This window comes from Vigna unguiculata, chromosome 2, assembly GCF_004118075.2.
Source record: "Vigna unguiculata cultivar IT97K-499-35 chromosome 2, ASM411807v1, whole genome shotgun sequence".
Lineage (NCBI taxonomy): Eukaryota > Viridiplantae > Streptophyta > Magnoliopsida > Fabales > Fabaceae > Vigna > Vigna unguiculata.
Genome location: NC_040280.1, coordinates 19,296,715 through 19,368,803, shown reverse-complemented (window position 1 = coordinate 19,368,803; position 72,089 = coordinate 19,296,715). Strand labels below are relative to the sequence as shown.

General features: G+C 32.3%; 3 protein-coding genes and 1 pseudogene across 3 annotated transcripts; 1 reads left to right on the top strand and 3 right to left on the bottom strand.

Annotated features, from left to right (window-relative positions):
• Positions 1 to 6,643: 6,643 nt before the first annotated feature.
• Positions 6,644 to 13,071, bottom strand: LOC114174549 (protein phosphatase methylesterase 1-like). The gene is made up of 10 exons (XM_028059385.1): positions 13,043 to 13,071; positions 12,729 to 12,813; positions 12,561 to 12,631; positions 10,324 to 10,438; positions 10,168 to 10,247; positions 9,069 to 9,153; positions 8,899 to 8,979; positions 7,658 to 7,752; positions 7,450 to 7,500; positions 6,644 to 7,045 (listed from the first exon to the last, which is right to left on the bottom strand). The coding sequence occupies exons 1-10, from the start codon at positions 13,069 to 13,071 to the stop codon at positions 6,976 to 6,978; spliced, it is 762 nt and encodes a 253-aa protein (XP_027915186.1). The 3' UTR covers positions 6,644 to 6,975.
• Positions 13,072 to 17,711: 4,640 nt separating this feature from the next.
• LOC114173666 (protein phosphatase methylesterase 1-like) lies at positions 17,712 to 34,379 on the bottom strand. The gene is made up of 12 exons (XM_028058174.1): positions 34,153 to 34,379; positions 33,933 to 34,072; positions 24,110 to 24,158; positions 23,897 to 23,981; positions 23,729 to 23,799; positions 21,492 to 21,606; positions 21,336 to 21,415; positions 20,237 to 20,321; positions 20,067 to 20,147; positions 18,827 to 18,921; positions 18,619 to 18,669; positions 17,712 to 18,214 (listed from the first exon to the last, which is right to left on the bottom strand). The coding sequence occupies exons 2-12, from the start codon at positions 34,006 to 34,008 to the stop codon at positions 18,145 to 18,147; spliced, it is 858 nt and encodes a 285-aa protein (XP_027913975.1). The 5' UTR covers positions 34,009 to 34,072; positions 34,153 to 34,379; the 3' UTR covers positions 17,712 to 18,144.
• Positions 29,320 to 30,171, bottom strand: LOC114173665. Its single transcript, XM_028058172.1, has 2 exons — positions 30,011 to 30,171; positions 29,320 to 29,921 (listed from the first exon to the last, which is right to left on the bottom strand). Exons 1-2 carry the CDS (start codon positions 30,092 to 30,094, stop codon positions 29,430 to 29,432), a joined length of 576 nt encoding a protein of 191 aa, XP_027913973.1. The 5' UTR covers positions 30,095 to 30,171; the 3' UTR covers positions 29,320 to 29,429.
• A 7,784-nt stretch (positions 34,380 to 42,163) lies between the features above and the next one.
• On the top strand, positions 42,164 to 47,471 carry LOC114169378 (annotated as a pseudogene).
• The last annotated feature ends 24,618 nt before the right edge of the window (positions 47,472 to 72,089 follow it).

The window sequence follows — 72,089 nt, the reverse complement described above, 5'->3', positions numbered from 1 at the left end:
AAATATTTGTAATAAGTTTCAATTAATTATTGCAACCAGCTTTTCCTTTTCCAGCAAACTCATCAACATCTTTTTATATCCAAACTTGTCCATAAACTAAACAAGAAAATGTGAAAATATCTTACATGAAATTGATTATGGTATAGCATTGGTGTTATCCATTAAGGATTGTCTGAACACACGTAACTAAAATTCACATACGTTAATGTAAAGCATTGTTGTGAGAAAGAAGCGCGTTAGATTTTGTGGCTCCTTGTCCATACAAAGTGGAGGGAGCATGCACACACTCTCTTCCACGCATTTACATATGTATCAATTTTATTTGAAAAAGAAAAAAAACACAACACCTAACCTCAAAATAACCTAAGAAAGTACTTTCAATAATTAATAATGTGTGCTTCAAATGATGAACACAACTAAAATAGCCTATGTTGTTGGTTTCTAATAGTGTCAACTTTTAAGATTGTGGATACTATGATAGAAGTGAAACCAAAGTGAATAAATCCACTCAATTTAGTGGACTACAACAAATTACCATGTTCCGTTATGCCAGTGCATGCGCTTAACTCATCGTATAATTTATAAATATCAAAATTTCAGTCCAAATGTATATTTCATATACAATTATGTTATTGATAAAAAAAAAATGTTTGCTTAATTTATCATGAATAATATTCATGTCAGAATTTAATAAATAATAATAGAGACTCCTTTTCCTAATTACGTCTTATCACATAATGCTTATAGATTTTACGGATAATCTGATCTAACCCGACTTGACCCACCACGGATTGGTCACTTAGTGAGTCAATCTAACTCGACTTACTTATTAGCGAGTCAAAACAATTCAAACCCGACCCGACCCACCACGATTTGGTGGGTTAAACGGGTTGGCTCACTGACTCACTTAATTAAAAAAAATACAATTTTTTCTTCAATCTCAAAAAACTAGATTATAATTCTGATTAAAATCTAAATAAACTTCAATCAAATCCAAATGTAATCCAAAAAGATGTTAAATTCCAACTACAAACTAAAATCACAAGTATACCAATGTGTTGGCTAAAAACAGAACATAATCCGACCCAAATACTTATGTGACCTTTTATTTCTGGTTTGTGAGTCAATCTGGGTCACCATGGATTCAACTCGGACGAGTCAGGTTCTAAGTGAATCAAGTCAAAAATTAACCTATATTAAAATTTGTAAGAAAATTTTAACCCAATCCAATCATAACCCATGGTCGGCCAGATTGACTTACGGATTCCAATCTATTTTAACGGCTATACATTTTTTTTGTTTTTATATTGATTAAAGACTTCTTGTAGTTAGTGACAAAAAATATTTGGCATGGAAGTAATAAGTGTATAAATTACTGTAACTATTAATTATATATTTCACAATTAACTGTAATTTTTGTTAGTTGTTACGATAATAGAGATGCTAACAATTGAATTACTCGCTCGGCACGTTTTTTAAACGCTTCATAAGGTTCTTTATGGAAACCAAAAGAATTTCTTATGACTAATAAATATTTTGATTTTTTTTTTAGAAAACGTAGCAGATAAAAAAGACAGAGAAAATAAATATTAACGGTGGACATAAATGGTTTACTTTGAAAGACTAAACTGCAAAAAATAATAATAGTAAAGAGACAAAAAAGGAAGAAAACCAACAAATTTGATAAGTAAATCATTAATTATACCAAAATTTTATTTTTATGTAAATGAATCTTCCAAAAATCATCTCACCATATAAGTTATTGTAAAATAAATTCAAAAGTTTGTTTGTAGTAAGTATCAAATACAAAAAAAAAAGTATACGAACTTAAATTAATTTGTAAGGATACAAACAGCATACACCTCACTTACATTTCGAAAAATTTGAAATACGAAACCATTATTGCTCGTCCACTTTGTGAGAACAAATAAACTATCACTAGTGGTGACGCTTCTTAGCCCATTGCAAATAATTTTTGTGTGTGTCTATTTTCGTGTTTTTTTGTTAATATTGGAATGCTCTTCTTTTAACATAAAAACAAATTAGTACTAATGAGTGTTTAAATAATGATTGTAAATAATTGGTTATCAAAATTAATTTTCATTTTTGTCCACTTCTTTAAATGATTTTATATAAATATGTAAAATGTGTTGGTAAATTATTATATACCATGAGCAATGATTATATATACTCAATCCAAAATGCACATACTTAGTCCAAATAAATCCAAATGTACTGGATGTAAATTGTGAAAATATTCAGAATTAACTATATTTCAAATGATATTACTTGATCAAAGTTCTATAGGACAATTTCATATTATATAAATAAAGTGCAAATCTCACCTTATAAGTCGATTTTGTGAGATTAAATTAGGTTTAAACTTCACTTCTAACATGGTATCAGAGCCTGGTTAAAAAGTATATCCTAGTGAGTTTTCTTGGACATTCTGTTCTACCCGCTATCGGGCCGCCCTGCCCATTAATTTATAGTCCCACGCACAAAATATATAAACACTGGCATGAGAGGGTGTGTTGGAAGACCCACATTGACTAGAGATAAGATAATTTCATAGGATATAAATGAGGTGCAAATGTCACTTTACAAGTTGATTTTATAGGATTGAGTTAGACTTAAAGTCCTATGTTTAAAATATTTACATCTACTGATCCAAAAAGCTATAAACAAATCCATACACTATTATTATACTATACAATATTCTATACGGCTTGAATGTTAAGAATTTTATTTTACGAGTGAATCTCCTTTTTGTTTCTCTTTAAAATTCATTTTTTCCATGAGAGATATCGTTTTGATTCTTAAAAACTTTATACTGCCCCTCGAAAATACTTTGTCCAAATTCAATAAAAACAGCGAGAATTAATAAATAGAAATATTATACATTACAATTCATAATCAAAGTAAGTCAAACTAACATAAATTAATCAGTCTTAATTGACATTTCATAAAAATGTTCAGAAGCAGTTAATATTTAGCGACTTAAATATTTTTTTCGTCGTCATTTTTGTAGTGTTTGTTGCGGATGGTTCTCATTTTGACATAATGTTTAAAATGGTCCTCATTTTCACTGAATGTTTAAAATGGTTCTCATTTTCGCAATTCGTGTTTTATTTGGTCATCTTTTGTGACGCCGTTTAAATCAGTAACAGAACACTGTATAGGTGACACTTTTTGGTATTATGTTGTATTGGGGTGTGTTACGTGTACTGTACAGTATTCCGTTACTATTTAAACAGCGTCACAGAAGATGACCAAATAAAACACGAATTCCGAAAATGAGAATCATTTTAAACATTCGATAAAAATGAAAATCATTTTAAACATTCTGTCAAAATGAGGACCATCCGCAACAAACACTACGAAAATGAGGACGAAAAAAGTATTTAAGCCAACAAAAATTAAGTGGATATTTATATCTTTAATAAATGTATAATTAGACAAAAGTAGTAGTTTATACATATGATTAGAAGTCCAGATTTTATATTGATTTGTTAGTGTTATCATCTGTTCTGTTGTACCTTCGAAATATATCGGTGTTTTTACTTTAAAGAACTTTTTAATAGATAAAACATAAAAAAAAATGTTCATCGATGTATTTAAAATGTACGACAAAAAAATTAGTACGTATAAATATAACAGAGAATCTAAATTTTATTAGTGGTATGTTTATGCATAAACAACCAAATGAATAGCAAGAAGAAGATGGTGGCTGCAACAACAAGAGTTTGGGAACAGCTGGATCATGCTAAGATTCACCATCTTCTTCAATAAATTAATACACACTTCATTTTCAGCACTATCCACACACATAAAAATCGTATACTATTCTTCTACATATACACTAACATCATATACGATCTCCGCGTTAAATTTCTTACCCTTTTTTTTTTTTCATTCCTAATTCTCTATTTAGTCAACTCAATAATTAATACACTTTGGATCCATATGTTTTAACCGGAAAGGACTTGTTTTTTTTTTTAAGGGATTCGCCAATCTTATGTGTTGGATTCACTTTTTGTTTTTTATGTAAAACTTTTTATTCTTTTAAATCTAATTTAACGTGATATATGTATTCATTTATATACTTAATTTGGTTTTATCTTTAATTTATCATAAATTTATAACTCATTCTCTCACACTTATAATTTATACGGGATCATTCTAAAAGAAGTTTGTCGGAGAAATTCACCACTAATATAAATTATCAGTCAATGTATATGAAAGACTTTTAAAAAGTTATAAGTATAAAAAGTAAATAAATAACATTTTAACCATTATTTATATTCCTAACAATATAGTTAATTAGTACATCATAATATTGTTTTAAAATTTGAAGTGGATAAAGGAAGAATCTTAGGTTCCACCGACAGTGTTTGCTTTACGATTAACAATAGTAAATGATGAATTAACTTTAACCAAAGATTCTTAAACATTCCTTAATATTTTTCAAAATATTTTATAAACCTAAGGGAAAAATCCAGTGCCCCACCAGAAGTAACATCGGTTCTACATGGAATCTGGAATATTCAATTCAAAGCAAATATTTGCCTCACAATAAAGAAATAAAATAAATTCAACAAACCATATTATTATAATAATCTCACCTACATCATCCCAGAGTTTTTTCAAAATATTTTAGGATATAAAGCCATCGATTTCATCATCTATATCTTTGACAAATTTCTAGAGCACCTTCGTTTCTATAAATATAATACTCACAATGTATTGTTAAATGTGAATCGGAGTGAGTGTTTTTACATTGAAAAAACATTTGAGAACCGAAATCCATTTTGATTTTGCAATGAACAGATATGAAATATAAAAAAAAAAAAAAGAATGATAGCGGTTGAAACAAAATGTTTAAGAAATATTATTAAGATAAATTTTTGAAGTCATGTCTCAGATATCATGTTAGGAATGAACTTTAAACCTAATTAAACTTCACAAAATCACTTTGTAAGGTGAAATTTACACTCACTTATATATTATGAAATTGTTTTATCTTTAGTTGATGTGAAACTTCCGATCATGAACTTTTTTAAGAAAGAGAGATTAATACTTAAAAAATCGTTCACATTCCATACAATTTCACTTTAAAAGTTGTCATCAATCTTAACAATTTCATCCCTTTTATTAAAAATTCCATGACTATCCTTATGAAATAGTGGAAGAAATACGAATTTGGATTCTTTGCTGATTTTTTGTGTTATTTCTTTATTGTGCCTTCATAATATACTGATTACCACTAATTTTGACGTTTTAAAATATATTAAAAAGATATTTAAAATATTAATACAATATATTTTTAATGTTCAGCAGAGGACAACAGAAAAAAATCTAATAAAGAATCTAGATTCAAGAAATACATGTAGTCTTGATTTGATTAAAAAAAAATGAAGAAAGAGAGAAGAGAAGAAGATGAATGGAGAGAGGGAAACAGCTGCAATGCAACAGACATAAGTTAAGAAAATGAGGAACATTGACTAAGAATTAATGAGAGTGTGATTTGTTGTAATAAATGGAATGAAAAAAAGAAAAAGTGAGTAAAAGAGATAATATAAGTATTGACGAAATTTGATTGGGCAAAAGAAGGAGTCGACGGTGGTAATTGAGAGGATCTTGTGGGACCCAATGCTGGAAATGGCGGTGTTGGGATCAAACATTGTCTTCTTCTCTCAACTATTTGACTATTTGACCAGACACAGGCAATGCCCAAACTTTAATTTTTCATGAATGGTCAAATCTTCTTCTTTCTCTTTTTCCCGCTTCTTCCTCTTAATCACCACACAAACACCAACCTCGTATCCGTAAAGAATAATGATAGAATGACACCCCAAAGTTACCACTTTCATGACCACCTTACGTGGTAGCAGGAATTAGATTTAAATTATTAATTTTTTAATTAAAAAATTAAATTGGCATCAGGAAGCGTTATTTCCCGCACACACGCGTGTAGTCCAGTTGTCACATTTCCCACACAGCAGTCCGCGCATTTGTGTTTTCGTTTTTGAAAAATCCTCCACCGCTCCACCGCTCCATCGCTCCTCCATTTCTCATTTTTCTTTCTCCAAAGCGCCCGCACACACACAGAACCCTCTCCTTGCCTTCTTCCCGCACACACACCGCCCAAATAACCCTTCCCGAATCCCTCTCCCTCTCCCTCTCCCGCTCTGTCTCCACCAACCGTTCGAACCCCTCCCTGCGAGAAACCTTAACCCTCTCCCTCTCCCTCTCCCTCTCCGTCTCCACCAACAGTTCGAGGCAACTTTTTCTGCTGTCGTTGCTCAATCCCCGAACCCCTCCACACTCCCAATTTCATAACCTAACCTATACTTTTCCCCAATGTCGACGCTCACCACCGCTGCTCCCACCGCTTATCCTCACCTGCCATTTTCTTGTTCACTCACTCACGCACTGATCTTCATTAACACCTCAACCTCCCTTCACTCAAAAATTGGTGGACGTTCTTCAGCAGCAGCAGCTTGCAACCCATACACAAGAAACATGTAACCCAGGACATAGTTTTTGGACAAATTAATTGCAAGGTATTTAAATAAATATACTATCCAACATGAATGGTGGGCCCCACTCTGTTCCCCCTAGGAAGACAAACAATATTTCATTTCTTTCAATAAATTTGCACTTGATACATGACAACAAAAATTGGTGGAAGTTCTTCAGCAGCAGCAGCTTGCAACCCATACACAAGAAACATGTAACCCAGGACATAGTTTTTGGACAAATTAATTGTAAGGTATTTAAATAAATATACTATCCAACATGAATGGTGGGCCCCACTCTGTTCTCCCCTAGGAAGACAAACAATATTTCATTTCTTTCAATAAATTTGCACTTGATACTTGACAACAAAAATTGGTGGAAGTTCTTCAGCAGCAGCAGCTTGCAACCCATACACAAGAAACATGTAACTCACGACATAGTTTTTGGACAAATTCATTGTAAGGTATTTAAATAAACAGTCACGACATAGTTTTTGGACACATTATCAGAGAGTCCTTCATACCTGTAAGAAAAAATATTAACTCCTTAAAGGGATAGTAAGATACCATAAGAGCTTTTGACGAAAACTTAGCCTAGTTTCGTTGTTTTAGAATCAAGTAATCATGCTCTGCATTACAAGGAAGTATATATCATAAAATTCTTCAAGAAAAAAGTGAAGAAAATTTGTGGAAAGAAAGGACCCAACGGTCATTGTTTTTACACGTTCCTCTCTGCGTAAAGACTCAACCAAAATCTACACAAGAACAATATATGAAGCAATTACCCAACAACAATCAAAAGTGAACCCCACACAATCCACCTCTTACTTAGAAGTTAGAAAACATAGAAAGTAATTGGTTTCATTCACATATACACAATTTGCAACTGCTGTGAACATCTGGCATGAAAGTTAAGATAAAAACATACCAGCCTTTCCAATATTGTTCAGTCTTTTCCAGCTCAGTCCGGTAAAGATAACTGCAACAAATCAGCTTCATACTAATCAAGCATAAAACTAAAAACAAAAGGATATGTAACCAGATGTTTAGAATGCATATAGGAACTGGTGAACAACATTATATTTTGAATTATTCTATCAATGTAATGAAAAGTTAAGAGAAGCATTACTACTCACCATTTCTTTGACTCATCATATTTTAATGTGGGAGGGATGGATACACGAGCAGAATCAATATTTCTTACAGACCCCGCCCTGACACTCCATTCAATCTGAACAGAAGCAATTTCAACTGACGTCAAATTCACCAGAATAAATGAAACAACAGTGAGCCTTCACTTAAACCTAGAGCTTCTGCAGGTTTTATAACATAGCCACATGATATGACATGGAAAAAAAATGCCTCCAAAGGAAAATCTCAATTGATGTTTTAGTACTGATGGTGCCATTGGCCGGTGAATGACAGAGGCAGATCAATTAAATTAAAAGTTTAAATACGATTTTGATCCCTCTATTTTGTTCAAGTTTCAATTTAAGTCCTCCCATTTTTAAATAGATATTTAGTCCCCCTCTTTTAAAAAAAAATCCACAATTGTAGACCAATCTTCAATTTTGTCTACACTTATTTTTTGTATTTCTTAATTTTAATTAGTTAAATATTTTTTTGGACCTTAAATGAATATGTTAGGTCTAGGATTCAATCGGACCATAATAAAAGAAATCAAACACAAACAAAATTGTGGACTGAACCAAAATTCTGGATTTCCTATTAAAATAGGACCAAATCTCAATTTTAAAATGGAAAACGGGAGAGGCTGAAAGTGAAGATTAAACAAAATAGGGGGGCCAAAATTATATTTAAGCCCAAAACAAAAATAAACCACTTGGCATGTACAAATATAATAATGTATGTTAGCAAACTTAAGCTATGGCTTATAACAATCGAAAGGTACTCATTCTATGTTTCCATACATTATTTTTTTTTCACGTTCAAGACCTCCCTTGATTAAATACTTTTAGTGTTCTTGGTTCTTGGCTCCACGAACTTTGTGCACTAACAAATAATTTCTCGTGCCATGAAGCTTGTAAATTAGTGGGTCGGTTTAGAGGTTGATAATTTGCACCAGTGCCTCTTATTCAAAAACAATGATTACGTTATAACTTTGTTAGATATTTCAACAAAAAAAAAAATAAATCAGTTTTAAAAACCAATTTCAAGTGCATTTCTAACCAAAACTCAATATTCAAGAGGAATATTATAAACTGGGATTGGGATGACATTCAAAAATAATTTTTAAAGACTGCTTTAATAATGACAACAAAAAGAAAATAAAAAAGATCAAAATCAGAAACAGTAGACACAACAGATAACACAAAACTTGAAACACAAATGAAAGAAGGTATAGAGCAGGGCTCACAGCTTTTTCAATGCTTGAAAAATGTTGCATCCTGTTTGATAGAATTTTCTGCATATGAATGAGTGAAGTCATAGTTGTTCCCTGAAATTGTTGAGACAATCAACATTTTTGTTCCAATGACGAAAAAAGTAATCACAAAAGTAATGCGGCAACTAACTACAAAAGCCAACCTCTACAACATCCACGACAACCAACCCAGCCAAGGTGGACAATGATTTTCTTGCAGCAACATGCACAACAATTGATCCTCCCATGCTTTAATAATGAAACAAATTTAATAACCGATAATAACAATAATATACAATGAAGTTAAATGTAATTTATACAAGTGGAAAATTGGTCATGCTCAGTACACCAAACATATTCATAGGAATAAAATTCAGAAAAGAAAATAAGTGAAAAATAAAGACAAGTGGTGCAGACACAGACAAAAATAGAAAAAGAAACACAAATATCTGCAAGAGTAAATGCAGATGTGAAATTAAAGCGGTAATACATAACAGTTATACAGAATATCCTTGCAGCGACTTATCAATCTCATACAAAGAAATCATAACATTTGTAGTCATGCCACATTACAGTTTTATAGCAGATGCATTATGCTAATGAGTTATGAAGCACAATACACAGTGATTGAAGGATGATAACTCTAGTCAGATGTAGTAAAGCTGTGGTGAAGAGGCAGGTAGCAAATATCAGGGAAAAATGCTTTGATCTTTGAGACTAATGGGTTTCATGTATCAAACGAAGTACATAAAGTTCTTCTTTTAGCAACTTAGTAGCATATGACTTGGTCTATTTAGAGCTTAAAAAGCTACTTCAGATTGAAGTTATAGCTGTTTCATAATCCTATGATTTTTTAAGCATAAAAATTACTTCAAGTTGAAGATTCTTTTATAGAGTGTTCTTGGGTGTTTGGAGTTGAAATGAAGAAACAAAAGGAGAAGTAGAAACTGAAATGCCCTTAAAAGACTCTGAACTTATAAAAGGAAAAAATACTTCAAACTTATGAAAGGTTAACAATCATCATCTAACGAAGGCAGTGATAGAAGGATAATCACAGTTGACTTATATAGATATATTTAAATATATTTTCTTGCACATTTAAGCTGGAAAAGAATCCATATTACTTCCAGAGACTAACATGCTTAACCAAGATAAAAGTGTCAAAATCGGAACATTATTAATTGATGTCTTTGACAGTTGACTTCATGTATTAAAGCCTCTATAACAAAAATCCAAGAAAATTAATTTAAGAAACAAAATCACCTGTGACCAATAAGAATCATTGTTGGAGGATAGTTGCCATATAATTCCTTTATAACAGCAAATACATCGTTGCACATAGTCTGCACAAGAAGATGATCACCTCTACAAGTACATGAGTGGTAAGATATCCAATTTAGTTCATTTACTACTTTTTACCTCAACAGATAAGTCAATATCATTTTCTGTTGATGATTTCCCATGGCCTCTCAAGTCCATAGCCACTACCCTAGCTTTCTCCTTAATTTTACTTGCTGAGACAGCAAACGAAAGCCTGTGGAAATATAATGAGAAGACTTTCATCAGGTTGTAAAGTTATGAATAATTTCAAAATAAAATGTTAATAAATGACATGTTTCTGAATTAGCATGTTCTAACATCTAGAGACTTTTCCCCATTAGGTAAGATCAGCTAGAGAAATTGTGCTACACCATAAATTTGTTTCATAAATGGAAAGATAGAACATTATTTCAAAATCCCTCTAATGATTTGACCACAATTTTCTTCAGTCTCCCTCTACCTGCAACAATTTGACTCTATTCTATTTGATTCACCCTTCTTACTTACTCGTGCTCCAATGAAACTTCTCTAAACATGCCTAGACATTCTAAGACAAGACACTACCTTTTCTACTATGGATTCTATCCCTACTTTCTCCAATGATTGTACTAATAGTTCTATTCAGTCTTGTGTGCTCCCTCATTCGTAGGAACATTTTCAATTCTAAAGCATTAAGCTTACCTTATTGTTGCCTCTACCACCCAACACACTATCTCATAGTTTGCATTCAGGCCATCTAACTGTGCAGTAAAATTTTACTGTACGAAGAGAAACACTTATAAATATGATATACTTTATGTGCACACGCTTACATTTCCATATACTCCAATAAGAAAAGGAAAATAAAAAGGTAGGTTCCAACTTCACTAATAAGGTGAGGTTTGCACTCACTTACATGTTATAATTTGATCACATCTCTAGTAAATATAAGATCTCCAACACAACCACTCACGCTGCGAATTGGATATCTCGTGCATAGAACTGGATGTTTGTAGGTAACTTGAGGCAGGTGGCATGATAGGTCCAAGTATACTTATTAGGATAGGTTCTTATACCATTTTAAAAAGTGTTGTTTAAGTCTAGAACAACCTTACACCCACTATAATTTGGCCATACATCTTATCAATGTGAATCTCCAACAGGTACCACGTCATAAACAACCTATACGTTAACGCTCAAACTAAAGCTTTTGAGGTAAATTATGACAAAATGTTATTTACAAAATTTTATTGACTTTAACTCCCCCAAGGTAAATGGTTCAAGAAATAATCCTTTATTGGTTGCTTCATTAGAAAAGGCTTCAAGTTTTGGTAAAGCTATATTACTAAAGACTAAGCTGAAAAACAATCATTAAAAATACCCTTCACAGTAGCCTAAAAGAACAGACTAATTCCATCTAACATGAGAACTTCAATAACACCAAACTATGTACTCTTTCGAAAGTGAAATTAGTTCCACGTGTAATAGACAACAGTCAGTCGTTTAAGTGAATGGATAAAACTAGGGATAAAGAACAATGAAGACAGTACATCACGTATAGACTTTCCCTCTTTAGTGTCAAAGCCTCAAAAACCACTGAAAATAACTGCTCCAAATTTAGAGCACAAACCCAAGAATTACCAAAATTTTCAAATAATGTACTCCAAATTCAGGCTAATAAATTTTAGTAAGTACTGAAAAGCTCCCAATGCAAAAGGTGAATGGGTGATTGATTATGAAATAGAAACATACTTAGTGCACATATTAGGAGAAATTATTAACATCCATTACCACAATTAACCATAAAATTCATTATGTAAGTGGCGGGCTTCCTTCTAAAACCTTATACACACACACAAATACACATACACACACATATATGCATGTGTCCAAGGTCACACATTTCTCCGCAATATTGATTTCTCAAGTTATTCTATCTAATTGTTACGATTCACAATCTTATGCAAACATGTTAAAATTAACTACAGGCATTGGACAAGCACAGATTAAACTCCCTTCATTGCTTAGCAGAAGCAAAGACACCACCAGCACATGGCCACATGCATCATGAAATTACACAACTATATTTCAATTTATGTATCAAAGTACAGAGCATTAGTCCATTGAGCGAGACTTAGACAATGTATTCTTAGAACAATGTGTGAACATTTAATTTTCCTACAATATCAAGAAATTTCAAATATTAACCAAAAAGTTAGCACACTCCACTACCAACGGTCTGAAGAAGAAATTTAGAGGTAGGCGACAGTAAATTCAACAATACTTCGTGGACCATTGATAGTAACTATAAATTAAGAGAAGCATCAATGAATAAGACACATTAGCACCAATCGTACCCGGAATAACCACCCCCGTGTAAACAGAATACAACGGGACCTTCAGTTCCTGCCGTATAAATATGAAACACCTGAACAAATGGGAAAAAAACAACAGAGGAAAATTCATCTTATCGGATTACAGAAAGCGGTCACAGAATAGAGCATGATTTAGATTCGCAGACTAACATCGTTAGATGCGGGAATCGCAACATCGTCTTCTTTGTCAAAATACTGGGACCAATCTAGAGGCGCGTTTTTTTCTGAAGAGCTCCTACAGTAAACAACAGTTAAAAGTTAAAACAGAAAGCGATGGTGAAAACCGTCATTCACATGCAGATGCCAATAACGATTCCGTTGAATCTTCCAAAAATCATCTCACCATATAAGTTATTGTAAAATAAATTCAAAAGTTTGTTTGTAGTAAGTATCAAATACAAAAAAAAAAAGTATACGAACTTAAATTAATTTGTAAGGATACAAACAGCATACACCTCACTTACATTTCGAAAAATTTGAAATACGAAACCATTATTGCTCGTCCACTTTGTGAGAACAAATAAACTATCACTAGTGGTGACGCTTCTTAGCCCATTGCAAATAATTTTTGTGTGTGTCTATTTTCGTGTTTTTTTGTTAATATTGGAATGCTCTTCTTTTAACATAAAAACAAATTAGTACTAATGAGTGTTTAAATAATGATTGTAAATAATTGGTTATCAAAATTAATTTTCATTTTTGTCCACTTCTTTAAATGATTTTATATAAATATGTAAAATGTGTTGGTAAATTATTATATACCATGAGCAATGATTATATATACTCAATCCAAAATGCACATACTTAGTCCAAATAAATCCAAATGTACTGGATGTAAATTGTGAAAATATTCAGAATTAACTATATTTCAAATGATATTACTTGATCAAAGTTCTATAGGACAATTTCATATTATATAAATAAAGTGCAAATCTCACCTTATAAGTCGATTTTGTGAGATTAAATTAGGTTTAAACTTCACTTCTAACATGGTATCAGAGCCTGGTTAAAAAGTATATCCTAGTGAGTTTTCTTGGACATTCTGTTCTACCCGCTATCGGGCCGCCCTGCCCATTAATTTATAGTCCCACGCACAAAATATATAAACACTGGCATGAGAGGGTGTGTTGGAAGACCCACATTGACTAGAGATAAGATAATTTCATAGGATATAAATGAGGTGCAAATGTCACTTTACAAGTTGATTTTATAGGATTGAGTTAGACTTAAAGTCCTATGTTTAAAATATTTACATCTACTGATCCAAAAAGCTATAAACAAATCCATACACTATTATTATACTATACAATATTCTATACGGCTTGAATGTTAAGAATTTTATTTTACGAGTGAATCTCCTTTTTGTTTCTCTTTAAAATTCATTTTTTCCATGAGAGATATCGTTTTGATTCTTAAAAACTTTATACTGCCCCTCGAAAATACTTTGTCCAAATTCAATAAAAACAGCGAGAATTAATAAATAGAAATATTATACATTACAATTCATAATCAAAGTAAGTCAAACTAACATAAATTAATCAGTCTTAATTGACATTTCATAAAAATGTTCAGAAGCAGTTAATATTTAGCGACTTAAATATTTTTTTCGTCGTCATTTTTGTAGTGTTTGTTGCGGATGGTTCTCATTTTGACATAATGTTTAAAATGGTCCTCATTTTCACTGAATGTTTAAAATGGTTCTCATTTTCGCAATTCGTGTTTTATTTGGTCATCTTTTGTGACGCCGTTTAAATCAGTAACAGAACACTGTATAGGTGACACTTTTTGGTATTATGTTGTATTGGGGTGTGTTACGTGTACTGTACAGTATTCCGTTACTATTTAAACAGCGTCACAGAAGATGACCAAATAAAACACGAATTCCGAAAATGAGAATCATTTTAAACATTCGATAAAAATGAAAATCATTTTAAACATTCTGTCAAAATGAGGACCATCCGCAACAAACACTACGAAAATGAGGACGAAAAAAGTATTTAAGCCAACAAAAATTAAGTGGATATTTATATCTTTAATAAATGTATAATTAGACAAAAGTAGTAGTTTATACATATGATTAGAAGTCCAGATTTTATATTGATTTGTTAGTGTTATCATCTGTTCTGTTGTACCTTCGAAATATATCGGTGTTTTTACTTTAAAGAACTTTTTAATAGATAAAACATAAAAAAAAATGTTCATCGATGTATTTAAAATGTACGACAAAAAAATTAGTACGTATAAATATAACAGAGAATCTAAATTTTATTAGTGGTATGTTTATGCATAAACAACCAAATGAATAGCAAGAAGAAGATGGTGGCTGCAACAACAAGAGTTTGGGAACAGCTGGATCATGCTAAGATTCACCATCTTCTTCAATAAATTAATACACACTTCATTTTCAGCACTATCCACACACATAAAAATCGTATACTATTCTTCTACATATACACTAACATCATATACGATCTCCGCGTTAAATTTCTTACCCTTTTTTTTTTTTCATTCCTAATTCTCTATTTAGTCAACTCAATAATTAATACACTTTGGATCCATATGTTTTAACCGGAAAGGACTTGTTTTTTTTTTTAAGGGATTCGCCAATCTTATGTGTTGGATTCACTTTTTGTTTTTTATGTAAAACTTTTTATTCTTTTAAATCTAATTTAACGTGATATATGTATTCATTTATATACTTAATTTGGTTTTATCTTTAATTTATCATAAATTTATAACTCATTCTCTCACACTTATAATTTATACGGGATCATTCTAAAAGAAGTTTGTCGGAGAAATTCACCACTAATATAAATTATCAGTCAATGTATATGAAAGACTTTTAAAAAGTTATAAGTATAAAAAGTAAATAAATAACATTTTAACCATTATTTATATTCCTAACAATATAGTTAATTAGTACATCATAATATTGTTTTAAAATTTGAAGTGGATAAAGGAAGAATCTTAGGTTCCACCGACAGTGTTTGCTTTACGATTAACAATAGTAAATGATGAATTAACTTTAACCAAAGATTCTTAAACATTCCTTAATATTTTTCAAAATATTTTATAAACCTAAGGGAAAAATCCAGTGCCCCACCAGAAGTAACATCGGTTCTACATGGAATCTGGAATATTCAATTCAAAGCAAATATTTGCCTCACAATAAAGAAATAAAATAAATTCAACAAACCATATTATTATAATAATCTCACCTACATCATCCCAGAGTTTTTTCAAAATATTTTAGGATATAAAGCCATCGATTTCATCATCTATATCTTTGACAAATTTCTAGAGCACCTTCGTTTCTATAAATATAATACTCACAATGTATTGTTAAATGTGAATCGGAGTGAGTGTTTTTACATTGAAAAAACATTTGAGAACCGAAATCCATTTTGATTTTGCAATGAACAGATATGAAATATAAAAAAAAAAAAAGAATGATAGCGGTTGAAACAAAATGTTTAAGAAATATTATTAAGATAAATTTTTGAAGTCATGTCTCAGATATCATGTTAGGAATGAACTTTAAACCTAATTAAACTTCACAAAATCACTTTGTAAGGTGAAATTTACACTCACTTATATATTATGAAATTGTTTTATCTTTAGTTGATGTGAAACTTCCGATCATGAACTTTTTTAAGAAAGAGAGATTAATACTTAAAAAATCGTTCACATTCCATACAATTTCACTTTAAAAGTTGTCATCAATCTTAACAATTTCATCCCTTTTATTAAAAATTCCATGACTATCCTTATGAAATAGTGGAAGAAATACGAATTTGGATTCTTTGCTGATTTTTTGTGTTATTTCTTTATTGTGCCTTCATAATATACTGATTACCACTAATTTTGACGTTTTAAAATATATTAAAAAGATATTTAAAATATTAATACAATATATTTTTAATGTTCAGCAGAGGACAACAGAAAAAAATCTAATAAAGAATCTAGATTCAAGAAATACATGTAGTCTTGATTTGATTAAAAAAAATGAAGAAAGAGAGAAGAGAAGAAGATGAATGGAGAGAGGGAAACAGCTGCAATGCAACAGACATAAGTTAAGAAAATGAGGAACATTGACTAAGAATTAATGAGAGTGTGATTTGTTGTAATAAATGGAATGAAAAAAGAAAAAGTGAGTAAAAGAGATAATATAAGTATTGACGAAATTTGATTGGGCAAAAGAAGGAGTCGACGGTGGTAATTGAGAGGATCTTGTGGGACCCAATGCTGGAAATGGCGGTGTTGGGATCAAACATTGTCTTCTTCTCTCAACTATTTGACTATTTGACCAGACACAGGCAATGCCCAAACTTTAATTTTTCATGAATGGTCAAATCTTCTTCTTTCTCTTTTTCCCGCTTCTTCCTCTTAATCACCACACAAACACCAACCTCGTATCCGTAAAGAATAATGATAGAATGACACCCCAAAGTTACCACTTTCATGACCACCTTACGTGGTAGCAGGAATTAGATTTAAATTATTAATTTTTTAATTAAAAAATTAAATTGGCATCAGGAAGCGTTATTTCCCGCACACACGCGTGTAGTCCAGTTGTCACATTTCCCACACAGCAGTCCGCGCATTTGTGTTTTCGTTTTTGAAAAATCCTCCACCGCTCCACCGCTCCATCGCTCCTCCATTTCTCATTTTTCTTTCTCCAAAGCGCCCGCACACACACAGAACCCTCTCCTTGCCTTCTTCCCGCACACACACCGCCCAAATAACCCTTCCCGAATCCCTCTCCCTCTCCCTCTCCCGCTCTGTCTCCACCAACCGTTCGAACCCCTCCCTGCGAGAAACCTTAACCCTCTCCCTCTCCCTCTCCCTCTCCGTCTCCACCAACAGTTCGAGGCAACTTTTTCTGCTGTCGTTGCTCAATCCCCGAACCCCTCCACACTCCCAATTTCATAACCTAACCTATACTTTTCCCCAATGTCGACGCTCACCACCGCTGCTCCCACCGCTTATCCTCACCTGCCATTTTCTTGTTCACTCACTCACGCACTGATCTTCATTAACACCTCAACCTCCCTTCACTCAAAAATTGGTGGACGTTCTTCAGCAGCAGCAGCTTGCAACCCATACACAAGAAACATGTAACCCAGGACATAGTTTTTGGACAAATTAATTGCAAGGTATTTAAATAAATATACTATCCAACATGAATGGTGGGCCCCACTCTGTTCCCCCCTAGGAAGACAAACAATATTTCATTTCTTTCAATAAATTTGCACTTGATACATGACAACAAAAATTGGTGGAAGTTCTTCAGCAGCAGCAGCTTGCAACCCATACACAAGAAACATGTAACCCAGGACATAGTTTTTGGACAAATTAATTGTAAGGTATTTAAATAAATATACTATCCAACATGAATGGTGGGCCCCACTCTGTTCTCCCCTAGGAAGACAAACAATATTTCATTTCTTTCAATAAATTTGCACTTGATACTTGACAACAAAAATTGGTGGAAGTTCTTCAGCAGCAGCAGCTTGCAACCCATACACAAGAAACATGTAACTCACGACATAGTTTTTGGACAAATTCATTGTAAGGTATTTAAATAAACAGTCACGACATAGTTTTTGGACACATTATCAGAGAGTCCTTCATACCTGTAAGAAAAAATATTAACTCCTTAAAGGGATAGTAAGATACCATAAGAGCTTTTGACGAAAACTTAGCCTAGTTTCGTTGTTTTAGAATCAAGTAATCATGCTCTGCATTACAAGGAAGTATATATCATAAAATTCTTCAAGAAAAAAGTGAAGAAAATTTGTGGAAAGAAAGGACCCAACGGTCATTGTTTTTACACGTTCCTCTCTGCGTAAAGACTCAACCAAAATCTACACAAGAACAATATATGAAGCAATTACCCAACAACAATCAAAAGTGAACCCCACACAATCCACCTCTTACTTAGAAGTTAGAAAACATAGAAAGTAATTGGTTTCATTCACATATACACAATTTGCAACTGCTGTGAACATCTGGCATGAAAGTTAAGATAAAAACATACCAGCCTTTCCAATATTGTTCAGTCTTTTCCAGCTCAGTCCGGTAAAGATAACTGCAACAAATCAGCTTCATACTAATCAAGCATAAAACTAAAAACAAAAGGATATGTAACCAGATGTTTAGAATGCATATAGGAACTGGTGAACAACATTATATTTTGAATTATTCTATCAATGTAATGAAAAGTTAAGAGAAGCATTACTACTCACCATTTCTTTGACTCATCATATTTTAATGTGGGAGGGATGGATACACGAGCAGAATCAATATTTCTTACAGACCCCGCCCTGACACTCCATTCAATCTGAACAGAAGCAATTTCAACTGACGTCAAATTCACCAGAATAAATGAAACAACAGTGAGCCTTCACTTAAACCTAGAGCTTCTGCAGGTTTTATAACATAGCCACATGATATGACATGGAAAAAAAATGCCTCCAAAGGAAAATCTCAATTGATGTTTTAGTACTGATGGTGCCATTGGCCGGTGAATGACAGAGGCAGATCAATTAAATTAAAAGTTTAAATACGATTTTGATCCCTCTATTTTGTTCAAGTTTCAATTTAAGTCCTCCCATTTTTAAATAGATATTTAGTCCCCCTCTTTTAAAAAAAATCCACAATTGTAGACCAATCTTCAATTTTGTCTACACTTATTTTTTGTATTTCTTAATTTTAATTAGTTAAATATTTTTTTGGACCTTAAATGAATATGTTAGGTCTAGGATTCAATCGGACCATAATAAAAGAAATCAAACACAAACAAAATTGTGGACTGAACCAAAATTCTGGATTTCCTATTAAAATAGGACCAAATCTCAATTTTAAAATGGAAAACGGGAGAGGCTGAAAGTGAAGATTAAACAAAATAGGGGGGCCAAAATTATATTTAAGCCCAAAACAAAAATAAACCACTTGGCATGTACAAATATAATAATGTATGTTAGCAAACTTAAGCTATGGCTTATAACAATCGAAAGGTACTCATTCTATGTTTCCATACATTATTTTTTTTTTCACGTTCAAGACCTCCCTTGATTAAATACTTTTAGTGTTCTTGGTTCTTGGCTCCACGAACTTTGTGCACTAACAAATAATTTCTCGTGCCATGAAGCTTGTAAATTAGTGGGTCGGTTTAGAGGTTGATAATTTGCACCAGTGCCTCTTATTCAAAAACAATGATTACGTTATAACTTTGTTAGATATTTCAACAAAAAAAAAATAAATCAGTTTTAAAAACCAATTTCAAGTGCATTTCTAACCAAAACTCAATATTCAAGAGGAATATTATAAACTGGGATTGGGATGACATTCAAAAATAATTTTTAAAGACTGCTTTAATAATGACAACAAAAAGAAAATAAAAAAGATCAAAATCAGAAACAGTAGACACAACAGATAACACAAAACTTGAAACACAAATGAAAGAAGGTATAGAGCAGGGCTCACAGCTTTTTCAATGCTTGAAAAATGTTGCATCCTGTTTGATAGAATTTTCTGCATATGAATGAGTGAAGTCATAGTTGTTCCCTGAAATTGTTGAGACAATCAACATTTTTGTTCCAATGACGAAAAAAGTAATCACAAAAGTAATGCGGCAACTAACTACAAAAGCCAACCTCTACAACATCCACGACAACCAACCCAGCCAAGGTGGACAATGATTTTCTTGCAGCAACATGCACAACAATTGATCCTCCCATGCTTTAATAATGAAACAAATTTAATAACCGATAATAACAATAATATACAATGAAGTTAAATGTAATTTATACAAGTGGAAAATTGGTCATGCTCAGTACACCAAACATATTCATAGGAATAAAATTCAGAAAAGAAAATAAGTGAAAAATAAAGACAAGTGGTGCAGACACAGACAAAAATAGAAAAAGAAACACAAATATCTGCAAGAGTAAATGCAGATGTGAAATTAAAGCGGTAATACATAACAGTTATACAGAATATCCTTGCAGCGACTTATCAATCTCATACAAAGAAATCATAACATTTGTAGTCATGCCACATTACAGTTTTATAGCAGATGCATTATGCTAATGAGTTATGAAGCACAATACACAGTGATTGAAGGATGATAACTCTAGTCAGATGTAGTAAAGCTGTGGTGAAGAGGCAGGTAGCAAATATCAGGGAAAAATGCTTTGATCTTTGAGACTAATGGGTTTCATGTATCAAACGAAGTACATAAAGTTCTTCTTTTAGCAACTTAGTAGCATATGACTTGGTCTATTTAGAGCTTAAAAAGCTACTTCAGATTGAAGTTATAGCTGTTTCATAATCCTATGATTTTTTAAGCATAAAAATTACTTCAAGTTGAAGATTCTTTTATAGAGTGTTCTTGGGTGTTTGGAGTTGAAATGAAGAAACAAAAGGAGAAGTAGAAACTGAAATGCCCTTAAAAGACTCTGAACTTATAAAAGGAAAAAATACTTCAAACTTATGAAAGGTTAACAATCATCATCTAACGAAGGCAGTGATAGAAGGATAATCACAGTTGACTTATATAGATATATTTAAATATATTTTCTTGCACATTTAAGCTGGAAAAGAATCCATATTACTTCCAGAGACTAACATGCTTAACCAAGATAAAAGTGTCAAAATCGGAACATTATTAATTGATGTCTTTGACAGTTGACTTCATGTATTAAAGCCTCTATAACAAAAATCCAAGAAAATTAATTTAAGAAACAAAATCACCTGTGACCAATAAGAATCATTGTTGGAGGATAGTTGCCATATAATTCCTTTATAACAGCAAATACATCGTTGCACATAGTCTGCACAAGAAGATGATCACCTCTACAAGTACATGAGTGGTAAGATATCCAATTTAGTTCATTTACTACTTTTTACCTCAACAGATAAGTCAATATCATTTTCTGTTGATGATTTCCCATGGCCTCTCAAGTCCATAGCCACTACCCTAGCTTTCTCCTTAATTTTACTTGCTGAGACAGCAAACGAAAGCCTGTGGAAATATAATGAGAAGACTTTCATCAGGTTGTAAAGTTATGAATAATTTCAAAATAAAATGTTAATAAATGACATGTTTCTGAATTAGCATGTTCTAACATCTAGAGACTTTTCCCCATTAGGTAAGATCAGCTAGAGAAATTGTGCTACACCATAAATTTGTTTCATAAATGGAAAGATAGAACATTATTTCAAAATCCCTCTAATGATTTGACCACAATTTTCTTCAGTCTCCCTCTACCTGCAACAATTTGACTCTATTCTATTTGATTCACCCTTCTTACTTACTCGTGCTCCAATGAAACTTCTCTAAACATGCCTAGACATTCTAAGACAAGACACTACCTTTTCTACTATGGATTCTATCCCTACTTTCTCCAATGATTGTACTAATAGTTCTATTCAGTCTTGTGTGCTCCCTCATTCGTAGGAACATTTTCAATTCTAAAGCATTAAGCTTACCTTATTGTTGCCTCTACCACCCAACACACTATCTCATAGTTTGCATTCAGGCCATCTAACTGTGCAGTAAAATTTTACTGTACGAAGAGAAACACTTATAAATATGATATACTTTATGTGCACACGCTTACATTTCCATATACTCCAATAAGAAAAGGAAAATAAAAAGGTAGGTTCCAACTTCACTAATAAGGTGAGGTTTGCACTCACTTACATGTTATAATTTGATCACATCTCTAGTAAATATAAGATCTCCAACACAACCACTCACGCTGCGAATTGGATATCTCGTGCATAGAACTGGATGTTTGTAGGTAACTTGAGGCAGGTGGCATGATAGGTCCAAGTATACTTATTAGGATAGGTTCTTATACCATTTTAAAAAGTGTTGTTTAAGTCTAGAACAACCTTACACCCACTATAATTTGGCCATACATCTTATCAATGTGAATCTCCAACAGGTACCACGTCATAAACAACCTATACGTTAACGCTCAAACTAAAGCTTTTGAGGTAAATTATGACAAAATGTTATTTACAAAATTTTATTGACTTTAACTCCCCCAAGGTAAATGGTTCAAGAAATAATCCTTTATTGGTTGCTTCATTAGAAAAGGCTTCAAGTTTTGGTAAAGCTATATTACTAAAGACTAAGCTGAAAAACAATCATTAAAAATACCCTTCACAGTAGCCTAAAAGAACAGACTAATTCCATCTAACATGAGAACTTCAATAACACCAAACTATGTACTCTTTCGAAAGTGAAATTAGTTCCACGTGTAATAGACAACAGTCAGTCGTTTAAGTGAATGGATAAAACTAGGGATAAAGAACAATGAAGACAGTACATCACGTATAGACTTTCCCTCTTTAGTGTCAAAGCCTCAAAAACCACTGAAAATAACTGCTCCAAATTTAGAGCACAAACCCAAGAATTACCAAAATTTTCAAATAATGTACTCCAAATTCAGGCTAATAAATTTTAGTAAGTACTGAAAAGCTCCCAATGCAAAAGGTGAATGGGTGATTGATTATGAAATAGAAACATACTTAGTGCACATATTAGGAGAAATTATTAACATCCATTACCACAATTAACCATAAAATTCATTATGTAAGTGGCGGGCTTCCTTCTAAAACCTTATACACACACACAAATACACATACACACACATATATGCATGTGTCCAAGGTCACACATTTCTCCGCAATATTGATTTCTCAAGTTATTCTATCTAATTGTTACGATTCACAATCTTATGCAAACATGTTAAAATTAACTACAGGCATTGGACAAGCACAGATTAAACTCCCTTCATTGCTTAGCAGAAGCAAAGACACCACCAGCACATGGCCACATGCATCATGAAATTACACAACTATATTTCAATTTATGTATCAAAGTACAGAGCATTAGTCCATTGAGCGAGACTTAGACAATGTATTCTTAGAACAATGTGTGAACATTTAATTTTCCTACAATATCAAGAAATTTCAAATATTAACCAAAAAGTTAGCACACTCCACTACCAACGGTCTGAAGAAGAAATTTAGAGGTAGGCGACAGTAAATTCAACAATACTTCGTGGACCATTGATAGTAACTATAAATTAAGAGAAGCATCAATGAATAAGACACATTAGCACCAATCGTACCCGGAATAACCACCCCCGTGTAAACAGAATACAACGGGACCTTCAGTTCCTGCCGTATAAATATGAAACACCTGAACAAATGGGAAAAAAACAACAGAGGAAAATTCATCTTATCGGATTACAGAAAGCGGTCACAGAATAGAGCATGATTTAGATTCGCAGACTAACATCGTTAGATGCGGGAATCGCAACATCGTCTTCTTTGTCAAAATACTGGGACCAATCTAGAGGCGCGTTTTTTTCTGAAGAGCTCCTACAGTAAACAACAGTTAAAAGTTAAAACAGAAAGCGATGGTGAAAACCGTCATTCACATGCAGATGCCAATAACGATTCCGTTGAGAAGTGAAGAAGTGAAAATAAGAAGATCGCCAGAAGCTTACTTAGTCGGTGGGCGTTGAGGAACGGAAGCGAAAGCAGAATCGGGTTGAGTTTGCTGTTTTGAATGCTCCTCCTTCATCTAGAGAGTCGACTTCCAAGAACATTCGAAGTTCTTCCACAGCAGCTTGAGCGTCATTCATGAATGACATCATATCATGGTTAGTCATTTTCATAGATGCCAACTTGTTCGCCGAATCATAGAGGCATTGAATATCATTTGCATAGATATTCTGAGTTCGCTTCCAAAACGAATGGCAAGTTTTGAAGGCCCGTAGGGACATCAAAAGTTGTGGTTCCACCGACTGCCACAATAGAGCACATAGTTGGAAATCCGCTTGTTTCCACTGTTCAGCTTTTTCAGAAGGTACGTGGCTGCCATCTTTCTCAAGGTGTTCGTGGTGTCCTTGACCGAGAAACCACATCTCGACGGCAGCGGACCAAGATAAGTAATTTTGGCCATTTAGTTTCTCGGACGTAATGCAGGGGCTTCCGGAGAATGAAATAGCACTCCCAATTCCTCCAGTGGCCATGAAAACAGAGAGGATATCGGAAAACAGTGAAACAGTGACGATTTTCGAATTCCAAAGTGACGATTTCCACAAGAGGTGCCACTGGACTTCACCGGAACAGAGATTTGAGGGTCAAAACGGGTAGAGGAGGCTCTGGCGACGGCGACGGAGGTGGCGCGACGACGAACTGGTGACGGGAAGGCGGCGCGTGGGCGGCACGCGCCTGACTACAGCGAACAGAGAAGCTGCGCGTGGCGACGACGCTGCCTGCGACACCGGCGGGGTTGGCTGTCGCGCGGAGAGGTGGTTCAGATCCGGTGGTTTCCGGACGGAACTGCGTCGGTGGACGGCAGCGGACGGTGGCGGACGGCGACAGACAGTGGCGGAGGACGCAGACAGTGGCGGACAGAGTTGAAATGTTGTTTGACAGTGTTGGGTAGTTCAGAAACGAGGTTAACTGAACTTGGACAGCCGCAGACAGCGGCGGTGACTAACGGCGATCAACCGTGGACAGCGGTGACGGACCAGATGAGACAGAAACCAGAGCAGGATCGACCCGCTCTGATACCAACTTGAGACTGAGACTTTAAAATATATGAGTAGTGGACAACAGTATCACTCTCCTCCTCTTCTATTTATAATGAAGCAAGTAGATATGAAAAGACTACTCTAAGATACTAGGCATGATTACATGCAACAGTAGATACGGCAGTAGGTAGTTTCCCACACTCAACACCCTACACATAGGGTTAATGATACAATAGGTAATAATTCTAACACTCCCCCTCAAGCTGGAGCATACAAATTGTATGAACCAAGCTTGGAACAAATGAACTCAATCCGAGGTCCCCTTAATGACTTGGTCAACACATCTGCAAGTTGGTCATTTGACCCAACGAACTCAGTACAAATTTCCTTGGTCATCAATTTTTGTCGAACAAAGTGGCAGTCAATTTCTATGTGTTTAGTTCTCTCATGAAACACTAGATTTGATGCAATGTGGAGAGCAGCCTGGTTGTCACAGTACATCTTCATGGTCTGAATTTCACAGAAGTTAAGCTCTCGAAGAAATTGCTTTACCCATACGAGTTCACACGTGAGAGACGCCATTGCCCGATATCCAGCTTCAGTGGTGGATCGAGCCACTACATTTTGCTTCTTACTTTTCCAAGAGATAACATTTCCTCCAAGGAGGACACAATATCCCGTAGTAGAGCGTCTGTCAATAGGAGAGCCTGCCCAATCAGCATCACAGTACCCAGAGATTTGAACATTTCCTTTATCTTCATATAGCAAACCTTGTCCTGGAGCCTTCTTGAGGTACCTTAAAATACGGATGATGGCATTCCAATGTCCAAGACATGGAGTCTGCATAAACTGGCTAACAATTCCAACTGCGAAAGATAGATCAGGCCTCGTAATAGTGAGATAAATTAACTTTCCAACGAGCCTCCTATATCTCTCTGGATCGGAGAATAATTCGCCTTCTTTTGTTGTTAACTTCTGATTTGGGTCCATAGGACTCTCTACTGGTCTGCAGTCAATCATTCCTGTTTCTTGTAATATATCAAGAGCATATTTCCTTTGAGAGATTACAACTCCATCTTTTGACTGAGCTACTTCAATGCCCAAGAAGTATTTGAGGCTTCTGAGATCCTTGGTTTGAAAATGTTTACACAAGTGCTCCTTCAGTTGAGATATTCCAGTAGTATCATTTCCTGTAATAACAATATCATCAACATATACTATTAGGTAGACACATTTCCCAGGAGAGGTATGTTTGTAAAAGACTGAGTGATCTGCCTCACTGCGTCTTAACCCAAATTTCTGAACAATGGAGCTGAATTTTCCAAACCAAGCTCGTGGTGATTGTTTGAGGCCATATAAAGATCGATGCAATTTGCATACCGTACCAGACTCCTCCTGAGCAACAAACCCAGGAGGTTGCTCCATGTAAACTTCCTCCTCAAGATCACCATGAAGGAAGGCATTTTTGATATCCAATTGATGAAGCGGCCAGTGACAAATTGCTGCCATTGCAAAGAAGAGGCGAATAGAGTCATCTTGGCCACGGGAGAGAAGGTGTCACAATAGTCAAGGCCATAAACCTGAGTGTACCCTTTTGCAACCAATCGGGCTTTGAGTCGATCAACTTGACCATCGGGGCCAACTTTAATTGCATACACCCAGTGACAACCAACAGCCTTCTTACCCGAAGGGAGGGGCACGAGCTCCCAAGTATGATTGCTTTCAAGAGCCTGCATCTCTGCAATCATGGCTTGTCACCATCCAGGATGATCAAGTGCTTCATTCACATTTTTGGGAATAACAACAGAAGACATTGAGGATAAAAGTGAACAATAGGAAGGCGATAATCGGTGATAGCTAAGAAAATTATAAATGGGATGTGGATTTCGAGAGGAACGAGTACCTTTTCGGAGAGCAATGGGCCAACCTGAATCACCTTCACCAAGAGTCGTGGGATCAAGAGACGAGGGAGAAGAATCTGAAGCAGGGGATTCACCATGTTCTTGAACAACTGGACTATTCGTCGGCGTCCTGTGTTGGAGAGAATCAATAGGTGGAGATGATGGCTCAGGAGGACTTTGGTCGAGACTTGGAGGGACAGGGACATTGGAAATATTGTACTCAACCACGGGAATAGGAAGGACCTGCTGTATGACATGGACATCTTGAACAGATGGAGAGAAGTAAGGAGTCTGTTCAAAAAAAGTAACATTGGCAGACATGTAATATTTCTTGGTTTCAGGAGAGTAACATCGATACCCTTTTTGAAGTCGTGAATAGCCCAAGAAAACACATTTGAGAGAGCGAGCAGAAAGCTTGTCTAACCCGGGAGACATGTCATGAACAAAACATACACAACCAAAAACTCTAGGAGAAGTGTGAAAGAAAGGATTGTCTGGAAACAGAATGGAGAAAGGGACCTTATGATTGAGAGAGGAAGATGGCATTCGATTAATAAGAAAACCTGCAGCTAAGATGGCATCTCCCCAGTGATGGACAGGAACGTTGGCACTAAGCAAAAGGGTACGAGCAGTTTCAACTAAGTGTCTATTTTTTCTTTCTGCTATACCATTTTGTTGTGGCGTATGAGGACAAGTAGACTGGTGCAGCATACCATGGGAACTCAAAACATTGGAAAGAGCCGACGAAAAATACTCTTTGGCATTGTCACTTCTTAAGATTTTAATTACTTGACCAAATTGATTCTTGATTTCATTCAAAAAGGATGTGAAGAGGGATAATAATTCAGAACGATCTTTCATAAGATAAACCCAAGTACATCTCGAATATTCATCAATGAAAGTAACAAAATACCTAAAGCCAAAAGATGAGACACGACTAGGTCCCCAGATATCGGAATGGATGACAGAAAAACTAGAAATACACTTTGATTGAGATCTTTTAGGAAAGGTAGATCTAACATGTTCTCTTAGTTGACATGACTCACATTCTAAAGTCTGGAGACGACTAAGTTCAGGAAACATTTTCTTTAACTTGGACAGGTGAGGGTGACCAAGCCGATCATGTAACATTTTAGGATTGGGGGCTGCAACACATGACATACGTGGACGAGATCTAAAATGGTATAATCCGCCCGCTTCATATCCTTCTCCAATCTGTCTCCCCGAGCCACGCTCCTGTATAACAAAAGATTTGTTATCGAAGGTTACAAAGCAATTCAATGTTTTGGTTAACTGACTTAAGGAAATTAAATTGAAAGGACAATTAGGGACAAAAAGGACAGATTTTAGATTTAAGGACGGAGATAAGATGGCTTGACCGACTCCCTTTGAGGATGTTTTAGAACCATTTGCGAGGGTTATAAAATGAGATTTTTCTTGGAATGAAATGGTTGAGAACAAGGAGGTATTACCAGAAATGTGATCAGAAGCACCAGAGTCAATTACCCATGAATTGTGACCTTCCATGGATTGAGAGATGCAAACAGTTGATGTACTTGGAGCTTGAGATGATTGTGCCAAGCTGTTGGATTTGAGGCGTAGGTACTCTTGATACTCGTCCTCAGTGAACTTGGAGTCAGTAGTCTCTGCCTGGGAGACATTGGCTGTTTTGGCAGGAAATCCATGTAAAGTGTAGCAGTTTTCTTGGGTATGACCCATCCTTTTACAATACGTACACTGAGGACGCCCACGACCTCCACGTCCACCTCCTCTAGTTCCACGACCCCCTCTTCCTCGGGTGGCAACCATGACAGATGGTTCCATTACAGCAAGAGTTTCTGGAGTTTGAAGAGTTGGAACACGTATCATGCAGGTGATCAAAGTTTCCATGGAAGGAACCTCATGAGAGGTCAAAAGCTGATCTCGGATATGATTAAAGTCTGGGTGTATAGCGCGGAGGATCATTACCATATAGTACTTGTCAATCTTTTTCTTCATTTCATCTAGAGAGTCGACTTCCAAGAACATTCGAAGTTCTTCCACAACAGCTTGAGCGTCATTCATGAATGACATCATATCATGGTTAGTCATTTTCATAGATGCCAACTTGTTCGCCGAATCATAGAGGTGTTGAATATCATTTGCATAGATATTCTGAGTTCGCTTCCAAAACGAATGGCAAGTTTTGAAGGCCCGTAGGGACATCAAAAGTCGTGGTTCCACCGACTGCCACAATAAAGCACATAGTTGGAAATCCGCTTGTTTCCACTGTTCAGCTTTTTCAGAAGGTACGTGGGTGCCATCTTTCTCAAGGTGTTCGTGGTGTCCTTGACCGAGAAACCACATCTCGACGGCAGCGGACCAAGATAAGTAATTTTGGCCATTTAGTTTCTCGGACGTAATGCAGGGGCTTCCGGAGAATGAAATAGCACTCCCAGTTCCTCCAGTGGCCATGATATGATCAAGAGAATAAATGAAAACAGAGAGGATATCGGAAAACAGTGAAATAGTGACGATTTTTGAATTCCAAAGTGACGATTTCCACAAGAGGTGCCACTGCACTTCACCGGAACAGAGATTTGAGGGTCAAAACGGGTAGAGGAGGCTCCGGCGACGGCGACGGAGGTGGAATATGATAAACTGGGATTGGGATGACATTCAAAAATAATTTTTAAAGACTGCTTTAATAATGACAACAAAAAGAAAATAAAAAAGATCAAAATCAGAAACAGTAGACACAACAGATAACACAAAACTTGAAACACAAATGAAAGAAGGTATAGAGCAGGGCTCACAGCTTTTTCAATGCTTGAAAAATGTTGCATCCTGTTTGATAGAATTTTCTGCATATGAATGAGTGAAGCCATAGCTGTTCCCTGAAATTGTTGAGACAATCAACATTTTTGTTCCAATGACGAAAAAAGTTATCACAAAAGTAATGTGGCAACTAACTACAGAAGCCAACCTCTACAACATCCACGACAACCAACCCAGCCAAGGTGGACAATGATTTTCTTGCAGCAACATGCACAGCAATTGATCCTCCCATGCTTTAATAATGAAACAAATTTAATAACCGATAATAACAATAATATACAACGAAGTTAAATGTAATTTATACAAGTGGAAAATTGGTCATGCTCAGTACACCAAACATATTCATAGGAATAAAATTCAGAAAAGAAAATAAGTGAAAAATAAAGACAAGTGGTGCAGACACAGACAAAAATAGAAAAAGAAACACAAATATCTGCAAGAGTAAATGCAGATGTGAAATTAAAGCGGTAATACATAACAGTTATACAGAATATCCTTGCAGCGGCTTATCAATCTCATACAAAGAAATCATAACATTTGTAGTCATGCCACATTACAGTTTTATAGCAGATGCATTATGCTAATGAGTTATGAAGCACAATACACAGTGATTGAAGGATGATAACTCTAGTCAGATGTAGTAAAGCTGTGGTGAAGGGGCAGGTAGCAAATATCAGGGAAAAATGCTTTGATCTTTGAGACTAATGGGTTTCATGTATCAAACGAAGTACATAAAGTTCTTCTTTTAGCAACTTAGTAGCATATGACTTGGTCTATTTAGAGCTTAAAAAGCTACTTCAGATTGAAGTTATAGCTGTTTCATAATCCTATGATTTTTTAAGCATAAAAATTACTTCAAGTTGAAGTTTCTTTTATAGAGTGTTCTTGGGTGTTTGGAGTTGAAATGAAGAAACAAAAGGAGAAGTAGAAACTGAAATGCCCTTAAAAGACTCTGAACTTATAAAAGGAAAAAATACTTCAAACTTATGAAAGGTTAACAATCATCATCTAACGAAGGCAGTGATAGAAGGATAATCACAGTTGACTTATATAGATATATTTAAATATATTTTTTGGCACATTTAAGCTGGAAAAGAATCCATATTACTTCCAGAGACTAACATGCTTAACCAAGATAAAAGTGTCAAAATCGGAACATTATTAATTGATGTCTTTGACAGTTGACTTCATGTATTAAAGCCTCTATAACAAAAATCCAAGAAAATTAATTTAAGAAACAAAATCACCTGTGACCAATAAGAATCATTGTTGGAGGATAGTTGCCATATAATTCCTTTATAACAGCAAATACATCGTTGCACATAGTCTGCACAAGAAGATGATCACCTCTACAAGTACATGAGTGGTAAGATATCCAATTTAGTTCATTTACTACTTTTTACCTCAACAGATAAGTCAATATCATTTTCTGTTGATGATTTCCCATGGCCTCTCAAGTCCATAGCCACTACCCTAGCTTTCTCCTTAATTTTACTTGCTGAGACAGCAAACGAAAGCCTGTGGAAATATAATGAGAAGACTTTCATCAGGTTGTAAAGTTATGAATAATTTCAAAATAAAATGTTAATAAATGACATGTTTCTGAATTAGCATGTTCTAACATCTAGAGACTTTTCCCCATTAGGTAAGATCAGCTAGAGAAATTGTGCTACACCATAAATTTGTTTCATAAATGGAAAGATAGAACATTATTTCAAAATCCCTCTAATGATTTGACCACAATTTTCTTCAGTCTCCCTCTACCTGCAACAATTTGACTCTATTCTATTTGATTCACCCTTCTTACTTACTCGTGCTCCAATGAAACTTCTCTAAACATGCCTAGACATTCTAAGACAAGACACTACCTTTTCTACTATGGATTCTATCCCTACTTTCTCCAATGATTGTACTAATAGTTCTATTCAGTCTTGTGTGCTCCCTCATTCGTAGGAACATTTTCAATTCTAAAGCATTAAGCTTACCTTATTGTTGCCTCTACCACCCAACACACTATCTCATAGTTTGCATTCAGGCCATCTAACTGTGCAGTAAAATTTTACTGTACGAAGAGAAACACTTATAAATATGATATACTTTATGTGCACACGCTTACATTTCCATATACTCCAATAAGAAAAGGAAAATAAAAAGGTAGGTTCCAACTTCACTAATAAGGTGAGGTTTGCACTCACTTACATGTTATAATTTGATCACATCTCTAGTAAATATAAGATCTCCAACACAACCACTCACGCTGCGAATTGGATATCTCGTGCATAGAACTGGATGTTTGTAGGTAACTTGAGGCAGGTGGCATGATAGGTCCAAGTATACTTATTAGGATAGGTTCTTATACCATTTTAAAAAGTGTTGTTTAAGTCTAGAACAACCTTACACCCACTATAATTTGGCCATACATCTTATCAATGTGAATCTCCAACAGGTACCACGTCATAAACAACCTATACGTTAACGCTCAAACTAAAGCTTTTGAGGTAAATTATGACAAAATGTTATTTACAAAATTTTATTGACTTTAACTCCCCCAAGGTAAATGGTTCAAGAAATAATCCTTTATTGGTTGCTTCATTAGAAAAGGCTTCAAGTTTTGGTAAAGCTATATTACTAAAGACTAAGCTGAAAAACAATCATTAAAAATACCCTTCACAGTAGCCTAAAAGAACAGACTAATTCCATCTAACATGAGAACTTCAATAACACCAAACTATGTACTCTTTCGAAAGTGAAATTAGTTCCACGTGTAATAGACAACAGTCAGTCGTTTAAGTGAATGGATAAAACTAGGGATAAAGAACAATGAAGACAGTACATCACGTATAGACTTTCCCTCTTTAGTGTCAAAGCCTCAAAAACCACTGAAAATAACTGCTCCAAATTTAGAGCACAAACCCAAGAATTACCAAAATTTTCAAATAATGTACTCCAAATTCAGGCTAATAAATTTTAGTAAGTACTGAAAAGCTCCCAATGCAAAAGGTGAATGGGTGATTGATTATGAAATAGAAACATACTTAGTGCACATATTAGGAGAAATTATTAACATCCATTACCACAATTAACCATAAAATTCATTATGTAAGTGGCGGGCTTCCTTCTAAAACCTTATACACACACACAAATACACATACACACACATATATGCATGTGTCCAAGGTCACACATTTCTCCGCAATATTGATTTCTCAAGTTATTCTATCTAATTGTTACGATTCACAATCTTATGCAAACATGTTAAAATTAACTACAGGCATTGGACAAGCACAGATTAAACTCCCTTCATTGCTTAGCAGAAGCAAAGACACCACCAGCACATGGCCACATGCATCATGAAATTACACAACTATATTTCAATTTATGTATCAAAGTACAGAGCATTAGTCCATTGAGCGAGACTTAGACAATGTATTCTTAGAACAATGTGTGAACATTTAATTTTCCTACAATATCAAGAAATTTCAAATATTAACCAAAAAGTTAGCACACTCCACTACCAACGGTCTGAAGAGGAAATTTAGAGGTAGGCGACAGTAAATTCAACAATACTTCGTGGACCATTGATAGTAACTATAAATTAAGAGAAGCATCAATGAATAAGACACATTAGCACCAATCGTACCCGGAATAACCACCCCCGTGTAAACAGAATACAACGGGACCTTCAGTTCCTGTCGTGTAAATATGAAACACCTGAACAAATGGGAAAAAAACAACAGAGGAAAATTCATCTTATCGGATTACAGAAAGCGGTCACAGAATAGAGCATGATTTAGATTCGCAGACTAACATCGTTAGATGCGGGAATCGCAACATCGTCTTCTTTGTCAAAATACTGGGACCAATCTAGAGGCGCGTATTTTTCTGAAGAGCTCCTACAGTAAACAACAGTTAAAAGTTAAAACGGAAAGCGATGGTGAACACCGTCATTCACATGCAGATGCCAATAACGATTCCGTTGAGAAGTGAAGAAGTGAAAATAAGAAGATCGCCAGAAGCTTACTTAGTCGGTGGGCGTTGAGGAACGGAAGCGAAAGCAGAATCAGGTTGAGTTTGCTGTTGTGAATGCTCCTCCGTCGCATTTTCTGGAAGCGAAGCCATATGAGAAGAAGAAGAAGAAGAATCCATAGCTCTTCGTCTTCCTATGTCGATCTCCAATGTTCAATCACACTTTCGCAGAATCAGACCAGAACTGAATTGTAAATAAAAACTTAAATCTGAATTGAATAAATGTTTTCATAAAAAAATCTAAAGAACAAGAAAGCAAAATACATTAACGAGAATTGGTCAGTGAATACACTCGATGAACAAGAAAGCGACACTGTTTCGTCGAATCGCAGTGCACTTTTTGTATGCAATATGATGCTTTAGTTCTTGGATGATTACGGGTTGTGATAAAAACTCTCCGATCGTATTAAAGAAATTAAAGAAAATGAATACAATATAATGAGTTCTAACACAACTCCAAACACTCTTTTGAACTTGTTAATTTTTAGTAGGCTTAAAGACCTTTTTCATCTTTATTTTCATAGTGTTTATTGTGGAATGGTCATCATATTTTACAGAATGTTTAAAATTATTTTCATTTTCGCAATTCATGTTTTGTTTAGTCTTTTTTATGACGCCATTTAAATTAGTAAACAGAGCCTTATACAGGTGGCACTAGTATTATGTTGCATTGGAGTGTGTTAACATTAACTTTTCAATTTGGGGAAAATTTTGCAATTAGGGTTTGAGTTGGATTGCAGTTGTGCTCTTTATTGTTGGAGGCGATTTCTTCGTCTTCGTCTTTCTTAAGCTCTTTATTTCAATAAGTGGGTTTAGAATTTTCTGGGTTATGTTTGCTTGTGGGTTAGGGTTATCGTAATTCTATTATGGGTTTGTTTGTGTTTGGATTATTGTGATGTTCTGCATGGTTTCTAAAATTATCACACATGTATATTGTAACACACCTCAATGCAACGTAATACAAACATTTGTCACTTGTACAATGCTCCGTTACTGATTTAAACGGCGTCACAGAAAATGATCAAATAAAACACGAATTGCGAGAATGATGATCATTTTCAAAAAATGATGACCATTTTAAACATTCTGTTGTCAAAATGAGGATCATCCGCAACAAACACTTCCAAAATGAGAACGAAAAAGATATTTAAACATTTTTATTATAACTAAGATATTAAATTTGAATTATAAAAATCTAAAATTGAAAACACGGAAGAACGAACTAGAATCACCGTGGTGTTTTGTTTTTACCTTTTCTTCGGGAAGTGCAATAATGTATACTTTTGTTTCTTTATTTACACTTATTTAATATTATTCAAATTACACTTTTATTTTCAAAATATAAAATAGTTTAGGAATAAGGTTAAATATGTTTTTGATCCCTCAAGTTTCACTAAATTTTGGAATTAGTTTGTCTTCGGAACTTTATATCAATTTAGTCATACATCTTTTGAAATGCATGAATTTAGTCTTTTATATCAAATTTTGTTAAGTTTATTTGACTTTTTTAAAACGCATTTTATGATAATAATTGAGTTAACGTTGAAATGAAGATGTGTCAAACAATGTAAACAATTCAGATATTGTCATGAAATACGTTTGGAAAGTCAATAAACTTAACACAATTCAGTTAAAAGAATTAAATTCACGTATTTTTAAAAATAAATAACTAAATTAGTTAAAAATTCTAAAAACTCATTTTAAATTTCAATTAAACCTAGGAAAAATTACATAAAAAAGTAAATATATTAGGTTTATTTAGGTGTAGAAAAAAATATTTGATGTACATGTATTATCTATATCTATATATTGAGCATTTCCTTCATATTTTTATTTTTAATTTTACATTTGAATACTGTTATTTAAAATTTAATTATAGTTTTAAATTGAAATAACTATGTTATCATTTTAATTTTTTAAATCATTATTTAAATTTAATTATCTATAATTAGAAAGTAGGACACACACACGTGTGTTTCCACTGATTTCCCCTGGTAAAAAAAAAATACATCTGACCATATATGCCTAGTAATTTTACGCATTAAGGTCACTTTATCATAAATTTCTCTAGTGTCAGATTTTTTCTCATCTCAGTGCCTATGGTGAAAAGGTGAATGAAGATTTACACTGTTTAATTTTTTATTTCTTATAACATTTTAGTGTGTTTGTATACTTTAGGGTTTGATTAAGATAAACGTATTACCAAACTCTTAAAGTCCATTAAATTCACGAGTTTAAGTTGTAAGTAGGATTAAATTAAAAAATAAAATAAAAATTTGGTTCCAGCTGAAATCAGGATTGAACATTTGACTTATGTGATAGTAAGTTTGGTTGGCTCGTCAAGTGTATTAAAATAATTTAAAAAGAAACACCTTAATGCAACTTTACCACAGTTTAACATGACAAAAACACATGGCTGATGAGGAAAAATGCATAATTTATAGGCTTATGTTTTTAAAACATAACGAACTAAACATGGGTGAGGAAAATATACACAATTTATAGGTTGATGTTTTTTATTCCATTTTTTTTCTTTCAAAATTAAAATTCTCAATCAATTAACGATTTTTTTTCTCAGATACAGTCCTTTTTATTTAAAAAGGAATATATATATTCTTGTTGTTTGTATTTTATGTTTTTGTTAGTTATAATCGTACATAGGATATCACACATATAATATAAATAACAAGACAAGTTTATACTATATAATTCGGTACAAATATCAATATACAAGCTAGTTTTTGTGTAATTGTGTTATATTTAAAATTTACTCCTTAATATAGTTAAAGTCTATCCTAACTAGATTTATTTGTTAAAAATATCATATTATTATTTTATTACTCATCAATATTTAGTTCGATATATATATATATATATATATATATATATATATATATATATATATATATATATATATATAATATCTAATATTTAAAATTACTTTACAAATAATATTTTATATGTATATATTGTCATATGTTATGTGTGTTATATGATGATTTATTTGTCTTAATTATTGTAGTAATTTGAATTTGGTTATATTATGTTAACGTCTTTTATAAATTTAAAAACTTTTAATTAAGTTCCTAACAAATTTAAAAACTTTCAATTAAGTTTATGATAAATTTAGAAATTTTCAATAGAGTATCCGATAAATTTAGAAACCTTCAATTAAGTCTATGATAAATTTAGAAAATTTCAATTAAGTTTTATGTAAATTTAGAAACTTTAAACAAACTCTCACCTAAATTTAGAAACTTTTAACTAAATTCCTTATAAATCCAGAAACTTTCAATTAGGTCCAGATAATTTTAGAAACTTCCAACTATGTTTCAAATCAAATTAGAAACTTCGAATTAGATTCTAGCTAAATTTAGAAACTTAAAAATTAGGTATCTGATAAATTTATAAACTTTGCAATTAGGTCCATGGTAAATTTAGAAACTTTGTAATTAAAGGTCACTTATAAATTAAAAAACTTTGCAATTACGTGTTCTGGATAAATTTAGAAACTTTTCAACTAGGTCTCTGATAAATTTAAAAACTTTGTAATTAGGTCCTTCATAAAAAATTTGCAATTAGGTCTCTGATAAATTTAAAAACTTTGCAATTATGTCCTTATACATTTTAAAACTTTGCAACTATGTCCCTAATAAATTCAATTACTTTGTAATTAGGTCTCTGATAAATTTTAAAACTTTGTAACTAGTTCTTCAATAAATTTAAAAACTTTGCAATAAGGTGTCTGATAAATTTAAAAACTATGCACTGAGGTCACTCATAAATTTATAATTTTTTAATTAAGTCATTGATAAATTTAAAAAATTTCAATAAGATCCCTAATAAATTTATAAATTTTCAATTAGATATACAATAAATATATAATTTTTTAACTAGGTATCTAATAAATTTAGAAACTTTCAATTAGGTCCCAAATACTTAAACTTTCAATTAGGTCCCTGATAATTTTATCAGCATTCAATGACTGATAAATTTAGAAACATTCAGTTAAGTCCTTGATTTATAAATTTTTCAATTAGGTCCCAGATAAATTTAAAAATTTTACAATTATATCCTTGATAAATGTAGAAACTTTGCAGGTAGATCCCTGATAAATTTAAGAACTTTGTAGGTAAGTCCCTCGTAAATTTAAAAATTTTGTAAGTAGGTCCCTCATAACATTAAAAACATTGTAGGTACTCCCTCATAACTCCAAGAACTTTGCAGGTAAGTCCATGATAAATTTAAACAATTTGTATATAGGTCCTTGTTAAATTCACAAAACTTTGCACGTAGCTCCTTGATAAATTGAAAAAATTTGTAGGTAGATCCCTAAGAAATTGAAAAAATTTGCAAGTAGGTCCTTGATAAATTTAAAAACTTTGCAGGTAGGTTCCTGATAAATTTAAAAACTTTATGGATAGGTCCCTCATTAAAAAATTTGAAATCAGGTCTTAGATAAATCTATAAACTTTCCAATTAGGTCCCAGATAAATTTAGAAACTTTGCAATTAGGTCCCTCACAAATTTAGAAACTTTACAATTAGGTCCTTGTTAAATTTAGAAACTTTGAAGGTTTGTTCCTGATAAATTTAAGAACATTGCAAGTAAGTCCCTAATAAATTTAAAAAATTTACAGGTGTATGTCTCATAACTTTAAACTTTGAAAACTTTGCAGGTGGTCCCTCATAACTCTAAAACTTTGCAGGTAAGTTCATGATAAATTTAAACAATTTGCAGATAGGTCCTTACTAAATTTAAAAACTTTGTAGGTAGGTCCTTGATAAATTAAAAAAAATTGCAGGTAGATCCCTAAGAAATTTAAAAAATTTGCAAGTAGGTCCCTGATAAATTTAAAATTTTGCAGGTAGGTCCCTGATAAATTTAAAAAGTTTGCAAATAGGTCCGTGATTAAAATTTTTGAAATTAGGTCCTAGATAAATCTATAAACTTTCCAATTAGGTCCCAAATAAATTTAGAAACTTTGCAATTAGGTCCCTGACAAATTTAAAAACTTTGCAATTAAGTCCCTAATAATTTTAGAAACTTTGTTGGTAGGTCCCTGATAAATTTAGGAACATTGCAGGCAAGTCCCTAATAAATTTAAAAATTTTGCAGGTGGGTCTCTCAAAACATTAAAAATGATAAATTTAAATAATTTGTTGATGGGTTTTTGCTAAATTTAAAAACTTTGCAGGTAGGTCCTTGATAAATTAAAAAAATTTGCAGGTAGATCCCTAAGAAATTTAAAAAATTTGCAAGTAGGTCCCTAATAAATTTAAAAACTTTGCAAGTAGGTCCCTAATAAATTTCAAAACTTTGTGGATAGGTCCCTGATTAAAAATTTTGAAATTAGGTCCAAGATAAATCTATAAACTTTCCAATTAGGTCCCAGATAAATTTAGAAACTTTGCAATGAGGTCCCTGACAAATTTAGAAACTTTGCAATTAGGTCCTTGATAAATTTAGAAACTTTGCATGCTGGTTCCTGATAAATTTAATAACATTACAAGTAAGTCCCTAATAAATTTAAAAATTTTACAGGTGGATCCCTTATAACTTTAAACTTTGAAAACTTTGCAGGTGGTCCCTCATAACTCTAAGAACTTTGCAGTTAAGTCCATGTTAAATTTAAACAATTTGTAGATAGGTCCTTGCGAAATTAAAAAACTTTGTACGTAGGTCATTGATAAATTAAAAAATTTTGCAGGTAGATCACTAAGAAATTTAAAAAATTTGCAAGTAGGTCCTTGATAAATTTAAAAACTTTGTAGGTAGGTCCATGATAAATTTAAAAAGTTTGCAAATAGGTCCCTGGATAAAATTTTTGAAATTAGGTCCCAGATAAATCTATAAACTTTCCAATTAGGTCCCAAATAAATTTATAAACTTTGCAATTAGGTCCCTGATAAAGTTAGAAACTTTGCAGGTAGGTCCCTGATAAATTTAAGAACTTTGCAGATAAGTCCCTAATAAATTTAAAAATTTTGCAGGTGGGTCTCTCCTAACTTTAAACATGATAAATTTAGACAATTTGTTGATGGGTCTTTGCTAAATTTAAAAATTTGTAGGTAGGTCATTGATAAATTAAAAAAAATCTGCAGGTAGATCCCTAAGAAATTTAAAAAATTTGCAAGTAGGTCCCTAATAAATTTAAAAACTTTGCAAGTAGGTCCCTAATAAATTTTAAAAATTTGCAAATAGATTCCTGATTAAAAAATTTGAAATTAGTTCCTAGATAAATTTATAAACTTTCCAATTAGGTTCCAGAAAAATTTAGAAACTTTGCAATTAGGTTCCTGACAACTTTAGAAACTTTGCAATTAGGTCCCTGATAAATTTAGAAACTTTGCAGGTAGGTCCCTGATAAATTTATGAACTTTGCATGTATGTCCCTAATTAATTTAAAATTTTTTCAGGTGGATCCCTCATAACTTTAAACTTTGGAAACTTTGCAGGTGGTCTCTCATAACTCTAAGAACTTTGCAGGTAAGTTCATGATAAATTTAAATAATTTGTCGATAGGTCCTTACTAAATTTAAAAACTTTACAGGTAGGTTCTTGATATATTAAAAACATTTGCAGGTAAAACCCTAAGAAATTTAAAAAATGCGCAAGTAGGTCCGTGATAAATTTAAAAACTTTGCAGGTAGGTTCCTATAGATTTAAAAAGTTCGTGAATAGGTCCCTGATTAAAAATTTTGAAATTAGGTCCCAGATAAATCTTTAAACTTTCTAATTAGGTCTCACATAAATTTAGAAACTTTATAATTAGGTCCGTGATAAATTTAGAAACTTTGCAATTAAATCCTTGATAAATTTAGAAACTTTGTAGATAGGTCCCTGATAAATTTAAGAACTTTGAAGGTAAGTCCCTAATAAATTAAAAAATTTTGCAGGTGGGTCCCTCATAACTTAAAAAACTTTGTAGATAGTCCCTCGAAACTTTAAGAACTTTGCAGGTAAGTACCTGTTAAATTTAAACATTTTGCAGGTAGGTTCTTGATAAATTTAAAAACTTTGCATGTAGGTCCCTGATAAATTAAAAAATTTTGTAGGTAGATCCCTAATAAATTTAAAAAATTTGAAAGTAGATTCCTGTTAAATTTAAAAACTTTGCATGTAGCTCCTTGATAAATTTAAAAGATTTGTGGATAGGTCCCTGATTAGAAATTTTGAAATTAGGTCCAAGATAAATCTATAAACTTTCCAAATAGGTCCGAGATAAATTTAGAAACTTTTGCAATTAGGTCCCTGATAAATTTAGAAACTTTGCAATAGGTCCATGATAAATTTAGAAACTTTGCAAGTAGGTCCCTAATAAATTTAAGAACTTTGCAGGTAAGTCCCTGATAAATTTAAAAAATTTGCATGTAGGTCCCTCATAACTTTAAAAACTTTGCAGATAGTCCTTCATAACTTTAAGAACTTTGCAGGTAAGTCCCTAATAAATTTAAACATTTTGCAAGTAGGTCCTTAATAAATTTAAAAACTTTGTAGGTAGGTCTCTCATTAATTAACAAAAAATTGCAAGTAGATCCCTAATAAATTTAAAAGATTTGAAAGTAGGTCCTTGATAAATTTAAAAACTTTGCAGGTAAGTCCTTGATAAATTTAAAAAATTTGTGGATAGGTCCCTAATTAGAAAATTTGGAATTAGGTCCAAGATAAATCTATAAACTTTCCAATTAGGTTCCAGATAAATTTAGAAACTTTGCAATTAGGTCCCTGATAAGTTTAGAAACTTTGCAAGTAGATTCTTGATAAATTTAGAAAGTTTGCAGGTAGGTCCCTGATGAATTTAAGAACTTTGCAGGTAAGTCCCTGATAAATTTAAAAATTTTTCAGGTAGGTCCCTGGTAACTTTAAAAACTTTGCAAATAGTCCTTCATAACTTTAAAAACTTTGCAAATAAGTCTCTGATAAATTTAAACATTTTACAGGTAGGTCCTTAATAAATTTAAAAACTTTGCAGGTAGGTCTTTAATAAATTTAAAAACTTTGTGGATAGATCCACACAACTCCTAAAATTTCTTATTTTGGTAATAAAAAAACATATGCTTTTTGTGGTTGTTTGAATTTTTTGCACTTTGTGCTAATGGTATTATAAATAGATTCTCATAAGGATAATATTGGTATTGTGAAGGGCATGGGGTGCAGGAAGAATTTGCCTTCAGGAAGAAAGAGCCCATGAACAGTAGTAAAAGCCCAACGGCCCGCGAGAGACAGGTAGGTACCAGTTGTACTAAAAGCCTAGGGTGTGCCTGGCATGGGTGCGTAGGTCGTAACCCTAAAATCAGAACCAGCGAGTGGCAGTGACACAATAAATATCCATTCCTCTCGAACCACCTCATTTCCCTCCACCCCTCTCTCTCTTTCACCACACACTCCCGCTCGCACGTTTATCTTTCACAGCTCATGGCGGAGGAAGAAGTTGCGGCACCTGCTGGCAGCCCCGTTCCCTCCGATCACAAGCGCAAACTCGAAGATCTGCAGCCCGAAACCACCGAATCTAATGCCATCTCCAACTCCAACCTCGACGGCGAAACGGCCGATGCGGCGGTTCCCGGAGAGACCGAGAACAAGCGTCCTCGCCTCGACGACCAGCGGGATGTCCCCGGTACTGTAATCGTCAATTTGTTTTCCAATTCAATTATTCGTGTCTTGCAATGGCGGTAATAATTTTTTCTGTTCGTTAGAATATTGTTAGTGAAATAATCCTCGAGGATGATATATATTAGGTCTGAAAGAGAGAAAGAGGAGAAATGATTTATATTAAATGCTAGCGCCACAGCAGTTAAATTGCATTATCGGCTTAATTTACTGGGTATAATGGAATTACGTGGGTTACACTCTCTTTAATGAATCTTGATCGCATTTTATGATTCTGAAAACATTCCAGCGTGTAATAGGGTGTGGTTTAGAAAGAGTGTGGTTCTATCACTCCCCATGGTACTTTTCTTGTGAGGACCTTTTTGTGTAAATCTTACTCCGGTTTTGGTGTCAACAGCTGATACAAACGGGCATCAAGATGAGCAAGATGCTGATCAAGGGAAAGAAACCAAGGAAAGATCGGCTTTGGAGTATGTTACTCCCGAGCCTGATCAATCTACTGCCAAAGATCCGTCTGAGGCAACTGTTGTTCAACAAACATCCGGTGAGAATCTCCTGTCGAGAACGCTGGACATGAAAGTGCCGAGGAGCCTTCTAAAGAAACTCAACAAGAGTCTAAGGACGCAACTGAGCAAGATACTTCTGGAGACAACCAACCCAGTGTGGAGGTTCCGTATGATAAGGTGTATATTATGTAGCTTAGATTTTTATGTTATATTAAGTGCGCTTGTGAAAATATTTTATTTTGGATTCCTGTATATTTGAACACCGTAGTTGTTCTTACCTATTTGTATTTTGCTTTAAAATATTATTTATATTCTATGAATTTACTGTACTTGATTTCAGCAAGACGCTTCTTCTGAACACAAGCAATCCGCGTCCGAGGCTGAGGTAACAACACGGAGAATTGAGGTTCCTAACAACAAGGTATTTCGATTCTCTTGGATGCATGTTATGGGGCTCTATTATATTACATGTTTGTGTCGGTGTTAGATTTTGTGGGTACTGATCATTTACTTTGAAGCACACAATGCAATTGAGAAATTTTCTCTCTGTCATGGTTTGTAGTTTTGCTTCTTTTTTGTATTCTGCAATTAACAGTTCTGTTGCACATGTGTTTGCATCTTGTATGGGCTCTAATGTATTGTTAGAATTGGGCCTCAGTTTGAAAATATTAGTCAAAATTTGCATCTGTGTTTGAGCACTAACAGTTGATTTTTGTTGTAGTTGAAGTAGTCATGTTTGTGTTTGTCTGACTGTATTTTTACTCATGAATTGCCAGTGACAATCGACATGATTGGTTTGGGACTAAAGAGGAAACGGGGGAATCATAGGGTGGATCTAGTTGAGCTAGTTTATCAGTTTAGTTAGGTTTAATCCATATTATATTATGAAAAACTCACTTGCTTAGTTTATTTATATGACTTAATTAACATTTTAATGGTCACAATAGAGGATGTTTTGCTTTTAGTTCCTGCCTTTAGCGTTATTTGTAAATTTAGTGATGACATCACATGGAATGTCAACAAAATAGCCAACTGAGCAATGGTGACATCATCAAAAAGAGTCTTGTTAACATATAAATCAAGGACTAAAATGTGGTACATTTATAGGGACTAAAATAAAACAAGTACATTATTTGATATTTTTTAAGGAACTAAAATTAAATAATAAAATATTTCCGGGGACTTAGAGGAGAAATATCGTATTTATAAGGACTAAAAACCAAAGCTAATGTTTTTACACGGGAGTTAAATATTAAGTGACATATTTTACTAATTCTTTCGTCATATTCAACAACCATAATGGTTATTATCATTTGAAATTCACAGTAGTAAACTAAATATAATAATTCCTCCACTTAACAAAAATATAAATTTTTTTTATTGCGTTGCTGTAACTTCCTTGTTTTTTATTTTGGGGTTACGACCTATGCATCCATGCCTGTCACACCCTTTGCGTCCTTCTACAAGTACCTTCCTCTGTATCACGGATGCGGGCTTCTCCTATTGTCAATGTGGTTTTGATACTGCAACTAGTCATTATACATTAGTCATCATGGAACCAGTCATTATCGAAATTTCACAGTAGTAGTCAAAATATACTTTTTTCTCTGCTTAAAATATATCATTTTTCTATTTTAATCCCCACACATAAGATACATTTTTTAATAGGGAATTTATCATTGATTTAAGAAGCTTCACCTACTTTTGCTTGGTTTGCTTGTATTATTGCTGCTTAGGCTGTACCCTGTCTTCATTGCCACTGATCATTAAATTGTAACCTTACTACACACCCTTTCATTTAAATGGAGTGAAGAATGATGCAGTAGTTGTCCATTTCCTCCTCGGACTACCATGTTCCTTCTTTGAAACAATGAAAAGTAAAGAACGATCCTTTATTCAACTTGTTTTGGTTCTGGGGTTTCTCTGTTTTGGTTCTTGGTTCTATATCATATTTATTGACTGGTCAGAGTCTATTACCAAATAATAATCACTCTTGATTGGTTTAGTACAAGTTGTTATCATTTGTTATTTTCATTCCTGAAGATCAGAAACCCTAAACATATTAGCTTGAGAAAAACGGTCATGGAGATCCTATCATACCTCTGAAGCTTGATCAATCCGGAGAATGGATTGCATAACATAATCATCAATGGGTCTATGAATCACCACCCCCATGCCTATCTGTTGCTGACGGAGGAAGAGTGCTGACATCTACAAGCTTCAACTTATTCTTGGAGGGGAGGGCGAGCGGTGAGACTACTGCTTGTGAGGGATTGGTGAGGTAATCACCATAAGTGGAGCTCTGATTAGCCATCTACAAGAAGAGAGCAACAAATATTCGTATCAGTGTTTTGACCACCGTAGTGCCCAAAGGAGCTTTGATACCATCTCAGAATGAATATCTCATTGACCTCATCATTCTCCCGTCAATGCAATAAAGGCTCTAGCCATTTATACAAGGATGAAGGAATTATATGTACATAACAAACTTGACACGTGTAATGCTATGTATAAAACTGTACAGGAGTGAAATATAGAAACTTGTACTGAACCAATCAAGAGTTATTATTTTTAAATTTGTTCTATTTTGCTATGCTTTCTTCAATCCTTTTAGGTACCAACAATGAAGTTAGTTGCATGCGCATTTGTTACATTCTCTCTTGAAGCTGTCTTATTTTCTAATTAATTGAACATCTGTCTTGGATTTGTTTTCTAATGATTTACTTTTTTATGCACAGGTTGGTGTACTTATTGGGAAGGCTGGGGATACTATACGATACCTACAATATAATTCAGGTGCCAAGATTCAGATCACTAGGGATGCTGATGCTGATCCCCACTGTGCAACAAGGTCTGTGGAATTGATAGGAAGTTTGGAAAGTATCGATAAGGCAGAAAAACTAATGAATGCCGTGATTGCAGAGGTTTGATATCATATCCGTTTTTCATCTTGCTCTTGTTTGTCTACTTTTTTCTTGTCTTTATTCTTATGCTTGTTTCATTTTCATATTTGGCAGGCTGATGCTGGGGGATCTCCTTCACTTGTAGCACGCGGCCTCTCCCCTGCTCAAGCTACTGTTGGATCTGAACAAATTCAGATACAAGTTCCAAATGAAAAGGTGATAGACTAATAATCTATAAATTTGTTTTATTTGAAAAAATCATTATTCGTTCTTTTTATTATTGTATCTTAAAGAGTGTTGTGTTTCTTTTATACAGGTTGGATTAATCATTGGGAGAGGTGGAGAAACAATTAAAAGCCTGCAGACCAAATCTGGGGCACGGATCCAGGTAGTTGTTATTGTTAACCTTGAACCTTTTTGTATTAAATCTGTGTAGTCAATATTGTATCTAAATTTGTAAAGGATTATACTGCTAATAATGAGCTCTATATCAAAGCTTAAAAATTTAACTGTAATACTTTGATTCTGAATGCACGGTAAAGAATAATATAATGGAGTGCTTCCTGATTTCTCATGTTTCTTGAAATCATTCTGATTTTTGAAATACATCTCATTGTAAATTAATGAATAGATCTATGAAATGTGAATTTGTTGCATATTTTATGTAAACTAACCAGTGGTGACCAACTCATTGTCAAACCAATGTGTCTTAGTTATCTCTTATTAGTTAAATTCAGTTATTCAATGCTAGTTTATTTCTTAGTTATATGAAAGTTTTGTACTTGAGTGCAGTTTTAGTTTTTTCCTGCCGAGATCGTTATGGTCCTTGCCTGAACATTGATCATCATTATGAAGGGATGTGTGTCCTAAAGCTAAATGTCATCTAAATGCATACTGCTGAATCTGATAAGAAGGATGTTTCTTGTATATTGAGTTTATTTTAGGCTTGGAGACTTAAACATATTTCATGATGTTTGTTGTTACTTGTGTGTTTAGCTGAACACTCACATTTGAGTGTTAATTATAGTTGTCTTTGATCTTGAAATAATATTTTCATATCTTTTAGTCTTCATGTATATGTATACTGAATTATTTAACTTGAAATTGAAATCTTTGGTATATTTAACTCACAATTTTATAATCTCTTCATTCTCCTTTTTCGATTTTACCTTGTGAATTTTGATTAAATTCTTTTTTTCACGTTTTAGTTGATACCTCAACATCTTCCAGAAGGGGATGATTCTAAAGAAAGAACTGTTCAAGTTACTGGTGATAAGAGGCAAATTGAAATTGCACAAGAATTGATAAAAGAAGTTATGAATCAGGTGTGTGTGACTATACATGGCTTATGCTGCGGAAGTTTACAATTTTAATATTTGGATATTATTGGTGCCTGTTTATCTTAGTATAGTCTTTACATTAATGATCATTATTCTGCATTGGTGTTGATTTATTGACAAATTTTATGTATAGTGATTTTATGTTAATATCCATGTGTTGAATTTGGCTGAACAAATTGCAGTAATTTTTAATGATTGTGGGTGGTATGGTTATTGTGTAATCTGTGTCCATAATCATGTTTGTTATTGGGGTAATGCCACCAAATATTGCTTGTTAATTTTGGATGCACTGATGTTGAATTTCCCATTGTAATCACGAGTTTTATTTATTACTTCATTAAATGTCACATAATGCTAAGAATTAGAAGTGATACTTTTAATTATAGGGACTAAAACCATCGCAGGATTAAAATCAAAACTTACTGATCATTTCACAATACTTAAAATATATTTATGTTTATCATAAATATACACTTTCCTTTTTAGAACTATTGCATAAAGCTTTTTTACAATAAAAAACAACTCTAAATATATCACTTATTTTAATAATTTAACTATTTCCATATAATTTTTTTTTACTACGAATGCATTGGCATAATTTATTTGAAAATAATTAGTGAAAAAATAACATTTCATTCAAATTAAGAATATTATTGATCCATTTGAAACTTCCAATACTGAGTTTTAAATGTCTTTAAAATTTATGTTTATATAATTATTACTTATTTTCTTTAATGTTACCAAACGAACAATCAATTTAAATTCTAAATTTTTAGAAACTTAACATCAAATTTTCATATGTTTTACTTTATAGCTAACCAATAGAGCCAAATTATAAAATTAATAATATTAATTTTAATCTAATTGTTTCATTTTAAAAGTTAAAGAATTTGATCTCCCATATTGATTTTATCTATGTGATGCAAAAGTTAACCAAATCAAGGCATTTAATCCGCTAAATCAAGTTGTTAATTGATTATTCTAACAAAATTTTGAGAAATAATTACAACCCTTTTATTATAATTGATTATCACACATGTTAATTAAACACACTTCCTCATGGTTCAAAATTAATTTAGTTAGTTATAAAAGAACTTAATCGATTATAATTGTGAGAATTTTAAAAAGACTCTCTAGATTAATCGGCTATAATTGATTAAATCTCTTAAGAACAATTTAATCAAATACAATTAATCTAATTGATTAGAAACACTAAAAAAATTTAAGTTTGATTTTAACTTTAGAAAAACATATTTTCTATGAAGATATAGGTTTTGCGCTAAATTAAAAGGTTCGAGTGAATAACTTGTGTGAATAATATGAATAAAAATAAAGAAAGTTAGACTCTAAAACGCAAATTATTCAACATCATCAAAATTCTGTTAAGACTCTAAAACACAACTTATTCCAAATAATCAATTATCCTATTTTGAATCCTACGAGGAACATTTTAATCAATTAGAGAGAAAACTTGTCGATTAAAATCATTGAAAAACCTTTCATGCTTCATTTTAACTTTATAAAATCCTTTTCTTTCAACTTCTTTCATAGTAGGTTGTGTGCTGAATTAGAAAGACCATGTGCATACCTTGTATGAAGGACATAAACAAAATTCAAAGAAAGTTAAACTCTAAAACTCATCTTCAACATCAGCATCTTCAATTATCATCAAGACACATTCATCTTGACTTAAGTCTTTGAAGTTGTTCTTCAAGTTCGACAATGTCTAACATGTAACTTGCACTAATATGGGAGATCAAAGAAGATGAAACTCTTATTGCATATGTAAGTCAAAATGACCTTCTCTTCGCTTTTCTGTAAACACCATTCACATGCTTCACATTTCCATAAATCTCAACAAAGTTAATGGAGTGAGAGAAATGTCATCCTTTTGATGTCAACTAAAAGCTCAGTATAAAGTATGGGTAAAAACCTTTTAAAAATATTTGATATCGAAGATATATTGCCTTCCTTCCATTTTCCAACTACTCACAGGATGCATTTCCTTCACACACGATACATGTAAGACCTTTGACACTGTAACATCCTAGTGGATATTACCAATTTAATAAAATAAGAAATAATAATAGCAATAACATCGCATTTAATAAAACCTCTTTCCTAAAACAGGGGAAATTTCAACTTTATTAAAACCGCTAAAAAGCCAAAATCCATAATTAAAACCAATGTTTACATATTCAAAAAAAATCTGATAGTAATCCTGTTTAAAAAAATCGTAGATATAAACTATAAAATAAAACTCTCATGTTGCCCCTCTTCGGCACTATGCCTCACAAGTTTCACCTGCAACATCATCTACTCCCGTGTAATGAATTACACAATCATCGTCAAACACAAACAGATAGGATGAGCTAATAACATAAATAATTAACAATCAATATAAAGTGCACACACCCACACGACGGAGAAACTCAATCCATCGATTCCTAAAAACATGGTCCCCACCATGCTCATCCACATTCTACATCCTCAAATGATAACCTTAAGGTATCATTTGTTGTCCCAAGCCAAACCTATTAGTCCCCTCTCTATAAGCCACAACTCGTAGATACACATGCGGGACTAACATGTTACGAACCATCTTACGGGTGGCGTTCCCAATACGAACCACAATTCGTATTCTCAACACAAGATTAGCAACATCACTAGCCACAAACCATGATTGCCTAATCAAGTGGAGCCTATCTATATGAGACACAACTCGCATACTCACACTGGTTACCAATATCATTAGGCCACAACCCGGGATAGCCAGGTATTTACCTTCCATCCGAGCCACAACTCAAGGAATGCAATTATGAGTCACAACTCAATGAATGCCTCAACAAGCTCCATACTTGAGGTATCATCCAAAGTGACGTAGACACACACAACTCCCAAAGTGAACAACCCTATCCACTACACTATTGCATGGCGTTGCCTAAGCGTCGCCAGGGGAAAGTATGTTGCAGACTGCCTAACAGAAGCCTCTCGCTGCCAGGCGCCACGCACCCCAAAAGTCCCTGACTTTGCAGGTATCGCCTAGTGAGACCAACTTCACCGCCAAGCGCCACGCGTTCTAGTGGCTCTCTATATTTGTAGCCATCGTCGGGAAGTCCAAACCTCACCACCAAGCACTACACGAGTACAATGAAACTTATTGGTTTTTCTTCATTCTTGAACGCACTATAATACTATCAAATCATTATAAGCACATTGTAGTAATGCCAATTATCTACGTCTCATTCGACATGACTAAAAATCCACATTCAGAAGCCTTACTAACCTCTTTATTCCCACATCTAATCACCAACCCAACCATACCATCACTTAGAATTAACTAAGATCAAACCATGCTCATCCACAATATGCCACAATCAACCCATCCTACATATATTTCATCATTGTCCCAAACATTACCGCAATTTCCACCTAATTCCAAGCAACATAACAATTAAACTTTAGCCTATAATTACATCACATACTCAACTTAGGCAACTCAACATAGAAGCTCCAAATCCTATATTATATTATGCAACCCAATCAAGCAAGACCCTAATTTAATTAAACCTTTATTGTACTGTCTTTGTATTTGATCCTTCCAAAACCAAATCATTATAAGCACATTGTACTATCGAATCATTAATTACCCTTTTAACACCCTATGCAATGTATCACAACTCCATTTTTCATACCCCAATTGACTCAACAGAATTTCTAAACCTGCACCTAGCGGCAAATAAGGTGTCGCCAAGCGGTGCATCCAATCCTGGGTAAAAACCTAGAATCCTCTTGCACATGCGAACCCTAAAATCCCAATTATCCCACATTCCATCAAATTTTCCACTTAATACACTCCAATCATGTGCTTAAGTACAAGGTATAACTTCCCTAACATGGATTTCCTTGCTCCAACGCCCTTCTAAAATGTCCTCTTGATTCGAAATGACCTTCATTTGCTCCTACTAACAATAAACTCTCAATCCTCTTTTAGGTTCATCCCTAATGCTCTAAAAAAATCCTTCTCAGTTGCTTCACGAGGCTACCCTTTTCTTTTCTCCATAGGTTCTCTCGTCTCTCACCTCTCTAGACTCTAATTAATTAAGTTTAATTAAAAAAACAAAAATGGTATTAAGGGAACGTTAATGGCCATCAAATGCCATTAACAAGTGATTTACACAACCCTTCGAGATAACCCTTCAAGATGCTCTATTTGACGGTTAGGGGTTTCTGATCCTTCTCATTCATGTCAAAAAGAAATTGGGCAAAAAGAGACATACTTAGTGTCTATGAAGGTTCGAACATACAACCACCCAATTACTTAGCCAATGCATACTCATTCATTCAATTCATGTTGCATGATAATTCTTACACATCTAGGATTATATTATCATGACCCATGGTCAAGCATATTATTAAAATAATAAAAAATTAAATTAGCACACCAATGACATCCATAAGACTCAAACCCAAGTCCTTTTGTAATAATAGTCACGTATTATCAACAACTTGAGCTAGTACTATTCCCTATCATAACTCCCCGCATTAAATTTCATAAAGATTCAATTACCTACATTTATATTAAATAATTATTTAATTTTCTCGGGTCTTATAGACACTATAACTTGACAAGTTCTCACATGCACAAAAATCATCAATAATGCAAAATAACATAACATGACTATGAAAAGACTCAATAGAAAACCAATCGAGCATGCTAATCCCTTTATCTTATGTCAATTCTAAAAAATTAATCAATGAACGAAGATAAATGTCTATATCATTTTCTGGCTTTCTTGAATATAAATATCAAAAACAATATCATGTATATACACTTCATAGCAACCCTAAGGTAAGTTATAAATAACTAGCAAATAAGCCAATAATTATGATTGTACATAAACCAAACAATTCAATTATATTTATAACTAGTCAAAGTCTTAGATTTCTTGATTAATTTTCAAACTGGAAAAAATCCATTGTCAATGTTCATTCATTGGAATTAATTTACTGGATGGTTGAGAGGTTCATCACATTTCCTCTTCAAAAGTTCTGAGAAGTGTAACACCCCTATTAGATACTTTGTAAATACCAAGGCTTGACTAACTTAACATCAAGAGTGCATCCTTCAATATTACAAAAAAAGAAAAACTATTTTTCTAATGTGTAAAAAGAAACATATTGTCTAATAGGTATAACTAAGTTACTCATCTAACAAAACATTTTAACATATCCTATAATGGTATTTTGTCTAGTAAGTCATCTGTAAAGAAAGCTCCATACATATCATTGAAAGTACAATCCTTGTATGTGAAAAATTTCAAGGTAGCTTTACATGGAAAGTTTCTCTTAAAGGAATATTAATTGACAATGCACATGTATATAAAAAGGTTCTTTACAAAGGCTAGACAATAATGGGTTAGTGTGGGACTAGACATTAATAGGTCCAACAAACAACAAATTTTGATAAGCTCTAATTAGGGATGTCAAAATGGGTCAAACTCAACGGACCGACCTGCCTAACCTGTTAACCCGTCGGGCCATAATGCAAGGTAACCCATAGCTAACCCATACCCTGTTTTAAATGTGTTATTTCTTCCTTTCTTCATTCACACAAAGAAAGACTACACACATAAAAAAAACATCATTCTCAAAAGTCTAGTTTCACTCTATGTATAAAAAAGGAAAACTATTATATCATCATACCAAATTATTTTGCACTCAAAGCATATCACAATATATTCCAACTATATGTACAATTAAAATATAAGAAAATCAATGCTAAAAAATGTTTCAACAATGGTGAAAACACTAGACTTCCAATTTACCCTTGATGTCGCGTCCCCTTATGTGCATCTCCATGCTTAGGTCAGATTTGGGTAATGATAATGTCCTCAGAGCAATTGATGGAGTGGAACTTTCTCAATTCCAATGAAGTACATATCACTTCCTTGCTTTGCCTTTAGATTCTTCCAATATCAATCTATGCTCTCGTGAACCACAACTTCACCTTAATGTTCATGGTTTCTTGTCATATACAATCATTAAAGTTGTGGCCCAATTCATCAGTGCTATCATTTCAACTGTAAGTACCTCTTTAAAGTGCTCATTAATGCTTCTTTCTAGCCATATATAGCATGCCTCAATTCAATATTCCATATCAAATATCTATATCGTACTCAAAACTCCTAATTAACATGTAATAGTAAATCATCTATGATTTAACTAAATGATTTAGAATAATATTATCTTGTATGCAAAAAAAAATCACGTTCAAAAGAGGAATATTTACTTTATGTAAGTTCAAGACTTCCAATAATGAAGGCAAGAATGAATAACTTTCAACTAAGACAAATAGAACACAACATCCTTAAAGAGAGGACAAGATTGAAAACTTCATTATAGAGAATGCTTTTGTCTATCTATATATGTATATATCCCACCCATATTTTCTAAACTTTTTATTCTTTTTTATTCAATCAAATCATCATCTTCCTCTTATATATTTTTTTAATTGAAATTTATCAATTTGAAGATAATGAACCTAGCAAGAGTTTAATTTTAATGAAAAAATAATAATACTAAAAACGCTTGAAGCACTTCATTTAAATTTTCGTTCCGAAAGAAAGTTTGACCTAGCTATAGCCATCTTTATTATACCTAAACATCATTATCTTTGGAAGTTCTGAAGATTCTCTAGCTGTGATGTTTTGAGTTTTGGCTTACGTGAATCACTGTCTCCCTATCTATGGAGGGACCTCCCCACTTGAAACAGTTATCATACTATTAAAAACAAAGCTATCCATAAATAAAGCTATGCTTTTCAACTCCTCAAACTCCATATTTTTAATTCATTATATACCCTATTCTACTTCAATCAATTAATCCCTTGAATTAGTTAGCTACAAATCACACATTCTTTTAACTCTTGTGTTAGGTTCAACAAATTAGGCTTCTTCTAGTTAATTCTCGTAAAGTAAGTTTAAGTGATGCAACTTTGAAAAAACATAATTTTGAGTATAAGACTAGAACTAGATCAATATTTCATATTAAATGGGTATTTTTTTACATATATTATCTTAATCATATTGTTTCTACTGCATCCAATAATTTCATATCATTTAGAATTTGAGATCTAAGACAGTTTAATACTCCTTCAACTCATCAAGACACATTTTAAGGACAAATTCATTACGGACAGGCTTCAAAACGGATAATACCTCAGATATATGATGATTGACAACATTTCTATCATCGGATTTGAGATCGAAACATTAGCGTCCACCATGAGACCCAAACTCATGACCACAAAGTTAAAAGCCTCGAATTTCTAATACTATCTAGTATCAAAGATTGAACAATGTGAACTAGTAATTTAGCAATGATGCAATAACAATCATTATAATATAGCTATCTCAATTTTACAAAAAATCGCTTTTAAGTATATTCCTAATGGATATATGAAAATCCAACTATATATATATATATATATCCTTACAATACAACACATTTATAAAATAAGAGTTTCGATTGTGTCATATTGATTCTATCTCTCTATATATAGAGTAGAAAATTTGGTGGTTGGATATACTTTTTGCCTACCATTTCTTGGAAAAGATAGTATATGAGAGATATTATTGCTTTGGAACACCATTCTTCTCTTTTCAAAAAGTTGTTTTTTTCCAAAGCTTCATTATCCATCACAAATTGTCATTTTGGGATGCACAACTCACCTATTGCCTAGTCAAGAAGAAAAAATAAGTATTAGATTGTGTAGGTCACTTTATGAGCATATTTTTTTTTTCTGGCATCTAGATCATATGCTTGCAACATGTTTGAATGGTGTTCCTTTCTCTCTCTTTACACATGTTCATAGTGGTCCATAGTTTGGTCTATTTGCACTATAACATATCATCCAAAAGAAAATGAAACTCAGAAAAAGAATGGCAGTGATGAGTGATACCAATAAGGTTTGATGTTATATCTCTTAAGCCTTGTCGTCATCTGTAGCAAGATTTCTACGATCCCCCACCAAATATACCAATCAAACTTCCTAACAACCTAATATATACTCTTATACTACTGTTGAAAGCTTGGCTTATGTGTAGTTTATGATGCTTTAGTTATTTCCAACACTTTATACTATATATATGTATACCATAAATTAAATATTATTTCTAAATTACGAGTTTTAATTTTTCGTCATTGCCAAAGAATTTGTTTGGCTTTCATCTTTTTATTTAAATTGAAATTGATTTTTTCAATCTATATTATTATTATATAAAGAAGATTCCTTTTTTGGTATACACATTTTTTTTTTCAATTTTACTCTTCAGGTGACTTTTTTATTTAACTGTTTTCTTTTTTTAATTTAACTATTTTTGTGAAATTAAATAATAAAAATCATCAATAAAATAAATAAAATTATTTATAATTAAATTATAAAAATTATTTATATTTATTCTTATAATTATAATTTCATTTTTTTTAGTTATTATAAAACAGTGAACATAAATGCACTACAAAGAAGCATGTGTTTTCACTAATTTTTATAAAATTCTAAAGTTTTGCTTTCTTTTTCATTTGGCTTCAATATCACTATGGTTTTTATTTTCGTCATGTTTGTTTAATGTGGTCCTCTTTATTTTGCATTCATTAGGGTCTTAATTTTCGTAAATTTTGATTTAATCAATTTCTTAACGAGATTTAAATAGTTAATGACATGTGAACAATATATGTCATGTATCACTTTGTTGTTTTTTTTTATTTTTTTAATTTTACTTTTTATTCTATTTTTAAATTTGTTTAATTTAAAAAAATTGTCAATTGTGCCAAATATGAATGTTAGTGTCACGTGTCGTATCATTTTGTGGTTGTATTATTGCATTTTGTTCAATTTAATCCATATATTCGTTATTTTTATTCAATTTAATTTCAATTTTTTTTAAATAAAGCAATTATCTCTCTCCAAATTTAATTTTTACATAATTTTTATACCGATATTTTTATTAAAATTAACATTTTTATTAAATATTTATGAAATTCAATTGTTAATTATTAGATTTAATTATAAATATTTCTCGAATTAATTTTAAACCCGTCTTATTTTTTATGTGTAGTAATAAAGCATTTAATAGTTATATTTTAATAATTATATTATATTTAATATTGAATCTAAGAATTATATTCAATTCATAATTAAATGTAATAATTTATATTTGAATTCATGCAATATTTAATAAAAATTTCAATTGAAATAAATATATCAATATAACATTTATATAAATATTAAATTTGGTCTCAATATGGAAAGGGACAAAATTGATCATTTAAAAAAAATTATGACTTAATTGAATCAAAACAACAAACATAGAGACTGAAATGAACAAAAGGCTATGATACAATCACGAATAGACATATGACAATTAACATTGACATGTGAGATAATACTCCTTAACACGTGAACAATTTTTTTTTTAATTAAAAAAATTAAAACAATTAAAAAAACTTGAAAAGAAAAATTATTGATTGACACGTGACATACATGGCTTAATGCATTAACTATTTAAACATTGTTACAAGAAATTATCAAATTGACAAAAATTATGACCATGTTAACGAAAAAACCAAGAACCATATTGAATAAACACAACAAAATAAATACCAAATAGTATTTAGGTCAAATTTCCTTCTTCTAAAATTTATATAACTATTATAGGCCCTAATATTCGTTTGAAGATAAATGAATAACATTATTTTGTGAATTTTAATAAATTTTTTACAGTAACATAAGTAAATGTTATATTATAATATTCATATTCATCTCGTGTAAAGATTATTCAACTTTTTATTAATAATATATAAGTTAATTAATGTCACGTAATGCTAAGAATTAGAAGTGATACTTTTAATTATAGGGACTAAAACCATTGCAGGATTAAAATCATAACTTACTGATCATTTCACAATACTTAAAATATCTTTATGTTTATCATAAATATAATATTTCCTTTTTAAACTATTGCATAAAGCTTTTTTACAATAAAAACAACTCTAAATATATCACTTATTTTAATAATTTAACTGTTTCCATATAAATACATTTTTTTTACTACGAATGCATTTGCATAATTTATTTGAAAATAATTAGTGAAAAAATAACATTTCATTCAAATTAAGAATATATTATTGATCAATTTGAAGCTTCCAATACCGAATTTTAAATATCTTTAAAATTTATGTTTATATAATTATTACTTATTTTCTTTAATGTTACCAAACGAACAATCAATTTAAATTCTAAATGTTTAGAAACTTAACATCAAATTTTCTGTATTAGTAGAAGTAAAATAATGATTTTCATATGTTCAAATTTTCTGTATTAGTAGAAGTAAAATAATGATTTTCATATGTTTTACTTTATAACTAACCAATAGAGCCAAATTATAAAATTAATAATATTAATTTTAATCTAATTGTTTCATTTTAAAAATTAAAGAATTTGATCTCCCATAGTGATTTTATCTATGTGAATCAAGGCATTTTATCCGCTAAATCAATTTGTTTATCGATTATTCTAACAAAATTTTGAGAAATAATTACAACCTTTTATTATAATTGATTATCACACATGTTGTTAATTAAACACACTTCCTCATTAATGGTTCAAAATTAATTTAGTTTGTTATAAAAGAACTTAATCGATTAATTGTGAGAATTTTAAAAAGACTCTCTAGATTAATCGGCTATAATTGATTAAATCTCTTAAGAACAATTTAATCAAATACAATTAATCTAATTGATTAAAAACACTAAAAAAATTTAAGCTTGATTTTAACTTTAGAAAAACATATTTTCTTTGAAGATAGGTTGTGTGCTAAATTCAAAAGTTCGAGTGAATAGCTTGTGTGAATAATAAAAATAAAGAAAGTTAGACTCAAAAACACAAATGATTCAACACCATCAAAATTCTGTTAAGACTCTAAGACACAAAATTTATTCCAAATAATCAATTATCCTATTTTGAATCCTAGGAGGAACATTTTAATCAATTAGAGATAAAACTTATCGATTAAATAATTGAAAAACCTTTCATGCTTCATTTTAACTTCATAAAATCCTTTTCTTTCAACTTCTTTTATAGTAGGTTGTATGCTGAATTAGAAAGACCATGTGCATACCTTGTATGAAGGACATAAACAAAATTCAAAGAAAGTTAAACTCTAAAACTCATCATCTTCAATTTTCATCAAGACACATTCATCTTATCTTAAGTCTTTGAAGTTGTTCTTCAAGTTCGACAATGTCTAGCATGTAACTTGCACTGATATGGGAGATCAAAGAAGATGAAACTCTTATTGCATATGTAAGTCATAATGACCTTCTCTTCGCTTTTCTGTAAACACCATTCACATGCTTCACATTTCCATAAATCTCAACAAAGTTAATGGAGTGAGAGAAATGTCATCCTTTTGATGTCAATTAAAAGCTCAATCTATAATATGGGTGAAAACCTTTTAAAAATCTTTGATATCGAAGATATATTGCCTTCCTTCCATTTTCCAACTACTCACAGGATGCATTTCCTTCACACACGATACATGTAAGACCTTTGACACTGTAACATCCTAGTGGATATTACCAATTTAATAAAATAAGAAATAATAATAGCAATAACATCGCATTTAATAAAACCTCTTTCCTAAAACAGGGGAAATTTCAACTTTATTAAAACCGCTAAAAAGCCAAAATCCATAATTAAAACCAATGTTTACATATTCAAAAAAAATCTGATAGTAATCCTGTTTAAAAAAATCGTAGATATAAACTATAAAATAAAACTCTCATGTTGCCCCTCTCCGACATTATGCCTCACAAGTTCCACCCGCAACATCATATGCTCCCGTGTAATGAATTACACGATCATCGCCAAACACAAGCAGATAGGATGAGCTAATAACATAAACAATTAACAATCAATATAAAGTGCACACACACCCACACGACGAAGAAACTCAATCATCGATTCTTGAAAACATGGTCACCACCATGCTCATCCACATTCTACATCCTCAGATGGTAACCTTAAGATATCATTTGCTGCCACAAGCCAAACCTATTGGTTCCCTCTCTACAAGCCACAACTCGTAGATACACATGTGGGACTAACATGTTATGAACCATCATCCGTAACCCCGGGTGGAGTTCCAATACGAACCATAATTCTATTCTCAACATAAGATTAGCAACATCACTAGCCACAACCCATGATTGCCTAATCAAGTGGAGCCCATCCATATGAGACACAACTCGCATACTCACATCGCTTACCAATATCACCAGGCCACAACCCGGGATAGGGGTGTTTACCCTCCATTCTGAGCCACAACTCAAGGAATGCAATTCTGAGTCACAATTCAATGAATGCCTCAACAAACTCCATACTTGAGGTATCATCCAGAGCGACGTAGAGACGCACAAATCCTAAAGTGAACAACCTTGTCCACTATGTTATTGTATGGCGCTACCTAAGCGTCACCAAGCGAAAGTATATTGCAGACTGCCTAGCAGAAGCCTATCGCTGCCAGGTGCCATGCACCCCAGAAGTCCCAAATTTGTAGGTATCGCCTAGTGAGACCAACCTCACCGCCAGGCACCAAACGTTCTAGTGGCTCTTTGTATTTGTAGCTATCGTCGGGCAGTCCAAACCTCACCACCAGGCGCTACACCAGTACAACAAATCTTATTGGTTTTTCTTCATTCCTGAACACACTATAATACTATCAAATCATTATAAGCACACTGTAATAATGCCAATTATCTACGTCTCATTCAACATGACTAAAAACCCACATTCATAAGCCTTACTAACCTCTTTATTCCCACATCTAATCACCAACCCAACCATGCCATCACTTAGAAATAACTAAGATCAAACCATGCTCATCCACAATATGCCACAGTCAACCCATCCTACATATATTCCATCATTGTCCCAAACATTACCGGAATTTCCACCTAATTCCAAGCAACATAACGATTAAACTTTATCCTATAATTACATCACATACTCAAGTTAGGAAACTCAACATAGAAGCTCCAAATCCTATATTATATTATGCAACCCAATCAAGCAAGACCCTAATTTAATTAAACATCGGTTGTACTGTCTTTGTATTTGATCCTTCCAAAACCAAATCAGAATTTAGGAGTCTTACATGGTCTTACCTCATGCATTGATTACCCTTTTAACACCCTATGCAGTGTATCACAACTCCATTTTTCATACCCCAATTGACTCAACAGAATTCCCAAAAATGTACTGCATATCAAAACACACAATGCCATCTCCACCGCTCTGGCACCTAGCGACAAATAAGGTGTCGCCAAGTGGTGCATCCAATTCTGGGTAAATACCTAGAATCCTCTTGCACATGTGAACCCTAAAGTCCCAATTATCCCACATTCCATCAAATTTTCCACTCAATACACTCCAATCATGTGCTTAAGTTCACAATTATTACATTAGGCTTCAAACACACATAGTTCTATTGCCTTTTTCCTCGCAATTTATATCCAACCCTAAAACCCCCAAACTTTTAAACCCTAATATTCATATATGCCAATATTCGTTCAATTTACTCGACATTCATCCAATATATCACAGCAAAGAAACAATTCATCAACCTAGGCTAGAAATCATGCAGCATGAAGAATAGAAACATGCTCAGACATCCAAGGTGACCCCTACACCAACCACAACCCACAACAGCCAAAAGTCGCAACGTGTTGCTTGGCGGTAGTTCATCACCACTAGGTAGTTCTTTGCAGAAACCCAGAAACTAGATAATTTCACATGAGTCGCTTGGCGGCTTTGAAGGTCCGCCAAGAAGTTTTTGAAAAATTTCCAAAAACGCAATACAATCCAAAAATTACACAAAACAAACATTTTGGCTTCTCATACAATTCACGCTTACATAAACAAAATTAAGTACAAGGTATAGCTCCCTAACCTGGATTTCCTTACTCCAATGCCCTTCTAAAATGTCCTATTGATTCGGAATGACCTTCATTTGCTCCTACTAACAATCAACTCTAAATCTTTTTTTAGGTTCAGCCCTAATGCTCTAAACAAATCCTTCCCAGTTGCTTCATGAGGCTACCCTTTTCTTTTCTCCCTAGGTTCTCTCGTCTCTCACCTCTCTACACTCCAATTAATTAAGTTTAATTAAAAAAACGAAAATGGTATTAAGGGAACATTAATGGTCCTCAAATGCCATTACCAGGTGATTTACACAACCCTTCGAGATGCTCTCTTTGAGAGCTAGGGGTTTATGATCTTTCTCATTCGTGTCAAAAAGAAATTGGGCTACTTAATGTCTATGAAGGTTCGAACACACAACCACCCAATTACCAAGCCAATGCACAACCATTCAATCAATTCATGTTTTATGATAATTCCTACACATCTAAGATTATATTATCACAGCCCATGGTCAAGCATATTATTAAAATAATAAAAACAATTAAATTAACACATTAATGGCATCCATAAGACTTGAACCCAAATCCTTTCATAATAATAGCCACGTACTATCAACAACTTGAGCTAGTATTATTCCCTATCATAACTCCCCGAATTAAATTCCATAAAGATTCAATTACCCGCATTTATATTAAATAATTATTTAATTTTCTCAGGTCTTACAGACATTATAACCTGACAAGTTCTCACATGCAAGAAAATCATTAATAGTGCAAAATAACATAACATGATTATGAAAAGACTTAATAAAAAACCAATTAAGCAGTCTAATCCCTTTATCTTATGTCAATTATAAAAATTTAATCAATGAACGAAGATAAATGTCTATATCATTTTTTGGCTTTCTTGAATAGAGATATAAAAAACAACATCATGTATATACACTTCATGGCAACCCTAAGGTAAGTTGTAAATAACTAGCAAATAAGCCAATAATTAGGATTGTACATAAACCAAACAATTCAATTATATTTATAACTAGTCAAAGTCTTAGTAAGTCATTTGTAAAGAAAGCTCCATACATATCATTGAAAGTACAATCCTTGTATATGAAATTTTTCAAGGTAGCTTTACATGGAAAGTTTCTCTTAAAGGAATATTAACTAACAATGCACATGTATATAAAAAAGTTCTTTACAAAGGCTAGACAATAATGGGTTAGTGTGGGACTAGACATTACAACAAACAACAAATTTTGATAAGCTCTAACTAGGGGTGTCAAAATGGGTCAAACTCGACGAACTGACCTGCCTAACCTATTAACCCGTCGGGCCATAATGCAAGGTAACCCATAGCTAACCCATACCCCGTTTTAAATATGTTATTTCTTCCTTTCTTCATTCACTCAAAGAAATACTACACACATAAAAAAAAACATCATTCATCTTCCCACTTCGAGATGCAACGGCGAGACTCCTCAACGACCAAGCTCATTCATGGCGGCATAGGTCACCCACGGCGACAAAGCTCACCAATAATGGCGATAGGTTCGTTTCTCTTTTTCGATTCATTTGTTAAGTTTCTTCTTCCTACTGCAAGACTCCACAACAAGAGTGAGTCTCCACAACAGTGAAGGTGACCCTCGACAACGAAGCTTACCCATGGCAGCAATTCAAGTTCGTTTCTCTTCTTCGATTTGCACTAATTTGTGGTTCCCTAATTTACGATTTTTCTCTAGTTCGTTTCTCTTTTTCGCACCATTATTTTGTGATTGATTTTTTGTTGTAATGATTTTTGCAGATTGGGACTCTAGCTGAATTTGAATTTCTGCAGATTGGGATTAGGTTCTCAGTGTAAAGATGAAGATGATGGATCTTGTGTCTCTTTTTTTGTGTATGGAGGTTTACCTCTCATGTATAGGGTTAGAATATGATGGAGAAAACGAAGGTTGATGATAATGAAAAAGGAAAAAACAATGATGGGTGAACTTGTGTTTTTTGGATGAAGAAATGATGAGTCAGCCCACCAGTCCACCCACCAGTCCACCCGCTTCCCAATGGCAGGATGGTTTCCATTTTTCAACTCAAGTCTGAGCAGGTCGTATTGTCCCATTTTAACACTCTTAACTTTAACCTATAGCTCTAATATCATATTAAGTGAATTTTAAGTCTAACTCAATCCTACAAAATTGACTTGTAATAAAGTGATATTTGCACCCACTTATAATTGTAAACTCGTCTTATCTGTAGTAGATATGAAATCTCCAATATTTTTATTTTTGTTTTGCTATTTTTTATTTTTTTAATACTAATCGTGGTGAAGAGGTATTTTGCTTTAGTTAAAGGCCATAGATGGAATGGAACCCACCATTACCAATCAATCAATACACAATACGAAACTCATAGGTTGTTCTCACGTTCCTTTCACAATTACGCCAACTATAATTATCATTACCACAAGCTTTTCTTTTAAATATGCATTTAATATAAATGCGTATCCAAACTCTACTAAGTTATTTAATATAAAATTTAACTAATCAAGGACAAATAATAGAGGGGAACACATAAAACGGGGTCCACATTTTATGTTATATATATATATATATATATATATATATATATATATATATATATATATATATATATATATATGATTATTAAGTTGAGGGATTCAGCTATTTGTCATAAAAGAAGGAATTCAACTCTATGATATAATCATCTCAAGTTTGTCGGTGAATTTATTCATAAAGTGATTTAACTAATAAAATCTAACAATAATTTAAAGAAAAAAAAAACATATTATATTTATCATAATAAATCTTGACATCTTAATTAAGTACAAATTCCAAAATTCAACACTCATGCATCACATGAAATTATATAAAAGAAGAAAAAAAAGAATAAAAACATGAAAGACCAAACTAAATTTATGTAAAAAATAATACATATCAAGCTCCTTACAAAACATAAATCAATCAAAACTTAGGGAATTAAAACCTATTATAAAAAAAAAAGGCTAATAATAGAAGGCATTGCATCATACCACTTAAAATATAACTGATTATCAATACCAAAAGGAGTAGCTTGCAATACAATAATTTTCTTCAAGAAATATGTCAGAGACCTTTAACTCGAAGTCCTAAGAGAGATCTTCACACATTTTCTCTATCTTCCCTTTAAAGATCAAGAAATCGTTGAGATAAAATCTTGACAAAACAACGAAAAAGTTATATTTAATCTAAACATGTGTAATAGATAGAATAGATAGAATATTTCACATGATCTTACCATACACTATATAAATATTTTTGTATCTCTAAAAGAAAAGAGAATTTGTTAATGTATGCACTCTATAAAAATAGGACCATGATACTAAAAAAAGAAATTTACATTCATTTTATATTCATTATTCTACTTTTCAATTTTTTTTCTTTATAAATACAAAATTTCACTTTTTTAATAAATATTTTATTTCTAAAAGTGATTTGTCAAGTGGTTCTTATAGTTGAAAAAATTAGTTATCTTAAGAATATAATTACAAACAAAAAGATCAAAATAACTTCTAAGAGCGCTATTAATATTGACTTCGGCCTCTACATAGCAGAAACTTTCAAAGAACCTTGCGTTGGTAACAAAAAAAAAATGAAAATAAAAAAGTGAAGTATATTTATACCATTAATTATCCGTAACATATCAACCAACTCCCACCATAATACGTAACAATAAAGTTCGGATACAGACTTTCCATATTAATGTGTGTCCGAAACGTGTCGAATTTATAAAACATTTTATTAACTATGCCTTAGATATGATTTCATAAGGTGGACACAATATTATTGAGAACGATGACTATATTTTAGAGGAATAGAAAGTGAGAAATGTTTTTTTTTATCAGCAAAGTGAGAAATATATTATTCAAGTTTTTATTTCTTTTTTAAACTAACAAACAATCTATTTTGTATTTCTTTTTCTCTATTTGAATTGATTTTTAAATATTTAACTTAAAAAGTAGGTTTAATTACTCTTTTTATCCATGTTTTTCTTCAAAATTGTCAATTGGTCCTTCAGTATTTTTTTTAAGTTTCAATTTAGTTTCAATTTTTTAAAAATTGATGCAATTTGATCATTTTCGTTAAATTTCTTGAAACGGATTAAAGATTTTTATCAAAATTAAAGTTGTTAATAAGGATGATTTGCTTTATTGATGTAATTAACATAATCATAGTGCTAATTTTTATAAAAAAAATCATTGATTCGCTTTAATAAATCTAATGAAAATGATCAAATTGTATCAATTTTTAAAAAGTTAGGACTAGATTGAAACTTAAAAAACTAGAAGACCAATTTGACATTTAAAAAAAAAAAAAACCTAAAAAATATAATTTCAGTAATAATGACAAGATGAAGTATGGTTTAATTACTTTTAGAGAATTATCAAAAAGATTTGGCAATTAAAGAAAGATTATGTAGGAGAAAAGGTGAATATTGACGTATAATCTCGACATTATCTTTCTCAAGAGATAAAAGATTTGATGAGTGAAGAGTTAACTTTATGAGAAAGATCGTGATTTAGTAAATCTGAAGAAACAAGCAAGAATATACATAAAAACTTATGGAGTGTTATACATACTAGAACTAGGTGAGAGAATTTAATATTTCATGTTGATTGTGTGATGAATATCATTATGTGATTTCACTAGACATGATACAATAAGTACCACCAGAACATATAATTATAATAATATAAATAATAAATCTTATATTTTTTAATAAATATGTTAAATAACTATTATATATAACTTGTTTATATTAAAATAAAGACTTTATATTTCTTTGAAGAAATTTGTTTAATATTTTTTTAATAATTATTTACCAAATTTTTTATTTTCTAGAAAATCTTTGTAATAAAATAATAATAATAAACCAACCATTATATTTCTTATAATAACTTTTTAAATAAACCTTTTATAAAATAATTAACTATCATTTATTAATATCTAACAATATCTAAGAATATATACCAATATTTTAAAATACTCAAAATAAGATTTTAAATTAAATTTTTTAACAATTATCAATAATTAAATATTAATTTTGTGGTTTAAATTTATATCTTCATCGTTGTCGTTCACATATAATCCATCTTAGGAGAATTGTTAGCAAAAAAACATAGTTGGAAGTAAATGGTTTAGTTTGAAAGTCATAAGTATTTTGTGGAAAAGATATGATGCCAACCTAGAAGGTGAATGTAAGGAATTTAACATTGATGTGCAAGTGCATGCTTTAGAATTTTTTGATTATGTAATTTGTAACAAGATTGAGGTTCATATTTTTTGAATATATGTCAATTAATGTTCTTAATTATGTAAATGAGGAAAAGTTGCTCAATAATAAGGATGTAGAAATAAGTACTGTTGTGAGAATTGGAAATAGTGGTAATATAGTTGATAAAGATTATAATTGTGGAGAAAAATGTTATGTGCAAACAAAAAGTAATGATGATGGTAAAACATTTGAATTATATTTTTTATCTTTTAATAAATCATTATTTTTTTCATTACTTATCATTATCATTAATTTTATATATAGAAGTCTCGAACCTTCTTGATTTTTCTTCATATTATTATTTATGCATTTATGAATAGAGGCTATTGTTGTTTAACACAATGAATGTGTTTTGATAAGAAATAATAAAAGTGTGAGTTGACTAAAATAAGATACCTCAAAGATATTTAATATCCTGTAGAGGACCTGACGAGTAATTAAAGTACTGAATTTTGAAATCTAACACGATTGAAGAGTCACATAATCAATCAAATTTTCTTAATAAAAATAGAATATCTTCATGGTTGATCAAAAATACTTTAATTGTTAATCATGCATAATATATACTTCCAATTATCAGTCAAAACAAAATAAAATTATAAATATGAATCATATAAGGTATTAATAAGAATTTGAGACATTAAAAACACGAAATAATTATTAAATAAAATAAGAATCACAATAAAAAAATATTTTAAATACTTACTTATCTTAGCCTATAACTATTTAGATTGATGGTAAAAAAATATGACTCGATTAATTAATTTATCCATATTAAGAAAAGAAACAAGTTTAATTAATAATACTAACTTTGTCTCAAATTGTATTTTCCAAAACTACTCCTATTTAAATATATATCATTATAAAAGTTAATCCATTTAAAATTTTCATCATTTAATATCTATGAAAAATAATAATAAAATATATTTTATTTTCCATTTATTACATTCAAAACAACAACTCTTTATTATATCTTTTAAAAACTATATTAATACAGTAAAAATTATAAATTTAATTTCGTGAAAAATGCCAAAAAATATTTATAATTTAGATCTTACAATAAGATTTAAAAAAATCAACAATTTTTATAGTTTTTTCATGTCAGATTAATATAAGTCGTAAGTTACATTATGGTGCATCATTAACTCACATCATTTACACAGAGTTAAGTTAATATAAACTAAAAATTAATATTCATAAAATAATGTGACTTATAAAAGATTTTTGTCATAAACTAAAAATAAATGAACATAAATTAGGAATAAAAAGAAACAATCTACCATGTATATCTTAACAAGATATGAGGATCCAACCGTTGAAATTCTTGAAATAAAGTGACACACGTGCGCCTAAGAGAACTTTGTTAGTGTGGACCGCGACGTAGGATATAAAATAGTGTTTCTCTTCTCTATTATTAGAATTTAGGATGTGTAATAATGCATAGCAGTGTTTGAAAACGACGTGGTTTAATATAATAACTATCTTTCCTCTTTTGCTAAGTTGAAAATGACGCGGTTGCTTAAGGATCAAGGGTCTTCATTGTTTTATTGGTTAAAGAAAATCCACAACAATAAATATACATAATTAAATTAAGCACATTACCATCACATTCCCAAATATTTTCTCAATTTTTTTGTTTTTTGTTTTTTCAAGTAATAAAATACACTCCTTCTTAGAATATAAATATAATCCATTTTTAAACTTAAGAGATATATGATATAAAAATAGGTGATGACTAATATATTTTAAATAAAGTACAAAAACATTGCAAAAAATAACAAAAAAAAGATGCCAATATAATTAAAAAAAAATTGAGAATTGATCCCTTCGATTTAATCTATCATATACTGAATTTATGCTTTATTTGGATAGTTTGCACTAAGTCTCTAGTTGGGATTTTAGTTTATTAAGTTAGAGAGCGTTGGTTTTGGAAAAAACTATTTTGAGGTAAGGGAACTAGTAAAAATTTAGACTACTATTGTTTCAAATATATGATGGTGATGATAAGGTTATGATAAATACTTGTGATATTGGTTCAACTAAATAATTTATGTAAACTGATCTATGAAATATAAGACTTTCATTTGAATTATCTGAGTAGGTTTTACATTAAACAAATCTATTTTGATACAGGAAAGGACTAAAATGGCTTAGATAACCCAAAATGTGGCAATATATTATTCTTAATTTTGCTTTTGAATTATGCAATGTTGGGCAAAAATTAGGGCTTTGTTCTAATGAGTTCTCGACAATCTTTTTGTTGGATGGACCAATAACTCACTTAGTGAGTTAAATGAAATTGGCTACAAGGGTTTGTGCCATGAAGTTCCTGATTTATCTTTGTTAGGCGAGATGTATGACTTGCTATGATACGATCTTATCCAGAAAAGAGTGCAATTATTTCTGAATTTAAATCATTGAAAGGCACAACAAAAATAAGTAAGAAAAGAATGCAGAATAAGACAGGGATGTAGGATGTCACAATCTGATAAGAACTTGAGGCCTAAGTCAAGAATAAAGAGAATCCTCTCTTTAATGAAATAAAATTCAATATATGAATAAAGTATTTACATAAGTTTTTGGTACCTTTGTATATAGGTACATAAGTTTAAGAAAACCTATAAACCATAAAAGAAAGCCCAAAGCCTAAAACACATAAAATAACATAAAACGAAAATTAAAGACTCAGACTTTCGCTTAGCGAGACCCACTCGTCCAACGAACACAAACTGGCCCACCCAGCGAGATTCATTCGCCCAACATATTTAACATTTTGTAGAATTAAAATAGAACTACAATTTATTTAATTTTCTAAATTATTTTTCAACTATGCTCACAATCTTTTGTTATTTAAGTTTCCTCCTTCATTAGACATTATAGGCTTCAAAGAGACATCTTTTGACCTTTGACCTTGTCATAGATCCTTTGGATTGCAAATGTTCATCCTCAAGTTCTTCTTATATATGTTCAGGGGATAGTCCTCTATTATACCCTCCTTCTCGAGAAGAATTTGTCCTCAAATTCATACCACTTGAAATTTAAGAGATAGTCCTCTATCATACACTCCTTCTTGAAAATATATGACTTAAGATTTTAGGAAAAAAAATGGGTGATTATGTGGCTAAGTAGAGTCAGAGTCTTATTAATAATATAATCTTTGTGTAGGTGAGTCGCCAAGTAGAGTTAGGGCAAGAGTTATAATCTACTGAGTTGTGTGATTTTATTATTTGTGGATGTTATGAATGTAATGACTCATAGGGAGGGAGTATTGCATGCATGTGGCGTTAGGTGGTGTATTGGCGTTAGATGGTGTATTGAGAGAGATTCTGAAGAGACCATCCTAACTCTACTAGTATCAAACTTAGGTATAGGAAGGTATCTAGTTGTGAGAGTCGAAGAAGATTCAAACACATATGAAGTTTCAGGTATGAAATAAGATCAAACCTAGCATATGTAGGGAATTTAGTTGTGTCATACTCGAGAGGGATTGATGTCCCAATCTGAGGTCTATAATTGCAGCTCTTGAGAGACATGAGTGAGTTATGATAAGTTCAGAGTCTCTAAGGTTGCTCAATACAATTGTCTTTCCAAACTAGAGTTAGATGTCTTCATTATGATTGAGCCATGAGGGTTGTGCCATGAGGGCTATTTTGTGATGATTGAGGCATGAGGATTAAATTATTTGATAGACATTTGATTCTTGCTGTTTAACTATTTATTTAGAGTTAATGATGAACTCTATTTGCATAGTTAATTTTTGTTGTTGAATCAAATTTTATGATACAGATGGAGCGAGTAGGACAAATGGATGGGAGATTAATTTATATGATTGAACTAATGGGTTCTAGTTTGAGGATAAGGTTGTTTTATATAGTATTGTTAATGTTTACTAGTTTACCCTTTGGTTTTGTAGTATTGTGATATTTATCTGTGATAATCGTATATTATACGGGAATAGAGGATTTTGTAGGTGATGATGATGAACAATAACGAGGTTATAGCTTGTTAAGATAATATAGTTGACTAGTTATATAAATATATTTTATTGTAATTCCTCCAAGAGATGTAATGTTTATATATTTTTGAATCACTTCCTTGAAGAATAGTAAATACATTGGAGATATATATATATATATATATATATATATATATATATATATATATATATATATATATATATATATATATATATATATATATATTTCCGCACTCTTTCTAACCATACAAATTATCGATGATGTAATTGGTTGTATAATTTATGCTAATTAGGGTCATTACATGATTCATATAATGTGCTACATCAGATACATATGTTTCATATTATTATACATTTTATTATTTATGTCTTTTCTACCCATTATTTATTTATGTATTAATTGTAAGTGAGTTTTACGATGTATATTAATTAATAATATTAACATTATTTATTTAAATTTAATATATGTTTGTGAGAATTTCTTCTTAGAGAAGTTATATTATATTTTGCTTAAAATTAGGGGTGGCAATAAGGTTGTCCCGATCCGCAATTGACTCGCAAAATTCAGACCGTCCCGCATTTTCAACTGAGACTGAAAAGTTTGGTATGCCCCGCATAAGTGCGGACTCGCGAGCCAGACTGCCTATTTTTTTTTAATTTATCATAAAACTTTCATTTTTCAACAAATTGAGAAAGTTTAACAACTTCACAAAATTAAGCAAAGACTTTATGGTGTGTTTGGATGAGGCAATTCAAGATGGTGATTTATTTATTTGGAGAATTTGAAATTCTTTGTAATGAAATGCTTTGTTTGGATAGAGAAATTAAAAAACATTTAAAATGCATGTTTTTTTTAAACATTTCAATTAGCTAAATTAGAAGAAATTCAAATACCCTAAAAAAAGGTGAAATTTGAAATTCTTCTCACTCAACCTCACACTCTAGACTCAACTCCAAACGGTTCTGACAAACCAGACAACCATGACAGGCAGGGTCGGCCAAACAATCCAGACGGATTGGACCGACTTGACGACACAAACGGGTCGAGCAGGCCCAACGACCCATACGGGTCGGGCAAACTTGACAACTCAAACAAGTTGGTCAAGCCTGACGACCAAAACAGACCAGGCTAGCCTTACGACATAAATGGGTCGGGCGGGCCTGATGACCCAAACGGAATAACCAAAATAGGTCGAGTGGGCTCGAAGACAGAGACATGCCGAATTGACCTGACAACCAAGCCGGATCAACGAGCCCAACGACCCAACCGACCTGTTTACCCGACAAGCCTGATCAACCCGATGACCTAGTCAAGCCTGACCGACCTGACAACCTAGACGAGCCTGACCGGTCCGACGATCCAGGCGATACCAATATGCCTGACAACCTTGCCAGGTTGGGTTGGCTCATTGACACAGACTTGCCGGGTGTGCCCGATGAAACAAACGGGCATGACAACCCAGATGGGTCGGACGCGCTCGACGACTTAGTGGGGCCAAGTCGGGCCAAGGACCTAGACGGGTTGGGTCGAGTTGGGTCAACGAACTTGACGGCC

Coding starts and splice junctions, on each gene's coding strand:
- LOC114174549 (XM_028059385.1), bottom strand. CDS start 13,071: ATGGTTTCGTATTTCAAATTTTTCGAAAT. Junction 12,632..12,728: donor CGATTCCCGCATCTAACGAT/GTTAGTCTGCGA, acceptor CCATTTGTTCAG/GTGTTTCATATTTATACGGC. Junction 10,248..10,323: donor ATATTGACTTATCTGTTGAG/GTAAAAAGTAGT, acceptor CTTCTTGTGCAG/ACTATGTGCAACGATGTATT.
- LOC114173665 (XM_028058172.1), bottom strand. CDS start 30,094: ATGGGAGGATCAATTGCTGTGCATGTTGCTGCAAGAAAATCATTGTCC. Junction 29,922..30,010: donor TTGTCGTGGATGTTGTAGAG/GTTGGCTTCTGT, acceptor CAACAATTTCAG/GGAACAGCTATGGCTTCACT.
- LOC114173666 (XM_028058174.1), bottom strand. CDS start 34,008: ATGGATTCTTCTTCTTCTTCTTCTCATATGGCTTCGCTTCCAGAAAAT. Junction 24,159..33,932: donor GGAGCATTCACAACAGCAAA/CTCAACCTGATT, acceptor CAAAACAGCAAA/CTCAACCCGATTCTGCTTTC. Junction 18,922..20,066: donor TTTCAAGCATTGAAAAAGCT/GTGAGCCCTGCT, acceptor GCTTCTGTTCAG/ATTGAATGGAGTGTCAGGGC.